The sequence below is a fragment of the Schistocerca piceifrons genome, chromosome 4, assembly GCF_021461385.2.
Source record: "Schistocerca piceifrons isolate TAMUIC-IGC-003096 chromosome 4, iqSchPice1.1, whole genome shotgun sequence".
NCBI lineage: Eukaryota > Metazoa > Arthropoda > Insecta > Orthoptera > Acrididae > Schistocerca > Schistocerca piceifrons.
Window position 1 is genome coordinate 794,774,070 of NC_060141.1, and position 72,089 is coordinate 794,846,158.

A 72,089-nucleotide genomic window follows, 5' to 3' on the forward strand; every position below is an offset into this window, starting at 1 on the left:
TAGACGTCTTTCACAGTAAATACAAATTTCCTATACCTCATACAAAGAGCTGATGAGTTACTTAGGCTGAAGCCCTATGAAGTAACTTAAACCTGGTGATCCTGCATACAGGATCAGATTTTGAGAACATATTTTGTAACAAGTGGATGACGATGAAACGGATCCTTAATTCATTCCGTTTTCAAACGAGGTTCGGTTCCATTTGCGCAGGTATGCTACTTCCCAAACCCGTCGACATTAGAGTGGCGATAGACCTGTTCTGCTTCATGATCAGAAAACAGGAGTGTAGTGTGGAGCTAGGTGTGACAGAATAATAGGCCCAATTTTTTAAATGACAGTTAACAGTGAAAGGTAAGTGCCATACATTTTACAACCGTTTTTTAATTATTTAATTTTTTGAAACAGAACAAAGTTTCCCGTTTTTTCAACAATATTAGGCAAGAGCTCATACTGCCAATGGTTCTTTGCACGCAGTTTACGATGTGTTCCATTAGAATCATTAGTACAACTTCTGGCCCGTTCGATGTCCCGGTTTAACTTCGTGAGATTTCTATTCGCGGGGAGCACTATGATGTCGTCAGTCATACGACCACACCGCCGCCTGAGAGATCGATCCGCCGGATGCGATTCTCTCGATGAACGGAACAGAAGGACGGCTGTGTTAGCCAAAGAGTACACAGCCAGTAGCAGTACTTATGCGGGGCGCCGCTAGACCACTTCATGTGTAGCAGGAGAGTAGTGCAGTTGTGCCGGCCTACAGTTCGTAGCCGCGCTCAGTGGTCAGCCAGCGCCGATGTTAGTAACCGTCTGCAGCTCAGTCGTTGCTGCCATCAGATCTTTGTAGCTCCGTTCCAAGTTAGTCTTCAAATTCACCGGATTCGACATTCAAGAGTACCAGAGATTAATTCGTCACTGCAAGATTTGTGACTTGTAAATTATGTCATTCTACAGACGCTCGGTCTAGTCGCGTCTTCTGTAATTGTCAACCAACTGATCATGCACTACAGCAAAGTTAAGTAATAAATACTTTCTTATTTTGTACTCCTGTTTCTTATTTTGTACTCCTGTTTCTTATTTTGTACTCCTGCTAATTAATTGTGTTTTCCTGTTGTAGCTACCAAGTGGTCTTGGCACAGTAGAACCAACGTTTCCACCTCCTTGGCTACCTCATATTTGGCCTCAATTGTGGTGGAAGATCGAGGGCCATCAAGCACTAAAGGATAAAATGTACTAAACAAATCCGCACACGTTACAGGAACTAAAAAATAATATCTGCGAGTCAATTAGTGCAATTTCTGAAAGAGAATTGTATTGTGTGATGAATAGTTTCTTGGGCGACACGGCATCTAATTCGCCGGCCAACGGAGCACTCCCTGCCCGCCATCTACTGCGCCGCGCATGCGATCATCAGATAAATGGACGACAATGATGTGCATGATCTGACAGCAGTAGCTGTTGCCGGTTAGTTTTTTTATGGCCATTTTAGTTACGCCGTGTTGCATGGTTTCGAGTGGTACACGATTTCTTGTAGACTCGTTGGACTTTCCGCATTGACAACCGGATAACTCTGGCAACTTCATTCACGATTTGGTCTTGGGCACTTCCAAAAACGATAGCTCCTTTCCACCACTGTGTCACTTCTCCACGTCAACGGCGCTGATTCCATACAATCAAGTGACACACACACGCTGCTACGCTGCAGTGAATTACGTCAGTGATGCTGGGTCCTGTAGCAGCTCTACGCCATCTTTAACGCTCCTGCACATTGCTCTTTTAAGGGACGACGAACACTATCTACAGACAACTTCCGATTTATGAGCATATGTGAGTGATACTGGCGAATAATAAACTTGATGAGACATTACCTCAAGGGAACGCTGCTACTGGGTTAATAACACAACACAATGGAAGAATTTAAGCCGTCCGCTGTGGCCGATCGGTTCTAGGTGCTTCAGTCTGGAACCACGCGGCTGCTACGGTGCAGGTGCGAATCCTGCCTCGGGCGTGGATGTGTGTCATGTCCTTAGGTTAGTTAGGTTTAAGTAGTTCTAAGTCTAGGGAACTGATGACCCCAGATGTTAAGTCCCATAGTGCTCAGAGCCATTTGAACCATTTGAATAATTTAATAATAGAACAGCTGATTATTCCCTTCTCTGCGCCCGTCGAAAGTAGAATTAGGTCTTAAACCAACCTCGCAAGCAATAAACGAATAGAGAAAACTCAGTTTTTAAGCTCTTTTAGAACTGCATTTCGCCCTTATCCATTAGGTAGGGGATTAGAGGTACAAAACCCTCATAGACTACCGTAAACTATCGTAAGCGTAGACTACTGTTGTTCTCCTAGTAGCTTTGGAAAGTAAACATCGTAAACACACCACCTGTACGTTAGGTGTGTTGCATACCTGTCGGATTTTACCTCTTTCGTTCGCTTTGTTTGCGTATGAGATCAGTGTCTTACTATTCCCCTAGAAACTGCAAGCGGTGAACTGTCAGGAAACTGAATGTGGATATATACAAAAATGTCCGTGTAATCTACAGAATATTTCTGTCCTACATAATTATTCTCCTGTATGTTATTTAAAAATAGAAAGTATTAATACCAAAACTGAAATTGTCATTGCTTAATTCAGGTTTTATTCGGAAGCTGTTGATTTGTAACGTGAAACAGAGAGATATTGTATTAAAAATAAAAAACTACAGTTTTATCGTAGAAAAGGCAATTTTCTCAAACAAGGTAAAATCTTTATAAATGCAAAACAAGAATGTATCAAACACCGCTTCAGTACTTCGTTGAGCTTATACAAGAGTTGGAACTTAAAAAGTGGCAACTATTTATTCACAACCGATACAAAAGAGTTACATGTTTACACCTGTTACTGTCCTTCAAACTAGTCACCAGCGTTGTTTAAAACCCATCGCCAGCGATGTGGAAGGCGTAGTATACTGTTAGCACAGCCTTTTGTGTTGATGGTGCGAATGGAGCGGTCTACTGCCTGTCGAGTCTCTGGAACAGTTCTGAAGCGAATGCCTTCATCTTCCCAGTCCCATCGACTGAACAGTGCAGCCACAGCTTGCGCTGTATGCGCCCGCGCATTGTCGTCCAAAATGATGGGTGGGTTGCGCAGAAAGTGTCGCCGCTTCTTCCGCAAAGCTGGTCGCAGGTGATGCTCCAAAAACGAACAGTAATCTGTTCATTGACGGTCTGCCGTGGAGGAGCGTAATGCGTTAGGATACCACCATCACACTTGCACGCGACAATCACGATAACTTTCACCATACTGGGGCTCTGGAGCATCACCTGCGACCAACTTTGCGGAAGAAGTGACGACACTTCTTGTGCAACCCATCCATCATTTTGCACGACAATGCGCGGGCGCATACAGCGCAAGCTGTGGCTGCTCTGTTCAGTCGATGGGACTGGGACGTATTGTACCAACCACCATACTCCCCTGACTTCGCTTTCGCTTCATAACTGTTCCAGAGATTCGACAGGCAGTAGACCGCCCCATTCGCACCATCAACAGAACAGGCTCTGCTAGCGCTATACTACGCCTTCCACATCGCTGGCAACCGGTTCTACACAACGCTGCTGACTACGTTGAAGGACAGTAACAGGTGCAAACACGTAACTCTCTTTTATCGGTTGTGAATAAATAGTTGCCACTATTTAAGTTCCAACCCTCGTATAAAACATGTTTCTACTATCAGTTATAACAGGGAACTCGTATCTAGGATCCTGATCTTGAAGAAGAACTTTCTATTGAGTACAAAATATCAACAATAATTATACAGATTTTTTGTCTTTGTGTTTGTAAGCTGTACTTCCATCAAAAGCAATTGTTTTGGTTACGTCAAAGCGCAGAAGTTACGTGAGCAGCTTTCTTACTTATAAAATGCAATAGATTAACAGTGAATCATGTGCGGTTCTAATTGCATGCAAAACAAAGAGAAGTCGTAACCTCCCAATTTGTCTCACACATTCATTTATGTTTCTTTCTACCAGTACTACCTGTAAATTTAACATTTACTAGGTCGTCTACGTACGGTAGCAAAATTACCGAACCATAGATTTGGTAGAGCGCAGCTCTGTAGGGGATCTTAAACGTGTTCGGAGAAGCTTCGCCTCGTGGCAAACCTCCAGTCTGAACTGTGGCAGGGCGACACGGAAACAGGACCGAAAAAAATGCTTCAAATGGCTCTGAGCACTATGGGACTTCACATCTGAGGTCATCAGTCCCCTGGAACTTAGAACTACTTAAGCCTAACTAACATAAGGACATCACACACATCCATGCCCGAGGCAGGATTCGAACCTGCGACCGTAGCGGTCGCGCGGTTCCAGACTGAAGCGCCTAGAACGCTCGACCACTCCGGACGGCGAAACAGGACCGACTAGAAGCGTGAGGGCAACGGTTCTCCCTCCCAGACCCGTACATCACACAAGGCGCCCATCTGAAACAATTATTAAACCATTTCATAGACATAGCGGTGTAAGAAAGACGAGCTTATTTTATCCAAGTCATAATTTATGACGAGCAGAATACCATCTTTCCTAATGGAAAAGGTATTAGCAGACTCTTCATTACAGGACACGGGTGCCTATCGCTTGTGAGCTATTGTCCTTTAGCTGCTATTGGGATCGGTGGCCGTCCTCTCTTCGACATCGGAAAGAGTCACACTTTTCTCTCTCATCGACTGCCTTTACTTCCTTCTTGGACATATTATTGTCGAACTGACTACCAGTCAGTTCGGTCAGGGATTTTCACCTGCCTCGCGATGACTGGGTGTTTGTGTAGTCCTCATCATCTCATCATCTTTCATGAAAGTGGCGAGATTGGACTGAGCAAATGTTGGGAATTTGTACGGCTGCTGATAACCACGGAGTTGAGCGGCCCACAAACCAAACATCATCATCTACCAGTCAGTTCAGTGAGCCAACTTCAGTTACTGACTCTACGTCAGCTGATAAACAGAATTCGTGAGTGCAAACTGAGCAATATTTATTGCACTAAGACTATTTTGTTCCCAGCCAGTATCGGCATCTGAAACTGAAAGATCGTGTAGCGCTTCGGAGAGATTGAAGAACGATCTACAATGACGCAAAATTGAGTACTTGGACAAGCAGTACTTGTTACGGAATCGACTTTGAAAAGTCAGTTAAATTTGAGTGGCACTTATGTCTGAACAAATCAAGGAAAGCTGTTATATTCGCTTAATGATCCATTCGTATATAATAGCGCGCTCAAAGGCCATCAGGAAAAGATTAGCATATATAGAGTGTGGTGTCACCGCCAGACACCACACTTGCTAGGTGGTAGCCTTTAAATCGGCCGCGGTCCGTTAGTATACGTCGGACCCGCGTGTCGCCACTGTCAGTGATTGCAGACCGAGCGCCGCCACACGGCAGGTCTAGAGAGACTTCCTAGCACTCGCCCCAGTTGTAGAGCCGACTTTGCTAGCAATGGTTCACTGACAAATTACGCTCTCATTTGCCGAGACGATAGGTAGCATAGCCTTCAGCTACGTCATTTGCTACGACCTAGCAAGGCGCCATCATCATTTGCTATTTATCTTGTGATGCATGTACCGTCAGACCGATGTTCACCAATTATGGGTTAAAGTTAAGTATTCCAACACCTACATACTTTATTTGCTAGACTCAAATCCTTTAACTGTTCCAGACCTCACGCCAGCCTGCGTGAGCTTAAACGCGTGCCTTTCGGCTTCCTCTCATAGTAGCTTGGCTGCCTTGCCAAGTCACAACATAGAGTACTATTCGACGTCATTTTGAGAGGTGGCCATTGTCTTCGGCAAAGGCAACTCTCACTTATATTTCTAATAATGTAACAATATTTAATGCAATTGATAGTCGTGCTCTTCTGAGAACTCGAGTCTGATCGTAATAATATCATTTTTTGATCGTAATAATATCATTTGATTTACTTAGCGCAGACTTACTGTCGGTGTCTGCAAACCAACACCAAGTTATAAAAGAATGACCAGAGGAATCGAACTGTTTTTATTGATTGAATAAGTTAAGAATGCCCACTGTTTCGTATATTTCCTTACCGTATTGACTGCACAGCAAGAAGGGAGACAGAAATGAATGTTTGAAAATAATTGCAGGAAGAATGTTTGCGGAGTGAATAAGGATCGAACGACATTTAGCGATTGTGGGTGTACGATAGGGAACAACTAGTCGATAGGCAGCGATTATGGAAGCTGTGAAACTTCAGCCTTTGGCTGTAGCGAGGTGTAGGAAGGTTGGATAGTCTGCAAAACTTACGTTTCAGCCTTTGTGAGGCAAAGCGCGTTATCTTTCCCATTGTGAAGAAGGGAGGTTTGACCGGCAACCTTAAACCGGGGAAATTCTGAGCTGATGATTGGTTGGGAGCCGCCTCCACCACGAGCGGTCAGGCGAGCAGAACGGTAGAGTGGGTCCGAGTCGTGGACTTCTGCTGAAGAGTTGGGGGAGAGAGTGCGCTTTTCTGAGATGAGTCGAGTATGCTCGATTTAAGTGTGGGAAATATGCTATATTTATGATTAATGGTTTCACATTAGGTGAACAAGCCTCTTTTTGCAGTTAGACGTAAAGTAATATTAATATTTTGAAGGAACGAAGTTTATTTAGGTAAGTAATGTGCAATAGTAGGTGATGTAGAAATTTTGCTTTGCTTTGTGATATTAATTCACAATTTTGGAGTTTTATAACAATTTCGCAGTGAATAAATTAAACTTAATTTGTTGATCAAGCAAGTTCATTAGGAAAAATGAAATATTTAAGTGCATGTGGCAGTTTACTTAGTTTTACACCTGGCACTCGCCACGAGGGCCGATCAAAAATCTTATAACTCGTGGAGGCACGAGAGTTAGGGACCTATAGCATATAAGTAGGAAGTGTGAGTGTGCTATTACATGAAATACGCTTGTGGAATTAAGTACTGTTAAAATTTTTCAATTTTCTTACATATCTGCAATCCTTAAAGATTTAGTAATGAGGATCCTTTGTTAAGGAAGCGTGTGTCGAATTTTAGCAAACCAAGTGAAGATAATGCTTACTTATTCATGTTTATTGGAATGTAAAGTCACGTGGGAAAATTTTCTGAATAATTAATATTGCAAAGCGGGGAGAGAGATTAGTAAACTGATAACGTAGCCATGAACTTTGGCTACAACGAAGTACGTAGTTCAGCTTGTGTGTGTGTATTTTGTATGTGTATTTTTGGAAGGGTTTTCATATTTCAGTGGGTGAGTTTGTGTCTGGAGTAGGCAGCAGTACAATAGTGGCTATTATAAAGTGAATGATCAAATAGGCGCGGAATTTGTATGTGATAATTTTGGCTTTCAGTGAGATAATTTTGAGCAGAGATAGCTACTGAATGGTGAATATCGGAAGTGCTAACGCCTCGATCCTTACGTTTCTCCTATGCATATGTTGGTGCAGTAACTGTGTGTGCATGTTGATTACTTGATACAGTTGTGGATTATCCTTTTCTTCCTATCCAAAAGTGGACATTTGTGGCAATAAGAGATACCATTCTGTAGGAGACCATAGTTTTAGTAAAAAAAGTCAAATGCTTTAACGATAAATTTAAATACAAAGTCAGATGCCTTAGATTTTACATTGTTAATAAGAAAGTCAGATGCGTTTAATTTACACTGTGGAATCTGATGCAAATTTCATGCTGTGTACAGTTCGAATGGTTCAAATGGCTCTGAGCACTATGGGACTTAACATCTGTGGTTATCAGTCCCCTAGAACTTAGAACTACTTAAACCTAACTAACCTAAGGACATCACACACATCCATGCCCGAGGCAGGATTCGAACCTACGACCGTAGCGGTCACGCGGTTCCAGACTGAAGCGCCCAGAACCGCACGGCCACACCGGCCGGCGCTGTGTAAAGATCAGAGGCGTTAAGATTTGTTTAAAGAAGTGAGTAATTATCTGAAATGTTTAATGAATAAACCATTTATTATATAAAATTCAAATTTGAGTCGGAACATGCTTTCTATAAGAGTAGACAGACCTTTCATTATTTTATTATCTGTTGAAAAAAGAAATTTTATTTAATGATTTTACTATATGCTTGAATGTCAATCATTGGGCCAAGCAGAATTGGCATAGCTTTCAAGTTAGGGCATTTATGCAAAGGTCCTGCAAATCAATCCGTTGCGCATAGTGTTAAACTGAAACAGTAGTGGGGGTACCTTGCAAAGTGAGAGGGGCTGACGAGACATGCTTCACAGCCCGTACTCTCTCCACACGCCTACTCAGAAACTTCTAACGTACATGACATGCCCGTACGAAAAAAAAAATAATAATATTTAAAACATTTTTTTTTTCAGGAACAATTTTAGTTCGTTATATAAAGCTGAAACGAGCTAAAACGCTGTCATTCACGGCGACTTTGTAGGTCGACTTGTACGGGACGAAACGGTTATACCCTGGCAGATGCAAACAGAGGCTTTCGATGACATGGCAGCGACGGACGCAAGTCATCGTAATTCTCCTGCTACCGCTGACTTCGTATGTTGGCGAGACTCACGCAGACGGTCGGTAAACTGTTACAGTGCTTCACTCGACTTGAACATGTAACGGACGTGCACAGTAGAATTAATAACAACCAGGTATCCTATTGTTTTTTAATGTAGCTGAAGTTATCTGTCCGAAGATATGTTTGCTATGCTAGACAGCCTCACGCCAAATAGCGGGCGCCACGGTACTTACTTCCGCTCCATTGCAAGTACCCATTGTTACTAACGGTTATGTTGTCCGAGAGTGTACTATTTTCAAAGTTCGATACATACAAAATATCAAAACTTACTCCTGTTAATAACTCCTCCTAAATGTTTAAAGAACTTCACTCGCCATAATGGTCTTACTTGGATTTATTTTGCGACCTTTTTGCTCATAATATACTGAGAGACGTTCTAGGGATGTGATCAGCTTGACTTTTGCGTTTCTCAAATGCCCATCCTTGAGCTTCCACATCCGTATCGTGAGCGTTTATGAAACGCCGGACTTCTGAATTCCTTCGCTGCTCTATGATATACACACAGCCTCACAGAAACCATAAAACACCTAAAAAGAGAGAAGGAACATAATCAAACTTCACGGGTTCAGAGAATATGTGAAGTTATTTCAGTGATTACAAGAAAGTCAAATTTACTTGACAGCATGAGCACGTTTTTCAGTATGACGTTCGCCCTCGCTGACTTTAATGAATGTACTGACCCTGTTTCGAAGGGTGACATAAAGCCGTTGTTTCATCTCCTGAGGCAAGCGCTGCAACTGGTCGTTGATATACTGAATACTAGCAGTGGGAGAGAATTAGCGTCAGAGCTGGTTCCGCACACGTTGTACTGGTCACACCTAGGGACCTAGCTGGCCATGAGACTACGTCAAAATCAAGCGGACAGTTCAGAGAGACACGTGCCATGTGTGAGCGAGAATTATCCTGTTGGAAAGTGGCACCACGACACTCTCACATCAGAGGTAACACATGGCGGCGCAGAATTTCTTTGGCCGCTTTCCCCCAAAGTTGCTTGCACAGTGTTCTCTAGCCGCGGGCAGTAAGAGAGAATAGCCGATGGTCTGAGGTTATCTTTCGTTTGCAATTCTGAAACTACTCGGGAATGAGGCTTGTATCAAGTTAATGTTTCTTACAAAACGCAGATTACCCTTCAAAAAAGTCGAGGTTTACCAGTTAACACCCGAGTGCTTAGAACTCTTTTAACAGAAAAGGCGCCACGCTTTGATTTGAAAGTATTCATGAGCATACAGCGCACTGAGAAGTGGACTGCCACCGGTTACTGTGAGAGGCACCCACGTGCCTTGTTCATACTGTGGCGTCAAGCAGTCAGGCCTGCAAGATGAGTGGTCTGCCGAGCGAGTGGATTCATTCTTATTTATCGAGTAACATGAACTCTAGTACTCACACTTAAGTTACAAGTTATCCTCCTATATGATTAATACGCAACGGAAACACGCATCTGACTATCAGTAATTTACAGAACTCTGTTCACTACGCACTGGCAATACCACATTTTCTTTCCTTTTTATTTAACGGCTTTTATCAACACGTGGCCATCGCACTGAATATGAGTGGCGCTCACATTATAAATTCTGGATATCATGACAATATACAATTCGAAGGAAAAGGCCACCAATCTCTTTCTTTTCACTATCTTATTTATTCCGATAAATTCTATAACCTAAACACACAAATTCTATAACCTACAACAATAACACATGAGAAATTCCGCCCACTGGGCATGGCTTTACATTGGTGAATCTCTATCTTATGGTCTCGTAACTATTTAACGCTACAGTGCACTTTCTGGATAGAATGGTGGATCTTTTATTATTTCTCACACTTCGACTCTCACAATCATAATCACGAAACATTCCTCCAGACCGAGCAGTACAAAAGGAACACGCATAACCCACTAATCTTTTGAAACTACCTTGCTACTCTCCCATGCAAGCCACACATACTTGAATTACATGACATACACCACACTGCAACATGAAGTACTACACAGGGAATAGTCACAACATTATCACTTTCAGCTTTCCCACTTCAATTAATATTTATCCCAGTTTCACACGACACTGCCCCACTTCGTAATTCTACTTTCCTACTATGAACTCTGGAGATATATGCACGTCTTCCTGTGCAATGCAAGCCAAGTGGCGTTGCTGGATAGACGGCCGACTCACCTTGCTTCTCTCTCAGAGTTTGAATCTAGCATCACACGGAATCATATCACGCAAAGTAATATTAAGAACGTATTCATCACACACGCGAGTCCTCAACTGATACCATGGACGAGTACTTCTCTTTATCTTTTGTCTCATACACAGTTTGAGACTCACACAGTACTCACCACGTGGAAGTACTCGTCGCTAATTTCAAGTCCTGCACACGCCATTTCTTAAATATTTCAACTTATGGTACACAACCTATTTCTTAAATATTTCAACTTATTGTACACACGCTAGTAATTCAGCTTAACTTAAGCACACGGAAGTATTTCAACTTATTGCTACACGTGGTTTCACTGTGACCGTTGGTCACTTCCGAAGATTACTACAATCCCATTAATATTACCTGCCTGACATTTAATTCTCCCCACAAAAGTTCCTGAAATAGAGAAATTATTATTTCAAACTACTCTTAAATATTCCACATGCATACCTTGTCTCCACTCTTTTGTCATTACGGAGCACAACTAAAACAGGTCTTAACAGCACAAGATCCAGTGGCAGAGTGTTGAAACATGGCCGTTCTTCCGGTCATCTCGCACCTCTGTAGAGGTGGGGGAAGACCATGCTACCGTATTGGTCAGCCACATTTCAGGCGCTCAAAGCTCAGGTAAATTTCATCTCTTTGGTCCCACCAAAGGTGGCCAAAGGATCGTCTCAAAGATGATCATATTTTCACATTCACTATCTGCGGTTAGCAGACCATACATTCATTCATTTCACAGATCTCACCAAACTGAATGTAGGGATTTATTTTGTGGGAGTGCACATGTGATCAATTAAATAAATAAATTGTCATTCTTTCCCACACTGGTATCTGGCTTCGCTGTATTAATTGAAATTGAGTTATTATTATAAAAAATATGTTGTTCAGACAAGAATAATGAAGTATGTTGTACCTATTTTCAATGTCGGGCGGTACTGTACCCTTTCAACTGTATCGGTCGTTATCGTAGAGGCAAACTGTAAATAGCTTTCGTCACACTTGCGCTTAGGTATTGCTTCAGGTTTCTTAATTACACTCTTGAAAGTAGGAGTTTCACCGTTTGAAAATTGCTTCCTGGTTAACTTAAAAAACAAACGCATAATAATCGCTCAGTAAAATTAAACTTCATATAACATTTACAATAGTCAAGAATCAGCATGTTGTAATAAGCACATTCCGGTTCCAGGCGGAAGCTTAGGGCTTCCATTATCTCTGTCTCAAAAACCGGAACATTTCTCTTAAACTGGCTAAAAACGGATATGATTTAGGAAGCAGAACAGGGACACTTCTCAAAATTAAAGAGCTGAATTAATTACTGGGAATAATTTTTGGGGTTTGAGTTTACTACTGTCCGTAGATATATAAAAAATAACGGATCTCTGAAAGATCATCGCCTATTTGTTTGACTATATCGCGTGCTAACACTAATTTCACAATTGCTATTGATTTTGTTCTGCCTAATGTCACTTTTTTGCCTGCTTCGGAATCATTAAAAACTTTGGAGCTTAGCCTAGAATTACAGACCGCTGATTTGAAAGACATATGTTGTTTAACGGTATTACTAATTCCGCAGCTGTTACTAATTTGTTCTCTCTAAAATAATGACTGCCCATTTTCTGAAGTGTGTGCAGGGTACACGTTTGATTTATGCTTTACGCCTAGCTAAATGATACTTAATATCTGCTCTTCCCCCTTTCAGTGGATACATAACATACACTTTCTGCTTCAGTCACTTCTCCCTCGTTTTACGAGGGCAGTTCAATAAGTAATGCAACACATTTTTTTTCTCGGCCAATTTTGGTTGAAAAAACCGGAAATTTCTTGTGGAATATTTTCAAACATTCCCGCTTCGTCTCGTATAGTTTCATTGACTTCCGACAGGTGGCAGCGCTGTACGGAGCTGTTAAAATGGCGTCTGTAACGGATGTGCGTTGCAAACAACGGGCAGTGATCGAGTTTCTTTTGGCGGAAAACCAGGGCATCTCAGATATTCATAGGCGCTTGCAGAATGTCTACGGTGATCTGGCAGTGGACAAAAGCATGGTGAGTCGTTGGGCAAAGCGTGTGTCATCATCGCCACAAGGTCAAGCAAGACTGACTGATCTCCCGCGTGCGGGCCGGCCGTGCACAGCTGTGACTCCTGCAATGGCAGAGCGTGCGAACACACTCGTTCGAGATGATCGACGGATCACCATCAAACAACTCAGTGCTCAACTTGACATCTCTGTTGGTAGTGCTGTCACAATTTTCACCAGTTGGGATATTCAAAGGTTTGTTCCCGCTGGGTCCCTCGTTGTCTAACCGAACACCATAAAGAGCAAAGGAGAACCATCCGTGCGGAATTGCTTGCTCGTCATGTGGCTGAGGGTGGCAATTTATTGTCAAAGATTGTTACAGGCTATGAAACATGGGTTCATCACTTCGAACCTGAAACAAAACGGCAATCAATGGAGTGGCGCCACATCCACTCCCCTACCAAGAAAAAGTTTAAAGCCATACCCTCAGCCGGTAAAGTCATGGTTACAGTCTTCTGGGACGCTGAAGGGGTTATTCTGTTCGATGTCCTTCCCCATGGTCAAACGATCAACTCTGAAGTGTATTGTGCTACTCTTCAGAAATTGAAGAAACGACTTCAGCGTGTTCGTAGGCACAAAAATCTGAACGAACTTCTCCTTCTTCATGACAACCCAAGACCTCACACAAGTCTTCGCACCTGAGAGGAGCTCACAAAACTTCAGTGGACTGTTCTTCCTCATGCACCCTACAGCCCCGATCTCGCACCGTCGGATTTCCATACGTTTGGCCCAATGAAGGACGCAATCCGTGGGAGGCACTACGCGGATGATGAAGAAGTTATTGATGCAGTACGACGTTGGCTCCGACATCGACCAGTGGAATGGTACCGTGCAGGCATACAGGCCCTCATTTCAAGGTGGCGTAAGGCCGTAGCATTGAATGGAGATTACGTTGAAAAATAGTGTTGTGTAGCTAAAAGATTGGGGAATAACCTGGTGTATTTAAATGCTGAATAAAACAACCCCTGTTTCAGAAAAAAATGTGTTGCATTACTTATTGAACTGCCCTCGTATGAAGGACCATTCTCCTGATTATTTTTCTTGGAACTGACTCTTCCTCTTCGGCATTTTGAATATACTTGAAAAAAGCAAACAATTTAATAATAAATTAATGGTGATACTACTCAGACAGAGAAAAAGAGGACCACGTTGGTGCAAAACTTAACCCTCCGTTGCTCGCGAGGATGACACCCGTCATCCACATGAATTTCCCGCTCAATTTAGTCTGAAAGGGCAGGATTGAAAAAAAATGGCTCTGAGCACTATGGGACTTAACTTCTAAGGTCATCAGTCCCCTAGAACTTAGAACTACTTAAACCTAACCAACCTAAGGACATCACACACATCCATGCCCGAGGCAGGATTCGAACCTGCGACCGTAGCGGCCGCGCGGTTCCAGACTGTAGCGCCTTTAACCGCTTGGCCATCCCGGCCGGCGGCAGGATTGCGATCGCGCCATTTTCAGTACCTTTCTGTTAATCTCCAGCAGTTAGTTCCAAGCCTTGTTGGCTTTCAGTTACAAAAGATACATCGTTTATGAAACATTATTATAGTCTGGAGGACACCAGTGATCCGTGTGAGCTCTGCTGCCACAATCTGAAACGAAGTGAATCTGTATTACTTCATTGCTTTCCTAGATTCAATCGATCTTTCATGTGCGTAGATTTGGACTTATTGAAACTGACTGCAGTTACCTCCCGTGTTACCTAGTATTCTCTTTATTTTTAGATTGTGGAAGAAATGTCAAAGGCAAAAAACCTCGGACAGAGTTTATTAGAGATACTAATGTATGGTTGGAGTGGTTCAATGAGCTGAGTGATGAAGATGCTCACAGCGCTGACTCGGAGACTGAGGACTGTGTTCATGCAAGCGGTCACGAGTCAGAACAGAACAGGAAGTGCCAGAGAATGTTGAATATGAGTCACAGGAAGAAGTAAGTCAAGAAGATGCATTTCTTCTGGAAAAGATGGAATTAATAAACGGGGGAAAAATACATATCCTACCAGTGTTAGAACCAGATCTTGCAATGTTATCATGCACTTGCCTGGACCAAAAAATCAAGTCCGTATAAAAAAGACAGAAATAGAAATTCTGAATTTGTTCTTGGTTGAAAGCATAATAAGCATTATTGCAACATGCACTAATATAACCATCAGTGAAGTTCATGGTAACTTCTCTAGGGAAAGGGATGCTAAAGAAACAGATGCGATAGATACCAGAGCTTTCATTAATTTGTTATATGTGTGGATCTTTGAGACGTTCTAGGAAGAGTATATCAAAATTGTGGGACAACGCAAAGGAAACGGACTTGAATCATGTTATTTATGCATAAGTGAAAACCGATTCAGATTTCTGTTGAGATGACTTAGGTTTGATAATATCCGTGATAGAGGTGTTCGCAGCGAGACTGACAAGTTGGCTCCTATCAGAGAGGTACATGAACTATTCACAAATAATTGCCAAAAATATTTTTCACCTAGTGAGTATCTTACTGTTGAGGAACAGCTTTTGGCATTTAGAGGTAACTGCCCATTCCATTCAGGCAATATATCCCTAGCAAACCAGCAAAGTATGGGTTAGAAGTGTTTGCTTTGGTTGATGTAAAAACAGCTTACAATTTGAATTTAGAAACGTACGTCGGTAAGCAACCAAAGGGACCATGTAATGCCAGTAATTCAGCTGAAGATATTGTTCTTTGAATGGTCGAAGTGTTTCGAACGTTAGAATATATTATACTGAGTACGAATATTAAATGTGTTATATTTAGATTTAATAAAAATCATAAAATCAGTCGTAAAGACCGTTCAAAGCATACAAATAGACCGCTTGCTTTGTGGATGACACCTGTCATCCGCGCGAGTGACCATGTCACGAATTTTCGCGCGAGTAGCAGAGGGTTAAACTGAACAGAGACAAAAGATAATAATGGAGACTCAGCAGTCGAACCGTGCAATATAATACTCCTTAAGAAACTCAGTCAGCTGCAATAATAAGAACATTCATTATTTAGCAGAAGAGCTGGAGTTGAAATATAAATCCACGCAAGAATTTGGAGGAAAAATATATTTAGAGAATATTTCCCTGAAATCCGAAATCCGAGACGAACTGCCTTCCCAAAAAAGTATTTATCGGCACGTCGATTTCCTTAATCTGAAAGCGGGACTGTCCGGAAAACCAGGACTTCTGGCATCCCTGCTGCATGCCTTCTTTGTATCACGACGTCATTTAAGGTAATGCCAAACAAAACGGCAATAACAGCAATAAACCGTTCACTACGTGATGACTACTGCAGTAGCAGTTAGGAAGCGACACGAAAACTTTCGAATAACCACCGAACAAAATACGGCCAACGTCAAAGGAGTATGACTCACTTCCGCCCGTGGCAGCGACGACCGATGAAGAGAGCGGGGGGCAGGATACTACTCGACCTTCCTGCGGCCTGCGTACAGTCAGAAACAAACATTCTGCACGAAATACATTTTATTTAACATTTTACAGAATTAACAGACGCTACTTTTATCAATGAGCTTTCCCACTGTCATTCTACTTTATAAGTAAAGTAACGTGAGAGAATATATTTCTTGTATCAGTACGGGTTCTGTTTATTTGTACGTGTACCACCTGAAATGTACCACCTCTGGGAACCCCTGGCTTCGAGGTATCTGTGGGCGCCGTAATTCGTCTAATCACGTGTGCGCAATCCCTATGGGAGCGATCTCTTATAATTGGTACCTACGCAAAACTAGTTTGCATTTCACAGCACAGTTTGCATGTGTCTGTCAGTTCCTCTCTTTCAGCATCTCCGTTACGATCTCCTAGGGCTCAAAGAAACCTGTGACCCTTGGCGCTGCCCATCTTCGTACACCTTCAGTATCCCCTGCTATTCCTCTCTACACCGGGCTCCACAGATCTGAGCAATATTACTAGTCAACAGCCATTTTGCTTCTGGGATGTGATACATTAACTACAATGTATCTTGGTGTGTAGAATCCGAATATACCTTTTTAAAAATGTTCTAGCAGATACCATTTTTGAGTTTTAAAATGTTTTTTATTTTTTGTATTCAGTATTTCGCTTTTTGCTGTTCTTCTGTCTTGATGTTTAATTGTTTATCTTTGATTTACAGAGGAGAGCCAGAAGATCTACAAACCGTCAGTAAATGGTTGGTGTGGTAATCCAGAGGTGTGAAAGAGACCCTCAGTGAGTGTTTCTGTGAAAGATAGTGCTAACGTTTTGTGTTTAAAACTTACACTAAGAGAACTGGAAACTAGTAAATCTCGTTGTTGTCTAAACCAGCCCAACAACTTTTGTCATGTGTGTGGGAAATTCACTCCAAAAGCCCAAAGAAAATCAATCACTGATTTGGTTAAGAAGGCATATAAATTGTATTTTGATTGTCCTGTTGGTGGTCAAGATAAAAATTTTGCACCTCATATTGCATGCATAATCTGTCCTACAACCTTAACCGGGTGGTTGAAAGGAAAACTCCGAGCCATGCCATTCGCTGTTCCGACGGTGTGGTGTGAGCCTAATGACCATTATTCAGACTGTTACTTCTGCCTTGTATTGTATTGTATTGTATGTTAACCGGGGGCCAAGAAACGACGGCGAGGCTACGTCCCCGCCGCAGCTGCAGTGGTCCGCAACCCCACGACGACTACCGCAGTCCACTTCACCCCTCCACCATCCCACACCAAGCCATTATTTCATGGTTATTGTGCGGTTCGCCCCCCCCCCCCCCCAGGGAACGCCCACACCAGACGAGTGTAACCCCTATGTTTGCGTGGTAGAGTAATTGTGGTGTACGCATACGTGGAGAACTTGTTTGCGCAGCAATCGACGACATAGTGTAGTTGAGGCAGAATAAGGGGAACCAACCCGCATTCGCTGAAGCAGATGGAAAACCACCTGAAAACCTTCCATAGACTGGCCGGCTCATCGGACCTCGACACAAGTCCGCCGGGCGAATTCGCGCCAGGGAACAGGCCCTCCTTCCCACTCCGGAAAGCAGCGAGTTAGACCGCACGGCTATCCAGGTGTGCTACTTCTGCTTTACAAATATTTTGGGACATTCAAGCAAAACCAGACATAAAATAAAGTATCTAAATGCACCTTCAGTGTATTTGCCTGTGCCCCATGATGAGGGGTTGCCTGTTCCTGTCTGTAAATTGAAAGCCACGGGAAGAGTACTGCTCTCAATATCATGACACTTCGCCTCAGCTCCTTAATAAAAAGGAATTGAATGATTTGGTTCGTGATCTAAAACTTTCGAAACAGCGAGCTGAACTCTTGCGGTCGAGATGCAACAACGAAACCTTCTAGCTCCAGGGACAAAAAATTCCTGTTTCAGATCAAGAGATGCTTCCTTCGCTCAGTATTTCGGTATGTAGAATTCAATGTGTGTATGTAGAGATGTCAATGGTCTGATGATGCAGCTATGTGTACAACATAATCCACAGGAGTGGCGACTATTTATTGACTCCAGTAAAGCCAGTTTGAAATCAGTACTACTGCATAAAAGCACTCCGTCGTCAGGCCACGAGTGACCTACCGGGACCATCCGACCGCCGTGTCATCCTAAGTGGAGGATGCGGATAGGAGGGACGTGGGGTCAGCACACTGCTCTCCCAGTCGCTATGATGGTATTCTTGACCGAAGCCGCTACTATTCGGTCGAGTAGCTCCTCAACTGGCGTCACGAGGCTGAGCGCACCCCGAAAAATGGCAACAGCGCATGGGGGCCTGGATGGTCACCCCTTCCAAGTGCCAAACATGCCCGACAGCGCTTAACTTTGGTGATCTCACGGGAACCGGTGTAGCCACTGCGTCAAGGCCGTTGCCTCAGTACTACCGCATAATGGCAATGTATTTCCAACGGTACCTTTGGCTTATCCAGTAGACATGACAGACATGAAACCATGGCTTTGCTGCTAGAGGAAGTCAAATATATGGATTATTAATGGCAGCTTTGCTGTGATTTAAAGTTGTTGCACTCCTTACAGGTTCACGAAATACTGCTGCTTTTTGTGCCTTTGGAACAGCCGTGACACCAAGAACCACTATACAGTCAAGGAGTGGCCTATAAGGAAGTCATATGTTCCTGGAAACATAAATGTGAACAATACTCCACTGGTTGAGCATTATAAAATCATTTTGCCTCCCCTTCATATCAAGCTGGACCTTATCAAGAACTTTGTAAAAGCTCTGGATAAAGATGAGGAGGCATTCAATCACTGAAAAGGAAAGTTTCCCAAATTAAGTGTGGCAAAGATTAAAGAGGGTATATTTGTTGCACCACAAAATGTACAAATGTGTGCGAATTCTTAAGGGACCAAACTGCTGAGGTCATCGGTCCGTAGACTTACACACTACTTAAACTAACTTATACTAAAAACAACACACACACCCATGCCCGAGGGATGACCCGAACCTCCGACGGGAGTTGGACCACAAATAAGTAAGATCCAACCTTCGAAACAAAACTCACAGATATCCAATTAGCTGCTTGGTCTTCTTTTCAAGCAACTGTGAAGGACTTTTTGAGTGAGAGGAGAGACAAAAGCTATGTTACCATTGTCAATGATCGTTTGGACAACTATCAGAGCATGGGGTGTAGAATGTCGCTTAAAACTCACTTTTTACATTCTCACCTTCATTTCTTCCCGAAAAATTTGCGAGCCGTAAGCGATGAGCATGGTAAACGCTATCACCAAGACATTCTCACCATGGAACACCGTTACCAAGGCCATTGGAACCCTTCGATGATGGGTGACTACTGCTGGGGTCTTGTTAGGGAGAATGATGGAACGGCAAACAAAAGAATATCTCCGCGCATCGCATTTTTCAAAAACCAAAGACGAGTAAAGGTTAAAATATCTTCTGAATTAATTTGGACCTTTCATTGGCATCATGCCCATATATACATACAAAATAGCATTGATTTCAAACGTTCGGAATGTGTATTTTTGTTTGACTTAATTGTGTCAATTTTCGCTATTACTATTTTTTACTCTGCTGTGTATCTAGTACATGTAACGTCGTAGAGAAAAACTGATTTTACCAGCGTATTCAGCACCCCAAAATTAGGTAAATCCACCCATTTACAGAAAATAGTTTAAATTTGTTAAATAGTGTATTCTAGGACGGGTCGTACTACTGTTTTGTGAACCGAATTCCGGCACCTGCTTTAGCTACGCTTGAGACTTTGCGATCGTTCCATCCCATTTCATAACCCTACAAACTGTTACACTCAGGTATTTGTTGGCCGATTCCAACTGTGGACACGCTGATATTATTGCCAGAGGTCTCTATATCTTTAGCACACTGGACTCGCATTCGGGAGAACGACGGTTCAATCCCGTCTCCAGCCATCCTGATTTAGGTTTTCCGTGATTTCCCTAAATCGTTTCAGGCAAATGCCGGGATGGTTCCTTTGAAAGGGCACGGCCGATTTCCTTCCCCATCCTTCCCTAACCCGAGCTTGCGCTCCGTCTCTAATGACCTCGTTGTCGACGGGACGTTAAAACAACACTAACCTAACCTCTATATCTTTTCGTTTTGTGGCGTTCACAATTTTGCGTATCTGAAAATATAAACAAGTTTCTAATCTTTGGGCTACTTTGACATTTTATCAAGATCTAAATGAATACTTATGATGTTGTATTCCTTTTTTATGACAGTACTTCATTGTAGATTATATTTCCTGTGATAAGTGTGAGGTTACTGTTATGAGGGACGTCCAAAAGATAATACAACGCATTTTTTTGTTTCTCGACCAGTTTCGGTTTCAAAGACGCTTAATTTGTTGTGGGACATCGTGGAATATTCCCGCTTCAGCCCCTATAGTTTCATGAAGTTCCGATTGGTGTAGACGCTATACCTAGCCTTAAAATGGCGTCTTAACGGAGGTGCGTTCCAAGCAAAGAGCTGTTATTAAGTTTCTTTTCTCGGAAAGCCAGAGCATCTCAGATATCCATAGGCGTTTGCAGAACGTCTACGAAGACCTGGCAGTGAACAAAAGCACGGTGAATCGATGGGCGAGGCGTCTTCATCATCGCAACAAGTCCGCGCAAACGTTTCCGATCTCCCGCGTTCCGGCCGACAGCACACAGCTGTGACTCCTGGAATGCAGGAGGGTGGAACACTCTCAGTCGAGGTGATCGACGGTTCAAGCACCTTCCTGCTTAACTGCACATCTCTGTTGGTAGTGCTGTGCACCAAGAAGAGCTCACAAAACTTCATTGGATTGTTCTTCCTCATCCAGCCTACTGTTTCCATCTGTTTGGCCCAATGAAGGATGCACTCTGTGGTAAGCAGTGCATGGATGATGTGTTGTTATTGGTGCAGCGGCTTCGACGTCGACCAGTAGAGTGGTACCAAGCGGGCATACACGCCCTCCCAGTAAGGTGGCGTAAGGCCATCTCATTGACGAAGATCATGTTGGAAAATAGGGTTTGTAGCCGAAAGAGTGGGGAATAATACGGTGTATTGAAACCCTGAATGGAACCAACCTGCATTCATGGAAAATGAGCTGCCCTCATAATATTGTCTGTGAGGTCATTTATGTACAATATGAACAGCAAGGCCCTCAGAACACTTCCCTGAGGCACACACAAATTTACTACTACCCCTGTCGATTATTGTCTATCCAAGATAACATGTTCCGTCGTCCATACTAATAAAACCTCAACTGAGTGACAAACTTGGTTGACATCACCACACGATCGTGCTTTTCATAAAAACAGTTTGTTTGCTTTTTCGGAAGTAAAGAAACACTGCCTTTAATTGAATGCCTTATCAGTTGTCTTCCAACAAGTCATGTGTGGAAAGCGCGAGCTGTTTTTCAAAACAAAGATATTTTCGGAACTCATTCAGGTGACCATGGAGGAGGTTCGAGATACCTCATCACATTTGAACTCAGAACATGTTCCAAGATTCTACAGCAAATCGATTTGAAGGATATTGAACGGCAGATTTTTTTCTGGGGTTAAAAGAAGGGCTAAATCGGGTGCATATTCGGTACGGAATATTACAGGAATTCCACCAGACTCTGGATCTTTAGGACACAAAAGAATTACAGACATTGGCTGCAAGCAGGCGTAGACTAAATTCATTGGGGAAAGTTGAACATTTGTGCCGGACCAGAGTTCGAACCCGGGTCTGCTGCTTACTAAGCAGATGCTCTGACCACTGAGCCATGCGGACACAGTGGTCATCGCAACTGCACAGACCACTCTAGCACGCCTCCCATCAAACGCAAATCTTCAACTTATCCCCACACTACTAACGTAGTTCCCTTCGCCCATTATCCTCATTACTTGCGGCATTTCGCCGATTCCCGTAAGACTTCGAGACTGGCGTGCATCCGCACTGAAGAGATTGGGTAGCGTTTTAGCGAGAAAAAGTTTCGTAAGGGTTTGAAATTACGTGTAAAATTTGTTGGAAGACGCTGTGTGTCCTCATTCTCAATTAATGGACGAGTGTAGTCTGGGTAATATGCACGCCATGAGTTACATTGCCTGAAAAGATATACACAGTTTCTAGCTGCAATACTTAGCTTAACTGTGTTAAACTTTTAGCTTCAACTAATATCACTTAATGGGTAGATTATGACAGCATTTCAAATTTTTAAATTTGGTCAACAGTTGTATAAAATATTGAAAAGCAAATTTCTTTGCCCCTTGAAGGCATTAGATAGGCAATCTGCAACTATGACGTTCACCGTGTCCCTGGATAGCAGTTTAGTAATACAGATGCTGCTGTCTTAAGATTCTTTGCCAAGTAGGTGCGATAGTAGACGCCTGAGGGATTCGGAGACACGTTACTGTCATCTTAGTTGGTCGGTACAACCCATACGAAAGTGTAACAGAGGTGCTCATGGAACTTAAATGAGAATCTCTCGAAGACAAGTGACAACATTGTCGGATTAATTTAGAGAACCGGTGTTCGAGGTAGGCTTTGTAACAGTTATCCTGCCCGCGCGGTATCTCTCGCTAGTTACCATGAGAATGCGGTAAGAGAGACAATGACGTCGACAATAAAGCGCGAACTGAATAGATCAGCGGATGCGTAATGCCGATAACTACATTACTTCCACCATGCGTTGTGCAATGGACTGTAGATGTAGATTATGACTCAAATGCGATCTGGCAGTCCTAAAATCACATAAAGTAAAAATCGTAGCAGGAGCCCATTCCGCTACGTCTCGGTTGTCCTATTTAGCATGGTACTACCTCGCCTCCTGAGCTATTAACCGGTTGTTTAACAAGCTAACGCCTGGAGAATCTGTAAATTGCATAATGTACCTACGACCGTCTCTAGTAACTTCGATGTCGACGGGACGTTAAACCAGATCTTCCTTCCTTTTTTACCACCTACCATTTTCTTTTACACTCGCAACGCATTAACGTACGGGAACATTAAAATTGTAAAACTCTAGAGGTGTCCATTTGCGCTTGTTTTTGAAGAGATTAGTGTTAAAGATTAGCAGTCATCTGGAAAAGGAAAGGGCGGTAGGTTTGCCCCCTTGTATTTCTTCCAAATGCCAGGTGAAAGAACGGATCTGAAGGCGACTCAAGACGGTGTGTTGGCAGAGTGACTGTAGACGGGGCATGGCTGCTGTATTTTTTTTCTCGGGGTCCCGTGCAGGCAGTTTCCTCGCGGCGACCGATACGCAGTGTTGGAGCGTGCCGAGGCTGCGCGATCAGCTGGCCAGGTTGTGACCCTCTGGAAGGCATACCAAGTGGCCTGCACCCGACAGCGGAGAGAGAACGGGGAAGGGATTTGTGTTTCAGCGTAGCAGAGTACTAGAGTTCAAGTAACCTACGGAAATGCGAGCTGCTAACATCCTCGATAGCCGCCGATATTTTGATAGGCGAACTCCCCCTCACAAATGAAGCAGGCGATGACTGTGCATTTCCATGGTTACGTTAATCAGAAAGGCCCGTATGCAGAAAGACAAGAGCAAACTGTCAACAACTAGCGCCATCACAGAACAGAAGATAATCTCCTCAGGCGTTATCGATAGTCAAACAGCGGGTAAACAAGTGGCGCTAACTCTGTCCTTATGACCGAGGCCAGAGCAGGATTCCAGGCAGAATTTAAGCAAAAACCTCCGTCTATGTTTATAAGGCCACCTGCTAGTTCGATTGCAACAGCTTCCTTAGTAACACTATCTTAGTAACACTATCTTAGTAACAGTATCTCTGTTATTATACACAGAAAAGCCAAACAAAAGGGTATAGGCATGCGTATTCAAATACAGAGGTATGTAAACAGGCAGAATACGGAACTTCGGTCGCCAACGCCTATATAAGTCAAGTGTCTCGCGCAGTTGTTAGATCATTTACTACTGCTACAATGGCAGGTTGTCAGGATTTAAGTGAGTTTGAACGTGGTGTTATAGTCGGCGCAAGAGTGATGAGACACAGCGATGAAGTGGGGATTTTCCCATATGACCATTTCATGAGTGTACCCTGAATATCACGAATCCAGTAAAACATCAAATCTCCGGCATCGCTGCGGCCGGAAAAAGATCCTGCAATAACGGAACCAACGGCGACTGAAGAGAATAGTTCAACGTGACAGAAGTGCAGCCCTCCCGCAAATTGCTGCAGATTTCAGTGCTGGGCCGTCAACAAGTGTCATCGTGCGAACCATTCAGCGAAACATCATCGATATCGGCTTTCGGAGCGGAAGGCCCTGCCGCGTACCCTTGATGATTTCACGACACGAAGCTTTACGCTTCGCCAGGGTCCGTCAACACCGACGTTGGACTGTTGGTGATTGGAAATATGTTGACTGGTCGGACGAGTCTCGTTTCAAATTTTGTCGAGCGGATGGACGTGTACGAGTATGGAGACAACCTCATGAATCCATAGACCGTGTATGTCAGCAGGGGACTGTTCAAGCTCGTGAAGGCTCTGTAATGGTTTGGGGCGTGTGCAGTTGGAGTGATATGGGACCCCTGATACGTCTAGATACGACGCTGACAGGTGACACGTACGTAAGCATCCTGTCTGATAACCTGCGTCCCTTCATGTCCATTGTGCTTTCCGGCCGACTTTGGCAATTCCAGCAGGACAATGCGACACCTCACACGACCAGAATTGCTACAGAGTTGTTCCAGAATCACTCTTCTGAGTTTAAACACTCCCGCTAACCACCAGATTCCCGACACATGAACATTATTGAGCATATCTCAGATGCCTTCCAATATGCAGTTGAGAACAGAACTCCACCCCCTTGTACTCTTACGGATTTATGGACAGTGCTGCAGGATTCATGATGTCACTTCCCTCCAGCACTACTTCGGACATTAGTCGAGTCTATGGCACGTCGTGTTGCGGCACTTCTGCGTACTCGGAGGGGCCCTACATAATATTAAACAGGTGTACAAGTTTTTTTTTTTTTTTGCCTGTTCAGTGAATTCCATCAGATGATCTGTACCAGAACACTGTTCTGCAACTGCAGATTATCTCTAATGTTGTAACCACGTGCATTATTCTCAGTGCAACAGTCATCCGCAAGCCTGATGGGTTCACCGACCTACGACATGACACAGCTGAAGGTGATACGGTCGACATGCGCCTTATGCAAACCAGTATCATCCTTTAGAGACACTAAAGTAGCCCTAATCATAGCTGGCGGTCGAAAAACACACTTCACATCATTTTCCTGAGAATACGATAAATTACATTGGCAATAACAGGAAAGCCGTAGACTTTGGCGTCACATCGTTATTCACATGAATCATTAACTTCACTGTCGGTCGATAGCGCCACGTACGTCTGATTTCTCTCTCTTCACTTTTGCCGGCTTTTTGAAAAATATTTGAAAAGGTTGTGTTCAAGCGTATCTTTAAGCATCTGACTGCAAATAATACATTGTACAAGTCACAGTTTGGGTTTCTTCAGGGTTGTGATACAGAGAAGCTGTTTGCACGTACAGTGAGAATGTACTTGTTTCATTAGGTAACAAATTAGAGGCTACTGGCATTTTCTGTGACCTGTCGAAAGCCTTTGACTGCGTGAATTATACAATTCTCTTAAGTAAATTAGAATCTTATGGTGTCATTGTTAGTGCTGAAAAATAGTTTCAGTCTTATATAACTAACAGAAAACAAAGGGTGTCTTTGCGAAATACGTGTGCAGTAAGCAGTCAGTCTTCATCTGATTGGGAATTAATTACAAGAGGTGTTCCTCAAGGTTCCATCTTGGGTCTGTTGCTTTTTCTTGTGTATATTAATGAGCTCTCGTCTGTTAAATTGCCAGATGCTAAGTTTGTTTTGTTTGCAGATAACACACGCATTGCAAAAGTAGTAAGCCAAGTACAGCTCTAGAAATGGCTGCTAATCAAATTTTGACTGACAATAATTGTTTAAAGGTGTAGTGTCTAGGAATCCTACATTCTCACTTGTATACAAAGTCAAGTGATTGTCTATAGACGAACTAGATGAGCGATTGTCCATAGACAATATAGGACTGTCTACAGACATGTAGTTAGACAACGTATCTAGACTGTCTACATACGTTATCTCAGTCACAACTTGAATGTCTTGCTCTGCAATATTTGCTAAATATGGGTGATTTCGTTGGTATCATGACTTGCGCACTGATAACGGACAGTGAAAGAAATAGAAAGAGGTTGGTGGAAATGTGAACTGTTTGCGGAGGCCCTCATGTCGTTTGTAATTTACTTTCGACTTCGAAAGTAGAAGCACCTTTTCTTTCTCAACATCACTTAATCATACTTAATATTTTTTGGCCAGCTCTTCGATAACGAACTGCTTCTTGTTGTGATTCCCACAATTATAATGCCACGTGAAAATATTCAATCAGCTGCAACACTCTACCACATCTTAATAAGTAGTGTTTAACGATAGGGAAAACAAAAATTATAAAAAAATGAGGAATCGTCTTTCACAGTGCAGAGAAAATAACGGGAGGCCACACCTACGAACGCGTCCGTATTACGAAATGTTGCGCAACATTGTCTATGAAATGTCTCATGTCTCGTATTTCAAAAGGGAGTCATAACTTCTGCAACTTTGTTGCAAAAGTGCGTCTGTGGACAAGAAATGTCTCAATTGTCTATATACAAAATCTCTCGAATGCCTACAGACACTGTCTAGGTACAAATTATCGCTCGACTTTGTATACTGGAGTACGCAAGGCATTAGGTTAAGGATATGCCACCACTGGTAAGAGCACACCTACTGAAGCCGTGAGGTATCCACACAAAGCTCCGTGCACTCGGCGTCTTTACCTACATGTGATGATGACCTATCAATAGAACTCAAGTGCCTCTGTCCATTACGACACGATCACTCTTACTAACAAGTTTAATGCACCCAAAAGCTACTTATTTTTTGAAACAATTTTTAGCAATTTTGAGTGGCGATGTACATGCAAATCTAATTTTACCTCCGTGTCACGACTGAATTCTTGAAACTCGTGCATGAGTTTCAGCGTGTTGGACACTTCATTAGGTTTAAAATAAAAATTGTTCGTTGATGAATATCTGTTGGTGCTATTAGCCGACTTTAACTGTCAATGCGACCAGACCACAGATGAAGGATCACTAACAGAGTATGTAACTATAAGTTGTAGCATGCCTCAGCAGTCTCAAATCCTGTGTAGTCTCCTGGCGATTTATGGGTGGTTATAGACTCTCTTAACGCCATCTTCAATTTTAGTCATATGTCCTTTCTGCTGCTTCGAACCACAAATTAATAATTCCAGAATACCTTAACACATACGACACTATCCTGACCCACCTCCTCGTACAGACTTGCCATTTCGCTCCATCACTTTACTTTCTGGGACCTCTTCATTTCCTCTTTTAGCCGTCCATTTACCTTTTAACACACTTATGTAGCTCGTTTTGTCAGGACTGGCTCTCCCAAGGCTGTTAGTAGTTCTAATGGAACGCTGTCTACTCCCGGGGCCTTGTTACGACTCAGGTCTTTCAGTGCTCTGTCAAACTCTTCACGCAGTATCGTATCTCCCATTTCATCTTCATCTACATCCTCTTCCATTTCCATAATATTGTCCTCAAGAACATCGCCCTCTATATACTCCTTCCACCTTTCTGCTTTGCCTTCTTTGCTTAGAACTGGGTTTCCATCTGAGCTCTTGATATTCATACAAGTGGTTCTCTTTTCTCCAAATGTCTCTTTAATTTTCCTGTAGGCAGTATCTATCTTACCTCTAGTGAGATAAGCCTCTACATCCTTACATTTGTCCTCTATCCATCCCTGCTTAGCCATGTGCGACAGAAGAATGCTGAAGATTAGATGGGTAGATCACATAACTAATGAGGAGGTATTGGATTGGATTGGGGAGAAGTTTGTGGCACAACTTGACTAGAAGAAGGGATCGGTTGGTAGGACATGTTCTGAGGCATCAAGGGATCACCAATTTAGCTTTGGAGGGCAGCGTGGAGGGTAAAAATCGTAGAAAGAGACCAAGAGATGAATTCACTAAGCAGATTCAGAAGGATGTAGGTTGCAATAGGTACTGCGAGATGAAGAATCTTGCACAGGATAGAGTAGCATCGAGAGCTGCATCGAACCAGTCTCAGGACTGAAGACCACAGCAACAACATGTAGCCCCAAATTACAAATTCTTTCAATTTCCTCTTCACTAGTTTCCCTGCATTTCATTTCTTCCGCAATGCTTTGTCACTGTTTGGTAACACTGAAAATGTTTGGTTTGAAGAAGGTTTGCTTCTCCTACGCCTCCCTGGTTGCCTGTTCCTTACTCTGGCTGTCTCCTCTAGTACTGCTTCCTAGCTAGCACAGTTCATTCCAGATTTATGTTTAGAGAGTCACTAGTCTTCTGCTTTCTATTAGTCACCAATATGTTACTTCCGTTTACCTTCTATTAACTACATTTAACCAGAATGTGATATATCAGTTGAATGACACAGCACATGTGAGTGTTCTTTATTTTCTGTCAGAAGGCCTTTACAGTCTGGAAATCTATTCTGCTTGTAGTTTAATTCCTCTCCTGAAAATTCCATGGTTTCTTTGATAATTTAATATCCAATACGTAGCAGGGAAGTACGAAACAGCCAGAGCCACATTAATGAATTTATTAATCAGACTCAGAGTTTCATTCTCTTATTACACACAATTTTATCAAATTTTAAATTAGTGCATCTTTAGAAAGAAAGACGAGACCCACAATAAATGATTCATTGGTGTCGAAATATCTCTTAGTAGATAACAACAAAACAGAAAAGTTTATTTTGCAGGAGGCGGTTTTTTAACTTAATTCTTAACCACAGAAAAATGACAACAGGACACTTATTTACATTTTTCATTTAAGACACAAAAGACTCATCAAGGACACAGTTACAGTAAAATTCCATCATTATCATTAACGGCATTGTGCCTGCTGGCAGATCCGTAAATGGCCAAGAAAGCTCCTGCTGATTTCATTTTCGATACTTCTGAAGATAGGAGCATTTCGACAAAGAGGATGTTTACGATGTCTTACCACTCAACATTAACCTTATTTTATAAAGTCATGCAAAACCTTGGCATTCTGGTCTGCTAAATTAGTCACGAATAAAGGAGTCTTCTGCTGAACAGTAGCACATGAATTGGACCCAGTTTTCCTGTCAGTAATTCCATCCCTTGACAGTTCTCCGGTTTTATTCTTTATGTGAATTTCCATTCGAGGTATCGCGGAGTCTGGGCGTAGAGTTTTAATCTGTAATCAGACGTCCGCGTGCTTCCGTATATATCTTAGTATTTGTTTTTAAGGACTCCACCAATTGTATTTCCTTTATTCCTAGTATTGTAAGTTATTCACAAATGATTTTCTTCAAATAATTAAAGTTTACTATCCATATACAGTTCAAAAAAAGCGTTGAGAAGTAAGTTATATCTCCTGTTTGATCAACATGAGTCTCTTGGTTTTGGATTATTAATTGTTATATTTTTGACTTCACAGTTTTTCCACTAATGATAATTTCATTCTTTAGTAGCTTAAGTAGCTGTGTTTCACTGTTTATCGCGTACCTAGGTCATATCATCGTTGCAAATGTCAGACTCTGCAAATTATGTTCTTACAGGGGAACCTCCCCATCACCCCCCCCCCCCCCCCTCAGATTTAGTTATAAGTTGGCATAGTCGATAGGCCTTGAAAAACTGAACACAGATCAATCGAGAAAACAGGAAGAAGTTGTGTGTAACTATGAAAAAATAAGCAAAATATACAAACTGAGTACACGTGCAAGATAGGCAACATCAAGGACAACATGAGCTCAGCAGCGCCGTGTTCAGTGTTCAGTTTTTCAAGGCCTATCCACTGTGCTAACTCATAACTAAATCTGAGGGGGGTGCGATGGGGAGGTCCCCTTGTTAGAATTGTGTGTGTAAGACAGCGTATCGCTAATAACTTAACAGAATTTCTGCCGTATTGAACTAGACCCATACACGACACAGCTACCCGGGATGAGCATCGCCCGTCAGCGAATGTGTCCGGATGACGAGGAGCAAACGCGCATCGTATATGACGTCACGCGTTCGGAGCAATCAATATTCGCACAGTGTGAAGCGCTGCGATGCAGACAGGATCGTTCATATCGGAGCGTTCGTCGTAGAAAACCGGCAGTATTTCGACAGGTGCGCACCCTGTCATTTTCAAGGCGAACTTGCAGCAACTAAGCGATGTGCAAGTGAATATAAAACGCCATTACTGTGCAGACCGAGGTTTTAATTTCACTTGCACAGAGCTTACTTGCTGCAGATTTGCCTTGAAACTGACAGGGCTTGCACGTGTCGAAATACTGCCGGTTTGCTGTGACTTCAATCGGGCGATTCCCATAAGTTATTTCTGCTTTTACAGTGTTCTCACCCTACTAATTGGAAGACTTGCAGCAGAATTACCGATATACAAAAAAACTCTGATTTATAGTTAGAGTTAAGACAAAATAAACATGAGCGCCAATCAAATTCTGAATGTCAAATAATATTTAAAAATACAAACTCTCGCAATTTTGTTGTATTATTCGATTATAATTTTTTAAATGTTACTCATTGTAATTTTTAGCAGACACAGAGCGGAACGAAGCTCAGAGCACAGCGCTCATTGAAAGTTCGGTGGCATCAGTCATATTAACCAGTAGACACGTAACAGGTGGTCTGATTATTCTTTTGTAATGAAATATGAGTATAATTTACAAACTTTTATTTTTTGTGAGGAAATAATACTTCTGTGGAATTTGGTAAGTTACGTATCCTCTCAAAATGGTGCTAACATTTGAAAAAACAGTAGTGAATCACGTACATAATCGTCAGATGTGGTGCATGTGCATCAAGAGATTCCATGAGCTGTGACTGGCGATGGGCGGTTGAACGGCGATCTTTTAACATACATTGTGCATCGTGGAGAGGTTTACTATTGAAATTTCGAAAGTGCTATCCGTGAAGAGGACAACACATTACTTACTCCCCTTTCTTTCTCGCGAAATGACCACAACGTGAAAATTCGAGAAATTATAACTAATACAGAGGCTTACCGTCAATCATTCTCTCCACGCGCCATTCGCTAACGGAACAGGGAAAGGGAGACCAGTTAGTGATAGCAGAAGTACCCTCCGCCACACACCAGCAGGTGGCTACCTGAGTATTAATGTTGATGTAGCATTTCGTTCGCACGCCCTCTACGTCGACCCAGAAAACGAATCATTCCCATCTTCCAAACGCATCGCATTTGCTGCATCTAAGGTTGTAAGACCAAACTTTGTACACAGTCAGAATTTGCCAGACTTGTCCAGTATTTCGAAACTAAGTTTCGGAATGATCATATTTTTAAGTGAATGCGCTGATGGAAATGGTGATGTGTATGACAGTGTGAAACATCGCGGAATTACGTCACTGCTACCCTGCTGGAAACCGAGCGCTTTGCATCAGAATTACAGATCTGTTCAAACTTGACCAGTTCCTGGTTTTATCACTTAGAATTGAATGAATATGGCACTATTTCTACTAAGGCTATTATTTATTTAATGTTTCTTTCCTTTCACAACTGATTTATGATTATGAATCCATTGTCTAGTGATTATCTATGTGAAAACACACACTACGTTACCGATAAGAAATGAGAACATAATGGTGTGATGGTATTTTAGCGGAAAAATAGTTATATTTAAATTTTCCGAATGTCTAAATTGGCAAGGTCTTCACAGTTTGTGTCTCCATTCATATTATTCATATTAGATTACGAAAAATCAACTGTACGTCGTGTTTTGACAGTTTTGACATTTGGTTTGTGCACAGAAAAAAAGAATGATAAAATAAATAAGTCAAAGTACAAAAAATGTCCTATTCATCCATATATCAATGATAAAACTAAGAACTGATAAAGTTAGAATAGATGTGTAAGTCCGAGGCAAAGTGCTTGGGCTTCAGCCAGGTAGCAGTGGTGTAATACCGTGATGTTTCGATTGTCATATTCCCCATCTTTTCTATCAGCAGCATATGTCTGTGAAGTCTGCATTTACTTAGCACTGTAATCATTCCAGAATTTAGTAGTGAAGTCCAATAAATATCTGGCTGTGGTATCCTCAATGAAAAAGATTATAGGCGTACGACATTCTTATTTGGCCAAAAGTTCCAAAATCAGAAGCCCAAGAAAGACTATTATTTTAGAAGAAAATTTCAAAATCAGTTAAACTAATGTAGAAGGCAGTAAATTTTACTGAAAAGCGCCTCCCAAAATTTGAATATTTACAGTATATTACTAGCAATAACATAAATTGCTTAATTCATTTTTTCTGATTATTTAACTTTTGCCTAAATGCATTTTTATGTGTAGTTTTTGCTCGCTTATACATCGTACCCCAGTGTTGCATTATAGCACTATTCCATGTACTAAAAATATTATCAGTGTGATTCAAAGATCATTAATAGAGAAAATTCAATGATTTTGATTCGAATACTTCATGATAAAAATTATGCACGTAAACATCATTGTGAGGCAACACTTTGTCATTCTTAAGGTTTGCGAGTGTGACTCTGAATTTTATTAATATCCGCATTACTCCAACATCAGTGAATTTAACACTTTTGGATAAAATCAAACGTTTTCTAGATGTCATGTGAGCCGTACACTGCACGTATTTCATTCAGTTTGCTTTATTTTTAATACATGAATAGGCAATTCTCTGGGGTTATAAAAATCTTCTGTTTTTCCTCTGCACATTATCAATTACGTGTCGTGGACCCATTTCATTAACCCCCTTTTTATTCGTGTGTTAGTTAAAAGTTTTCATTTTTAACTTAAAATTCACCACTGACTGTACAATATTCACTATCGCAATTTCGACCTTATGGTCATTTTCAAGTGGGTGCAGGTGGTTATTGTATTAAACGTACAGTCAGTGGCGAATATGAAGTCATTTAAAAAATTCTGCAGGACTGTGAGCTGCTAACAAATACAACTGTGGAAAATTATTAGTTTAATGACTCGTTATATATTTTACCCTACGACCCAATTTCGTAGTTCCTGAACTGATCGCCCAATTTTTGGATTTGCGAGTTGACTGGAAAGGAAAAAAGAGTAGGGGGTGGGTGGCGATATCTTCTGATGATAGCAGCTTGATGTTACTTGATATCTTCATTCGTTAGAGTCCATATGACGTATATGTTAAATGAAATGTGGGCAAAAATAAAAGCACAAAAGTTCATTGTAAAAAGAAAAGAAAGAACTGTTGAAGACCCAATAAAGAAGGCTATCATATGTAATGAACATTACATGTCGCAGAATATAATAATAAAAGCGAACATAGGCAACATATGGATGAGAAACGCCTCCTAAACGAAAATACTATGTATCTGTATTCGGTGAGTATAAAAGAAATAATACACGCAACCAGTAAAACCAGTAAACTAAAAATAATCACTGTGTGGTCGTATGGTATCCCAGTCATTAACCACAGCGAAAGTAAACAGGTTCTCAACTTACTTATATTGTGAAAGTTTCAGTTAGTAAAGTAATAGTCCCAATAGATCTTAAGCATTGACATGGTTACCTCATTTTTGAGGTTTAACGATTACAAGGTATTTTTAACAAAAGTACTTTGCAATCGAGACCGATGGTTTTTACATTTCTGACAGGTCTAAAACAATCAATCATAAAGTCACTTCACCAAACGGATTATAGTAATATATAAATAACTACAAGCCAGTCTCACTCCTATCTGATTTCTCTAACTGAGGATCAATCATGGAAGGTTATCTAACTTCTTTTTATTAAAATATTAATATTACCAGGACTAACGTTGAAAATGATATCACTAAAAAATCTACTGAGACAACTGTATTAAACTTCTTTTAAGAAGTCCTCAGTACTAAAGACCAAGATGAATTAAACAGTGAGCTCTCTCTAGATCTCTCTAAAGCTTTTGATCGGATGCATCACAAAGAGCTGTTCAGGAAATTATACAAATATGGTACCCACAGAGCTGTCTACAACTTATCATATATTTCTGGCATGCAATGGATTGTAGAAATATGACACAAAAATTAAAAACACTTTCCAGAATATGGGTTAGTTGGTCATGGACTACTTGAAGGTTCGGTGTTAGCCATCTGTTAATCTTGGATTTTGTTAGTCATTTACGATACCACGCGTCAGCTGCAGAGCCAGTATTGTCTGCAAATGATACTAGCATTTTTGCTAAATGACACTGTGAAGTTCGCTAATGTGCGATGGCTTACGTGATGATAACAGAAGCATAACGACTGTTTTCTAGACAATCACTATTGTAAATGAGGCGAAAACGGTACGGATGAACCTGAGAGATGTAAGAATAAAAACTAAAGCAATATAAATCCAGAATTAGAAAACTATAATAAAGCCAGAATTAGAAAACTATATAGCTTTGAACAAACATCTCACAAGAAGTATCTATGAGTGTCTTTAGACGATAACAAAAGGTTGAGTAAATACTTTTATGCCTTGAGAATTCCTAGGGACTTCCATAATAGTACCATGTACTTACTAAGGAAATGGATACTTCCAGTCATGGTATCGTTTGCTGTTTGGGGAAATGCAAGTTTCGTAAAATTATCACTTAAAATTCAGAAACAAGCAAAAAAGATGACGAAACGGTTACAAATAAATCATGCAAGGACATTTTTAAAGTGTTAAAATTTATAACACTTCCAAGATTATATTCACATAAAAGTTTAGATGAATATATACAGGAAAGTGTTACCTGGAACTATATAGGTAGGTTTCTTTTTTGCATTAAACAGCAAAGTTCACAGGTATGAAACGGAAGTAAGAATGATTTTAATAGACAAGTACGCATAGGATTCTACAAGGGTCATTCCATAAGTCATGGCAACTATGATAAATCAACGTAATTGCAGTAAATACATTCAAAAGCCCACGGCAAGCATTGCCGAAATCAACAGACAGATTGCGACCGCGTGCGAAGATGTGCCGGTACCAATGCCTGAAACGTTCAGTGTTGGATTGACCATGCTACAGCATGGATTCCCCTTCCACCTCATTCTACAACTGAGGAAACCATTGCGTGATAGGCGGTTTGCAAACAGGACGAATGACCTCACGCCATTTCGGCGACAGGTGGCACACATTGATGGCAATACCACTGGCATTCATCGCTTCCCCATCGTTGGAAAGCTGTGTGTATGCATTGGGAGACTATTTTGAAGCACAGTAGTTGATTTTAATTCATTTTTGTTACATTTGTACTCGTACACAATACATAGTTCCAGTGCACGTGTTTCATTTCAGCATTAATGCTGACCTCCTGGCCTGTCTTGGGAACCTATTTTATGTTGACATTCAGATACATTCAGTACGTATCGTGGAATTCTCATGTTGCCGCGTTATCGTAAGATACACCATAGTTGCCATAACTTACAGGACGACCTCATATATCATAAAAGTTAATAAACCGACATAAAAAAGTCTTAAGTAAACTACTACATAAAAAAGTTATACAGAAATGTTGGATTAATTTACGAAACGTAAGATAAGAGCTGAAACTTTCTATAGCGTTCTGAAATCCATAATTTATTCACACTGACACAGGTCTTCGACTTTTTCTTAAAAAAAAGTATGACGTGTTTTCATAAAATGAACATTTCCTCTGTTTTGATTGTTTCCGTGTAGTCAGCAACATACACACATCAAAAAATGTTTTGCATCACCTCTGTTCCAAGAGTTCCAGAACCTGTACAGAAAACTGGAATAGAGATCAACATAAACATCACTTCCGCCCTTTTAATTGTTCATGAAAACCACACGTTGCATGTTGTCCCACCATACAGCGAGACCTTTAGAGGTGGTGGTCCAGATTACTGTACACACCGGTACCTCTAATACCCAGTAGCACGTCCTCTTGCATTGATGCATGACTGTATTCGTCGTGGCATACTATCTACAGGCTCATCAAGGCACTGTTGGTCCATATTGTCCCACTCACCAACGATTCAACATAGATCCCTCAGATTGGTTGTTGCGTCACGTCGTCCATAAACAGCCCTTTTCAATCTATCCCAGGCATGTTCGATAGGGTTCATGTCTGGAGAACATGCTGGCCACTCTATTCGAGCGATGTCGTTATCCTGAAGGAAGTCATTCACAACATGTGCACGATGGGGGCGCGAATTGTCGTCCATGAAGACGAGAGCCTCGCCAATATGCTGCCGATATGGTTGCACTAGCCGTCACAGCACCTTCCATGACCACCAGCGGCATACGTCGGACCCACGTAATGTCACCCCAAAACAGCAGGGAACCTCTACCTTGTTGCACTCGCTGGACAGTGCGTCTAAGGCGTTCAGCCTGACTGGGTTGCCTCCAAACACGTCTCCGACAATTGTCTGGTTGAAGGCATATGCGACACTTATCGGTGAAGAGAACGTGACGCCAGTCCTGAGCGGTCCATTCGGCATGTTGTTGGGCCCATCTCTACCGCGCTCCTCGGTGACGTGTTTGCAAAGATGGACTTCGCCATGGACGTCGGGAGAGAAGTTGCGGGTCATGCAGCCTATTGCGCGCAGTTTGAGTCGTAACACGACGTCCTGTGGCTGCACGAAAAGCATTATTCAACAATAGTAGTCCTTAGGCGGCCTTAGCGAGGCATGTCATCGACAGTTCCTGTCTCTCTCTATTCCTCCAGATCCGAACAACATCGCTTTGGCTCACTCCGAGGTGGCTGGACACTTTTGAGAGCCCTTCCAGGCACAAAGTAATAATGGGGACGCGATCGAACTGCGGTATTGACCGTCTAGGCATGGCTGAACTACAGACAACACGAGCCGTGTACCTCCTTCCTGGTGGAATGACCGGAACTGATCGGCTGTCGTCCCCCTCCGTCTAATAGGCGCTGCTCATGCATGGTTGTTTACACATTTGGGCGGGTTTAGTGACATCTCTGAACAGTGAAAGCGTCTGTGTCTGTGATACAATGTTCACAGTCAATGTCTGTCTTCAGGCGTTCTGGGAACCAGGGTGAAACAATTTTTTTTGTTTTTACGTATGTATAAACTTATCATCGTCAGTCTGGCGAAGAGTGATAATGACTGTGTGAGTGAAGTGCGTAAAGTGATCTTAGTGGCCTGCTAGAAATCTAGAAGTAATAAGCTACGTGTAAGAATTGTAACATAAGATTATCAGTCCTTTTGTATCTAATTAATAGACACAAATTTGTTTACATTAGATATTACAGAAGGTGGGCAAATATGTGCAAACACCAAAAACACAATAAATTACCATGTCTAATACGATGTAGGAAAACCGTTGGTGCTCTAAAGAGCTTCCAGTTGTCTCGGAATGGATAAATACAGGTCCAGTATAGTTTTCAAGGGAATCTTATGTTAGTCTTTCTTCAAAACAGTGACAAGTTCACATAACGATGATGGAGATGGACGGCGATCACGCACTCTTCTCTCCAAAGCAGACCATAGAAGCTCAATAATTTTGTAATATGGTGACGACTATGGTGGCCAGGGAGGTGCGACAGTTCATCCTCGTACTCACGAAACCAGTCGTAGACGATGCCAGCTGTGTGAACAGGGCCCTGTCGTGTTGGAAAACAACGTCACCTAGTGGCTTCGCCCTCTTGTAATGCTTTGTGCTAACCGTCTGGATGAGGAGAAGGTTGTATTATAGGTGGGTGGCCGGTTTCCTCTCACTACAACACAAAATGCGCATGTAGTTAAAATACCCTTTATTACAGGAACCAATTGAGTACTGAACTTCAGTGATGTCCAGTCTGAAGTTCTGTGGTTCACAGCAATTAAATAACATGTGCTAATTCTAGAATCTTGTGCAAGTCCACCTCACGACTATGTACAGTGGCTAACGTTGCCTCACAGCTAGGTGAGGCGACGAGTATCACTTTGGGAGACTAGAGGAGAGTGCGACGTATTGAGGTACAGTGCGAACTGAGTCCCAAAGTGACGTAATGAGGTACTGAGATTGAGAGATCTCGGTCGCCGTGGCGGCGGCCTACGTTCACGCTGCCCGGGGTGGGGATGGGGCGGGGGGGCTTTATCGGGGCGTAGCCTGGGGGCGGGTGTTGGTCTTCTTTTGTCATAGGCGCGCCTAGTTCAGCGCCTGCTAGACAATATTTCCTAGAGCCGAGCGGTGTTCTGGCGAAGGCGAGGGCACACGGCTAATCAGCTATTCTTCTTGACAGAAATATGAACTTGCAGAATAACCATAGGGCGCGTGGGATACCACTATATGTCCGTCTAAATCATCCGCAAACTCTCACCTTGTTTGACTTTTGGGACGTAAGCTCGTGCAGAGGTCGGATACGGTGTGGAACAAGACCGATCTTCCATTGATCCACAATCTATGTTTTGTGGCCTCGGCGCCACGTTTCCCTGTTATCGGGCATTTGCATCACTCATGAGCGGTATTCGAATTCCGGCTCGACCTGCAATTTCCTGCTTGTGGAGCTTACTTTCTGTTATTTTGACGCTGATAGGATCAAATGACTATGAGCGCTATGAGACTTCTGAGGTCGTCAGTCCCCTAGAACTACTTAAACCTAACTAACCTGAGGACATCAAACACATCCATGCCCGAGGCAGGATTCGAACCTGCGACCGTAGTGGTCGCGCGGTTCCAGACTGTAGCATCTAGAACCGCTCGGCCACCCCGACCGGCACGCTGACAGGGTAGACGAGTGTGATATTTAGTTCTGCAAATACTTTTCCAGCTGTCATCCGCTTATTTTTTGTCACAATACTCATCAAGACAGTCCGTCATGGTCAGTAAACACGTACTTTTGTCCGCTGGTAACTTAACGGAACATGTTTTTCTACTTCCCCTGTGCGCTGTATAAGTCTTCGATACTGTACCTCTTGAAACACGAAACACTTCGTCTACAATGGTTACGGAAACGCCCACCATACGAGCACCAACATTATGCCCACGTTCGAATTCACCTACCTGCGATGTGATGCACTCACAACTGCGCAGAATACTGTTCGGGCAACGAGTGACACTCGCAACGCCGAGGTGGAGTTGTGCGACATAAACGGAAGTCGGTAGGCGTGTTTCCGCATCTGAAAGATCATGTCTGTTTCGGTTTCGCTCCAACCGTATAAGTGTGGCGCTAGTAGCGCCGCCTTCGGAATGCAGATCAGGTTTGCTTTAAATACACGCTGTAACGGCCGTGTGCGTTATTTGCCTTAGAGATTGGACGTGGCGAGTTGCTGTTAGTCAAGAATGCCTTTAAGGCGACAAAGACGCCATTATCAACACATCACTGATGTTGAAGTGTTTTGCAATACGACAGGGCCCTGTTCATACAACTCTCATCGTCCACGACTGGTTCTGCGACACTTCAGAAAGACTTCGCAGGACACTGTGCATGACTGTTGGCAGCAGTGACAGAGAGAATGTACGGTAGCAAGAAGACCAGCCTCCGGACGGCCAGGTGGCGCTACCGAGAGGGCAGACTATCGTGTTCGGCGTATGGCTCTGGCTCATAGTACTGCATCTGCAGCAGCAATTTGAGCAGCCGTTGGTACCACAGTGACACTACGAGCTGTTAAAAATCTTTTGCTTCATGGACAGCTCCAAGCCAGACGCCCTGCAGCGTGCTTTCCACTGACCCCAAACCACCGACGTTTGCAGCTTCAGTGGTATCAAGCGAAAATTCACTGGAGTGCAGCATGGAGGTCTGTTGTGTTTTCCATTGAAAGCTGGTTCTGCCTCAGTGCCAGTGATAGTCGTGTGTTAGTTAGGAGGAGGCCAGTTATGGGCCTGCAGCCAACCTGTCTGTGTGCTGGACACACTGGAGCTACACTCGGAGCTATGGCATGGTGTGCGATTTTGTATGACAGCAGGAGCACTCTCTTGGTTACCGCACATAGTCTGACTGCACGTCGGTCTGCTCATTCGACCTTTTGTGCTGGCATTCCTGAACAGCGTCTACATCTACATCCATACTCCACAAGCCACCTGACGGTGTGTGGCGGAGGGTACTTTGAGTACCTCTATCGGATCTCCCTTCTATTCCAGTCTCGTATTGTTCGTGGAAAGAAGGATTGTCGGTATGCCTCTGTGTGGGCTCTAATCTCTCTGATTTTATCCTCATGGTCTCTTCGCGAGATATACGTAGGAGGGAGCAATATACTGCTTGACTCTTCGGTGAAGGTATGTTCTCGAAACTTTAACAAAAGCCCGTACCGAGCTACTGAGCGTCTCTCCTGCACAGTCTTCCACTGTAGTTTATCTATCATCTCCTTACCGCTTTCACGATTACTAAACGATCCTGTAACGAAGTGCGCTGCTCTCCGTTGTATCTTCTCTATCTCTTCTATCAACCCTATCTGGTACGGATCCCACACTGGTGAGCAATATCCAACAGTGGGCGAACAAGTGTATTATAACCTACTTCCTTTGTTTTCAGGATTGCATTTCCTTAGGATTCTTCCAATTCATCTCAGTCTGGCATCTGCTTTACCGACGATCAACTTTATATGATCATTCCATTTTAAATCACTCGTAATGCCTACGCCCAGATAATTTATGGAATTAACTGCTTCCAGTTGCTGACCTGCTATATTTTAGCTAAACGATAATGGATCTATCTTTCTATGTATTCGCAACACATTACACTTGTCTACATTGAGATTCAATTGCTATTCCCTGCACCATGCGTCAATTCGCTGCAGATCCTCCTGCATTTCAGTACAATTTTTCATTGTTACAACCTCTCGATACACCACAGCATCATCTGCAAAAAGCCTCAGTGAACTTCCGATGTCATCCACCAGGTCATTTATGTATATTGTGAATAGCAACGGTCGTATGACACTCCCCTGCGGCACACCTGAAATCACTCTTACTTCGGAAGACTTCTCTCCATTGAGAATGACATGCTGCGTTCTGTTATCTAGAAACTCTTCAATCCAATCACACAATTGGTCTGACAGTCCATATGCTCTTACTTTGTTCATTAAACGACTGTGGGAAACTGTATCGAACGCCTTGCGGAAGTCAAGAAACACGGCATCTACCTGTGAACCCGTGTCTATGGCCCTCTGAGTCTCGTGGACGAATAGCGCGAGCTGGGTTTCACACGATCACACTCCAGGCGTTTTGTTCCAACAGGATAATGCTCGGCCACATACAGCTGTGGTAAAACCCATCATGCTCTACAGAGTGTCGACAGGTAGGCTTGACCCACTTAATCGCCGTATCTGTCTCCAGTCGAGCACATATGGACGACAACTCCACCGTCATCCACAAAGAACATTAACCGTCCCTGTACTGCCTGACCAAGTACAAAGGGTGTGTAACTCCATACCACAAAGTGACACGCTGTGCCTGTACAACAGAATGCATGCCCATCTGCATGCTTGCATTCAACATTCTGGCGATTACACCGGTTATTAATCTATCAGTATGTCCATTTGCGCTGGCTTACGTCGCGCTTACATTAATCTGCCATCCTGCAATGTTAATCACTTAAATATGTTACCTAGACTACTGTATTCCCGGTATTTCCTTACTCTATATAAATTAATTTTTGGTGTTGAGATTTGTTTTTATCAGTGTATATCACCGGCACAGTCCCAATTACTATTTGTCCACATTTTTACTTTTCACAAATCTCATAAAAGCCACGAACTCTAGTATGCGTTGATTTCCAACTCACAGTTCCACTGTCAGCTGTCTCCGCCTCCCACCTTCGCTTACAACACAGTGTGTCGCTATTCGATATGTATTCGTCTCAGGGACAGCTTATTTTTCCATTTATCGTTTTTTGGTCTGTGGACTGTGGGTAGAAAGAGAAGCTTGGCACCCGATAAGGGGACACGGAGCTGGCTGAGGGTCCTATTGTAGCGACAGAGAGTCGTCGTAAATCTCATTGCGTTAGCCACACCCACATAGTGGTGGCCGAGACTTGCCGTCTGTTCGTTAATCAGGCCTCTCTGTCCGTGCGTCTTGAGGGTGACTGCACCGGCGTAAGTGGAAGTGTTGGCAGTGACGCCTCTGTTTTTCGCTCGAAAACTTTGATTCACCCAATGAGTTTACGTCAGTTCGCCTAGCGGAGGTGCAGACGAACTGACCAATCGAAAGTAACTGGGTTTCAGTCCACTACCAATTTCGTGAAGGTTAAATGTGCATTTTTCCCGATTGTTCGAATATTTTGTGGCGTTTATCGGTTGCATGTTGGAAATAGTATAGGGTTAGGCCCTCCACCTGTGATTTTTGAGATGCTGGAAGTTGGCCAGGAAGAGTGAATTTTCCAGAGAGTCGGTGACGGAGTTTCGAGAGGCGTAGACTATTAACGGTCAGAGACAGGAGCTGGCGGCCATCTGTGGCTGTTTTGCAGCACACTGCGGACTTGGAGCAGAGACAAATTTTCGGAATCTGCGGTATCGGGGTCCTCAAACATTTGAATATACAACCCATGCCGCTGACTTAACTCCAGTTTTAATTTAGGTTGTTTACTGCTGTATCAGCGAGCTGCACAGATAAGGATATCGTGGTACTATGTCGTTCCTCCAGTTTTCCCCGCATATAGTTCGTCCCACAGTGTTAATCTCATCAACTTCGTTAACGTCATTGAAGTCGGATTAGCTTTATTTCACTGCTTGCATTTGTTACGTTCATTTTGGAACGTATAAGATTACTTGTGGTATACCCCAATATCATTTAAAGCTACAAATTAAAAATTTTGTTCAAAGCAAATAAAACTTTGACAAGTATTGTATCAAAACATGTGGTGTGTGCTAGAAATCTTTGCTCTGACAAATCTAAAGTGTTCAGCGAGAAAACGATAAGAATGCAGTGGAAATGTATTCACATCTGTTGGACGAATGTAATGAAAACCGAAATTTCACGGCAATTAATCTCTGAAAAAAACATTGTGATGAAAGCATGAACTGTCTGAAGATGAATCATAATGATTCGAAACCGGTAACGGTACCCTTTGAATAAAGGAACTAAAAATAAATTTGTGCCTGGTTGCCGTCTCAACACCATCAACATCTGTATTCAAATAACAGCCACGGTCTCCAGCCATGTCTTCATATGACAAAATTACATTTGACAAGTCTTGTTCAACATAAAATAAATAAAAGTTTTGTTAAAAGCAAATTTTACCTACATTACAAGATTCTTATTCTTCAGTTTTCCTGGATGGGTAGGATGGGGATAATCTCTATCAGTGTCCAAGTAAACAATAGCCTGCAGAAAGGAAACATGCTCGTGCTGCGATTGTGCATTTTGGTTTTTACGTAAGTTATCGATGTATGTAGTCGTATCATAGGTGTTTGCATTGAAGATTAAGTTACAAATGAAGATTTCTTTTGCGTATTTCGAATGGCGATTCATTGCAATGCGTGTGAAGCCATTTTCTTGTGTGTTCATTCATTTGTCTGTGTTGAATTTTGTGAAATAGTATTTTTTTTTTATTCTTGTATACATGGACACGATCAGCCGGGCGCAGTCGATATCGGCGAGAAATATTTCAGCCTGCGAATTACGGGCTGTATGGGAATGTGCATGTGGTATGGATGACGAAATAAAATACTATCTCTCTCTCATCAACTCGCCGAAAATTAAAGTTCTAAACTGTTCACAAGTTTTATATCAGCTCGGAGCCTCCATGTGCTAGTGCACGAAAAGGGTTACCCGCAAATACGTGTTTATTTCCAAGAAGAACACAGGAAAATCGAAAGTCACAGTTCACGATAAATTAATTTCAGAGCCTGACCGAGTCTCTTAAGATCCCGGAGGCGGTTGAATAAACTACGATTGATTGTGTGAGTTATCTTTAGAAAACCATTAAGGGTCCACAGTATCTCAAATTCCACAATGGCTACACACGGAAATCTTCTAAGTGCGGCTTGTATCACACGCAACACGAAGAATAACAAATCCATAAGATGCCGAAAAATTTCTATGTTCAAAAGTAGGGACTCAAAATAATTCACACGCGCGAACTACGGGCTATTTTACCGCTCACTGGTAATACTTTCTTGAGACCAGACTAACACAGCCTGATCACCTCAAACGGCGTCCGAACGTAGACCGCCCTCCAAAATTCCGCTGCTCGCCCAAGAAACCTCGGTCAAGTACCACTGAAGCACTTAAACCATTGAACATGAAAATTGCTGAAATTCATAATTTTAACATTTTATACATATACGATACATCAAATCACACAGAAATTTTCCAAGAAATATTATGCTGTTATTAGTTTTCTTCTATCTGCCATACTTTTTTTGTAAACAATAATTTCCATTGTTTTCTTTCATTTTCGTATTTATAAGTGTAAATATTAATAAACAATTCAATTTATAGATCCAATAATTTCCTGTATATCCGAAGTTTAGAGTACTGCCGCTACTTTTAAGGTTTCTCTATTTATTTAGTAAGCAAAAGTGTTTTAGTTGCGCGAAATCCACTTTTTGGCCTCTCGTTTAAATAGTTATATAATTTCACTAAATTTACTACCACAGTGCGATACAGTTCTAAGAGATGTATCCGTAGACACATCGTTTGTTGCTACAGCATAATACGTTGCGGAGATATTCTCTTTTGCAGTTCAGGAATTATTTATAACATTTAACTTACAGTAACTTGTAAACTAATGCGGATATCGAACGCATGTCTTCACACGCGTAATCGACCAACTTTTGCGCTTCAAATGAGCCTTCTGGCTCTTCAGTGACGCATATAGTTCAGTATTTATTAATTTTTGGACAAGCTTTAATTTTGCACCGGACGCGATAAGCGGCCATGAGAAACGAACAGCCATTGTGCTGCCCACAGGAAGGGTTTTCTCGGTCACGCTGTCACCTTAGCGGAAGGTGGAGCATAGTGTGAAACTGACCATCCACGTGCTCCTGTCAAGCTGATTTCAGCTTTCAACACAAATATGATCCGACCTTTGCCGCAGCCCGTGCGTCCGCGGTCGCATGATTGTGAATGAATAAAGTGTCACTTCCCTTTACAATAGGCTGTCGTGTTACAGGAGCTAGAGGAGTCTATGGAATCAAAACAGTCCGCATCGGAATTTTCTGCAGGAGGGCCGTCCGCGACACCTGCGTTGTCTGAAATCCAGGATGCCGAAGCGACAGTCGAATTTAGCGGAAGTAACGAAATTCGTGCGACAGAAACGCAGTAGCGCATGGCAGCACGAACACTGGAAACATGGGAGATATTCCCCTGTGGGTAACGAGAATGCTAGATGTAGTAGAACCAGACAGAAAAAAGGCAGATGAAGACATGAAAAGGGTAGAAGAAGAGTGAAAAGCGTAGAAGAAGACATGAAAAGGGTAGAAGAGAGACAGGATAGAAGACAGGAAAAATGCTCCAGCGGGCAGAAAGAGAGCGCAGATGCAAAGGCCTAAACAAACAGAAGATTAGCGGATACATACATAAAACTAGAGAAGAGTTGGCGACTCTGTGCGAAGAATTTAATGGTTGAATCAAGTCCGTTGACGAAAGGGTGGCCGAGGTTTCAAAGACTGACGACAGCAATATGACCAGACGGGTGCAGGCTGAGGCAAGTCTGAAGAAAGTAAAAGAAAATATGACTCGCTTGCGCTGATAATTTAGTCTACAAGAAGCCAACGTCTCGCCGTCCAAGAGAATACGAGCTCTGCAGGAACGAACTGAGTGCGAGGACACACAACCAGTGCGATTCTCCGAAACGAGAGAAATTCGTGTGACTAAAGCAATGTGTGGAGATTATAAAAAAATAAATGGTGCTGCCGCGAGTCGTGGCGCCATTAATGCCTGTATCAGAGAGTAGCGTACACCTGCCGGCACAACTGTGCGAACTCGGAATCCAGTGGCGCGTCGTCAGAGACTGAGAGACCACACGATTACGAGAGGATCGCGTCAGTCATTAAGATGTCAACGGACAGAACTTGGTGAGAACTTTCTTTTTCGATTACGGAATTCCTCACGTATCCTGCAGGTGGAAAACTGCACATCAAAACCTGGCTAGGACAACCTAGAGACAGCCTGCTGAACTTTTCACCAATCTAGAGGAGAAGTTACAGCGGAAGTTTTTACTTACCGCGAAATTCGAAATAATGAAAATTTACTCTAAGACAAAACAAAGACGAAGTACCACGAAGGAATTATTCTAAATCTGTAGATGTTTACAGACAAACAAATTATGGTAATTACCGAAAAATTCGATGATTTATTCAAGAGAAGGAGCTTCACAAACTGAGCAAGTCAAGAACGCGTTGGTCCACCTCTGGCCCTTATGCAAGCAGCTATTCGGTTTCGCGTTGATTGACAGAGATGTTGGATGTTCCCCTGAGGGAGTCAAATAATGTCCATTGGGACAGATACCGCATATCAGTTTGTGCTCTTGCACTTTGTCGGCCCATACAGAAACGGTTAATGTTCATTGTGCATGACACTGGAGTCGTCGGCCGATGATGTCCCATATGTGATCCACCAGGTACAGATAAGGTGACTGAACGGGCCAAGCCTGCAAGTCGATACTCTGTAGAGCATGTTGGAAGACACCCCTTGGAGTGCTGTTCATAAACGGCAGTGCAACAGGTCGAATCACCACAGTGACGTATAAATTTGCGGCCAGGATGCGGGGGATAACCACGTCATGCTCCTGATGTCACACGAAGTCACACCCCAAACGGTAACACTAGGTGTAGGTCCAGTGCGTCCAGCATGCAGACAGCTTGGTTGCAGGACCTCAACTGACCACATCATAACCAACACGCGGTCATCACTGGCATCGAGGTAGATCCAGTTTTCATCAGACCTACTCCCTGCCCTGTAATGAGCTCTCGCGTGACACCACTGAAGTCTCAAGTGGCGTCAGTGGAATGCAAGCTACAGGGCGTCTGGCTCGGAGCTGTCCTGTGGTGCCAACAGCTGCTCAGACTGCTGCTGCAGATGTAGAACGATGCGCCGGAGCCATACCCCAACTACGATGGTTTTCCCTCTCGGTAGCGCCACGTGGCCGATCGAAGCCCTGTCTTTTTGAGACTGCACATTCGCGCGATCACCGCTGCCAGCAGTCACGTACAGTCGCTACATTCCTTCCAAGTCTTTCTGCAGTATCGCAGAAGAACCATCCATTTCTCCGTACCCCTATTACACGACCTCGTTTGAACCCAATGAGATATTGATAATGGCGTTTTTGTCGCCTGAGAGGCATTCTTGACTAACTTCATCTTACCACGTACAATCTCAAAGGTAACTAACGCTCACGACACCACTATCGCCACACTTATGCTACTGACGCGAAATTGGAATAGACATCATCTTTCAGATATAGAAACACGCCTACCAACTTTCGTTTACGTTGCACAACTCCTTCTTGATACTGCGATTGTTTATCCGACAGTGTAGCTCCGTGGAATGTGTGACGTTGGATAGCACAATCTAGGAAAACGAATCTGTTAGCACTTACGCAGGTCATATCTTCAGATATACATGGTGTTTCACTAAATGTGTTTGTCTCTGTAAGTTACGAAGTAATAGGTGACAGAAATATTTATTGCGGTAGGTCACCGTCAGAAACGTTACGCTGTCTGCGGAGCTATGAACATAGTTTATTGTTTTGTTATCCAAAAAGTTACAGCAAAAAGATACAACTTGTTAAATGGAAGAACAGTTGCTTCTATCATGCACTGGAATCAGTAACACCAGCTGTGTATACATCAATTTAAATTACATTCCTACCACTTTTAGTTTGGGAGCTACAACCCTTCAAACTTTCAGGGGTAGATACCACACGCTGTACATAATACATGGCTGTGTGGTGGGTGATTGATGTTCTGGCGGTGGTAAGTTGATTTAAATGAAATGTTCAAATGTGTGTCCATGTTCCTGAATGCACAATGCAAAGCGCCTTCTGAAGGATCTGCGGACGAGATGTAACATCGCCGGTGTCATGGAGCAACATGTGTCCTCGATGCGCCGTTTTAGATCAACTGGGGATGTGGGCTCAGTGATATAAACACGATCCTTTAGATATCCCCGCAAAAAGAAATCTAATGGTGTCAAATCGGGCGACCTTGCTGGCCATGAATGAGGACCATGGCGCCCCAACCACATTTCTGCAAACCTGTTGTTTAGTTCTTCCACAACAGCACGCGCAGAATGGGCTGGGTGACCATCGTGTTGCATCCACATACCGACTTTCGTGTGTAGGCACACGTGTTCAAGGAGATCACCCTAACTGTCGACTATAAACGCGTGCTATAACTCACCTGTCAGTGTTCCTGGGAAGTAGCATGGACCGTCGATTTCATCCCCAAGGATTCCACACCACACATTAACAGACCACCTACGTTGACGGCCGACAGGTCGTACCCACCGAGGATTGTCTGCGGCCCAGTAGTGCACGTTATGGCAAATCACTGCACCATAATTTGTGAGCGTGGACTCAGCAGAGAACATAACACCTTGTAAAGACTCCAGCGTGAAATTACGCATGGCCCATTCACAGAATGTAACTCTCGCACGGAAATCGTTCCCATGCAGCTCCCGGGTCAGTGACAAGCGGTACGGGTGAAACCTGTGGCCGTGTACTATACGCCACACAGATGTGAGTCTGACACCAGCGAATGCAGCAACGGCTCGTAAGCTGACATGAGGATCGTGGTGTACTGCAGCTAAAACAAACACTTCCGTCTCCTCACTTCTTGCAAAAAATGGTTCAAATGCCTCGGAGTGCTATGGGACTTAACTTCTGAGGTCATCAGTCCCCTAGAACTTAGAACTACTTAAACCTTACTAACCTAAGGACATCACATACATTCATGCCCGAGGCAGGATTCGAACCTGCGACCGTAGCGGTCGCGCTGTTCCAGACTGAAGCGCCTAGAACCGCTCGGCCACCACGGCCGGCTCCAGTGCATGACAAAAACAACTATTGTTCCATTTAAAATAATTGTATCTTTTTGCTGTAACTCTTTGGATAATAACACAATAAACTATGTTCATAGCTCCGCCGACAGTGTAAAGTTTCTTATGGTGACCTACCGCAATAAATATTTCCGTCGCCTGTTACTTCGTAACTTACAGATGCAAACACATTTAGTGAAACACCCTGTATATTGTGGCAGTATTTTATATTCATTTGTGGTCGGTAAGAGGTCATTATAAATGAGGTCTTGTTACGGAATCGACAAAAGGACACGTGGTTTAAAACCATCATGACGATGGGTATATCGTGGCAAGATCAGTGTTTAAATCAAGGTAAAGCCATATATGCTACTGGCATTTATAAGATGCATTCGACAGCCGAGTCGACAGATAAATTGAAACTAGAGGTGCAAGAACGTATTTCAAAGTCTGGAACAGGATTCGGAATCAGGTTTAAAATGGAGCAGCAGTTCTTCCATTAGCGGTAATTGCTAATGTGGAGCGGTGGCCCGTAGCGTCGCAGTGAACGGTCGCAGCGAAAGCAGAGCGCTAATTGAAACGAAGCCCGTGTAAAGCAGGGGATAATCACCGAACCTCACTCTTCACTCTCCGGCAGTTAGAGGCGGCCTGGTTAACAACATTAGCCCTAATCGTGGGTGGTTTAACTTTTAATGACATATGGCCACCTACACTGCTGGCCACTCAAACTGCGACAGCAAGAAGACTTTTTGAACAGTTCTGCGCGAAGTGTATGCCCTACATGCTTGCATACGCCTGTCATTAACATTTCACGGCAGCCATATATAGCTGTTATCGCTGAAACAACTGGTTTTCTGTTAAACGTGTTTTTTCATCTCCAACTTCACCTCGCTGTAAAAACCGCTCAAATGTCCGAATTTCCGTTTTTTTTTGTTACCGTTATTTCCAACAATAAACGTAGACATCTAACAAAGACTGAAAATTTCTAAAATTCCCTCAGACTTTCGCATTAATGTGCTAATAGTAAACTGCAGGAGCGTCTATAGAAAGGTCCCAGACCTGCTCTCATTAATAAACGGTCACAACGCCCGTATAGTACTAGGGACAGAAAGTTGGCTGAAACCAGACGTAAACAGTAATGAAATCCTAAACTCAGATTGGAATGTATACCGCAGAGACAGGCTGGACAGTGAAGGGGGAGGCGTGTTTATAGCGATAAGAAGTGCAATAGTACCGAAGGAAATTGACGGAGATCCGAAATGTGAAATGATTTGGGTGAAGGTCACGGTTAAAGCAGGCTCAGACATGGTAACTGGATGTCTCTATAGGCCCCCTGGCTCAGCAGCTGTTGTGGCTGAGCACCTGAAGGATAATTTGAAAAATATTTCGAGTAGATTTCCCCACCATGTTATAATTCTGGGTGGAGATTTTAATTTGCCGGATATAGACTGGGAGACTCAAACGTTCATAACGGGTGGCAGGGACAAAGAATCCAGTGAAAATTTTTTAAGTGCTTTATCTGAAAACTACCTTGAGCAGTTAAACAGAGAACCGACTCGTAGCGATTACATATTAGACCTTCTGGTGACAAACAGACCCGAACTATTTGAAACAGTTAACGCAGAACAGGGAACCAGCGATCATAAAGCGGTTACGGCATCGATGATTTTAGCTGTAAATAGAAATATTAAAAAAGGTAGGAAGATTTTTCTGTTTAGCAAAAGTGCCAAAAAGCAGATTACAGAGTACCTGACGGCTCAACACAAAAGTTTTATCTCAAGTACAGATAGTGTTGAGGATCAGTGGACAAAGTTCAAAACCATCGTACAATATGCGTTAGATGAGTATGTGCCAAGCAAGATCGTAAGAGATGGAAAATAGCCACCGTGGTACAACAACCGAGTTAGAAAACTGCTGAAGAAGCAAAGGGAACTTCACAGCAAACATAAACATAGCCAAAGCCTTGCAGACAAACAAAAATTACGCGAAGCGAAATGTAGTGTGAGGAGGGCTTTGCGAGAGGCGTTCAATGAATTCGAAAGTAAAGTTCTATGTACTGACTTGGCAGAAAATCCTAAGAAATTTTGATCTTATGTCAAAGCGGTAGGTGGACCAAAACAAAATGTCCAGACACTCTGTGACCAAAATGGTACTGAAACAGAGGATAACAGACTAAAGGCCGAAATACTAAATGTCTTTTTCCAAAGCTGTTTCACAGAGGAAGACTGCACTGTAGTTCCTTCTCTAGATTGTCGCACAGATGACAAAATGGTAGATATCGAAATAGACGAAAGAGGGATAGAGAAACAATTAAAATCGTTCAAAAGAGGAAAGGCCGCTGGACCTGATGGGATACCAGTTCGATTTTACACAGAGTACGCGAAGGAACTTGCCCCCCTTCTTGCAGCGGTGTACCGTAGGTCTCTAGAAGAGCGTAGCGTTCCAAAGGTTTGGAAAAGGGCACAGGTCATCCCCGTTTTCAAGAAGGGACGTCGAACAGATGTGCAGAACTATAGACCTACATCTCTAACGTCGATCAGTTGTAGAATTTTAGAACACGTATTATGTTCGAGTATAATGACTTTTCTGGAGATTAGAAATCTACTCTGTAGGAATCAGCATGGGTTTCGAAAAAGACGGTCGTGTGAAACCCAGATCGCGCTATTCGTCCACGAGACTCAGAGGGCCATAGACACGGGTTCCCAGGTAGATGCCGTGTTTCTTGACATCCGCAAGGCGTTCGATACAGTTCCCCACAGTCGTTTAATGAACAAAGTAAGAGCATATGGACTATCAGACCAATTGTGTGATTGGATTGAGGAGTTTCTAGATAACAGAACGCAGCTTGTCATTCTCAATGGAGAGAACTCTTCCGAAGTAAGAGTGATTTCAGGTGTGCCGCAGGGGAGTGTCATACGACCGTTGCTATTCACAATATACATAAATGACCTGGTGGATGACATCGGAAGTTCACTGAGGCTTTTTGCAGATGATGCTGTGGTGTATCGAGAGGTTGTAACAATGAAAAATTGTACTGAAATGCAGGAGGATCTGCAGCGAATTGACGCATGGTGCAGGGAATAGCAATTGAATCTCAATGTAGACAAGTGTAATGTGTTGCGAATACATAGAAAGATAGATCCATTATCATTTAGCTACAAAATAGCAGGTCAGCAACTGGAAGCAGTTAATTCTATAAATTATCTGGGAGTAGGCATTACGAGTGATTTAAAATGAAATGATCATATAAAGTTGATCGTCGGTAAAGCAGATGCCAGACTGAGATTCGTTGGAAGATTCCTAAGGAAATGCAATCCGAAAACGAAGGAAGTAGGTTACAGTACGCTTGTTCGCCCATTGCTTGAATACTGCTCAGCAGTGTGGGATCCGTACCAGATAGGGTTGATAGAAGAGATAGAGAAGATCCAACGGAGAGCAGCGCACTTCGTTTCAGGATCATTTAGTAATCGCTAAAGCGTTACGGAGATGATAGATAAACTCCAGTGGAAGACTGCAGGAGAGACGGTCAGTAGCTCGGTACGGGCTTTTGTTAAAGTTTCGAGAACATACCTTCACCGAAGAGTCAAGCAGTATATTGCTCCCTCCTACGTATATCTCGCGAAGAGACCATGAGGATAAAATCAGAGAAATTAGTGCCCACACAGAAGCATACCGACAATCTTTCTTTCCACGAACAATACGAGACTGGAATAGAAGGGAGAACCGATAGAGGTACTCAGGGTACCCTTAGCCACACACCGTCAGGTGGCTTGCGGAGTATGGATGTAGATGAAGATATGAAAGAATTGTTAAGTTTCTAATTTGTTACTTTTGCCATAACCTTTCTCTTTTATTATTTCGTAGAGATTGTAGACAAATGATAAGATTTTGTGTAAAATTTGCAATGTTCTTTGAATACAACAGATTTTTTGCTGACAAAACCAAGAGTTCTCTTTGAAATGCTTCAGATGAACTGTTTAGATAGAGGGCAAAATACAACATTTACCGAGAAGTACATGACAACATTTCAAATTTTGGTGATCAATTAATCCAGTGGCGAGTATTTATTGTTCAACCCGTTCATGAATACTCGTTCTATAATCCGTTAATCTGTTAATCATGTTCTTTCATCAGAGACATTACCACTCAACGATGATATCAGTCTATCAGAAATAACAGAATATCCTGCAAAACTTGTTTTTACAAAATGTTTAATCCTAAATCAAAAAAATTAGGACCACTGCTATGGCAGATTGATACATCGGTTTTATTCCTGGTAATCATTAAAAAGACCGTTACAACACAGATGAAACAAATAACGAAGAATACCGGTTTTTCAGAAGTAACACGTCGATATCGGTTTCAACCGGCCAGTTTTTCCCGCCCCCAGCACATACAGCAGATAGGAGTAATGCCATCCACATTCTCTATGTAAGAAAAGATTCTGCAACGGTTTGTCATTCAGAAGTGGTATTCGAATGTTAGTTGTCTGTGAGAAGATCGTCTTATGCCTCAACGTAAGATGGCGAAACGCCTGACGACGTATGTCAGAATTCTATACAGGCAGGACCGTGGCTTGTAGAGACTGCGGCCTATAGCTCCGTAGGTCTGCTGTTCGCATTGTTGGCATCTGATGACTGTGATACGAATACTGAATGGAAACTTTACTCAACGTCGTGCGGGATCGCAGCCAACAGCGCGCGACCAGCGACCATTGCTGCAGCTTCCTTTGACGATGTCCGAATCCGAATTTGAAGCTCCGAGGAGAAAGGAAGCTGCCACGTTCGCCTGGTCTGACCCACATATTGCAATGAGTACTCAGGACACTATTTGAGTCAAACCAGACGAAGCTTCCGAACTAGATTTAAGGAACATATAAACGCATGTAGGCACAACTCTCCCAATAAACGGAGGACCTGCTGCAAACAACATATACATTCTAAAAACAAAAAAGAAAAAGGCGCCAAATTAAGCAAGCCAATAATGCGTTGTCACATCACTGGCCCTTATACAAGCAGTTATTCGGCATGGCATTGATGAGTAGAGTTTGTGGATGTCCTCCTGAGGTATATCGTGCCAAATTCTGTCCGTCTGGTGCGTTGGATCGTCAAAATCCCGAGTTGATTGGAGGGCCCTGCACATAATGTTCCAAACATTCTCAGTTAGGGAGAGATTTGACAACCTTACAGGCTAAGCTAGAGTTTGCCAAGCACGAATACAAAAAGTAGAAACTTCCGTCGTGCGCGGAAAAGCGTTATCACGCTGGTATACAATCCCAGGGTTTACCATGAAGGTCAACAAAACGGGGCGAAGAAAATCGTCGACGTACCGCAGTGCTGTAGAGGTGCCACGGATGACGACCAAAGAAATGGCATCCAGACCCTCACAGCTGGTTGTCGGGACATTTGGCGAGTGTCAGTCAGGTTGGTATACCACCGCTCTCCGGGGGGTCTCTAGACGCGTCTTCGGCCTGGAATCTCATTGACTGGAGCGGAATTGTGTTCAGCGATGAGTCCTATTCCGGATGACCAGCGAAGATGTGCCAAGAGAAGTACCAGACAGCAGTGCCATATGGCCCGACAACCAGTAGTGATGGTCTCCGGTGTCATTTCATTTCGTAGCAGGTACCCTTTAGGCGTCATTGGCGGGACCCTTACAGCACTGCGGTACGTCGACGATACTGCATTAATGGCAAGCAATCTTGGCCTTACATGTCAAAAAGACATTGCCCTTTCGCCCACATAGTTTCTAATGCTTGTGTTAGTGCTTGCCAAACCATGCCTTGGCAAGTCGTCAGAACTCTGCCCAACTCAGAGCATTTAAAATACAATGAAGAGCCAAAGAAACTGGTACACCTGTCTAATATCGTGTAGGGCCCCGCGAGCACGCAGAAGCGACGGAACACGATGTGGCATGGACTCGACTAATGTCGGGAGTAGTGCTGGAGGGAACTGACAACATGAATCCTGTAGGGCTTTCCAAAAAAAAAAAAAAAATGGTTCAAATGGCTCTGAGCACTATGCGACTTTTCTGAGGTCATCAGTCGCCTAGAACTAATTAAACCTAACTAACCTAAGGACATCACACACATCCATGCCCGAGGCAGGATTCGAACCTGCGACCGCAGGGGCCACGCGGTTCCAGACTGAAGCGCCTTTAACCGCACGGCCACACCGGCCGGCATGCAGGGCTTTCCATAAATTCATAAGAGTACGGGGGAGTGGAGATATCTTCTGAATAGCACGTTGCAAGGCATCTCAGATATGCTCAATAATGTTCATGTCTGGTAATTTGGTGGGCAGCGGAAGTGTTTAAACTCAGAAGAATGTTCCTGGAGCCACTCTGTAGCAATTCTGGACATGCGGGATGTCGCATTGTCCTGCTGCAATTATCCTAGTCCATCGTCCTGCATAATGGACATGAAAGAATGCAGATGATCAGACAGGATGCTTACATACGTCTCACCAGTCAGACGTATCAGGGTCCTACATCACTCAACTGCACACGCCCCTCACCATTACAGAGCCTGCACCAGCTTCAACAGTTCCCTGCTGACATGTAGTGTACACGGATTTATGAGGTTGTCTCCATACTCGTACACGTCCATCCGCTCGCTACAATTTGAAACGAGACTCGTCCGACCAGGCAATATGTTTCTAGTCATCAACAGTCCAATGTCGGTGTTGACGGGCCCGGACGAGGCGTAAAGCTATGTGTTGTGCAGTCATCAAGGGCAAACGAGTTTGCCCTATGCTTCGAAAGCCCATGTCAATAAAGTTTCGCTGAATGATCCGCTGCTCACACTTGTTGGGGACCGAGCATTTAAATCTGCAGCAGTTTGCCGAAGGACTGCACTTTTGTCACCTTGAACGATTCTCTTCAATCGTCACTGGTACCGTTCTTGCAGGATCTTTTTTAGGCCGCAGCGATGTCGGAGATTTGATGCTTTACCGGATTCCTAATATTCACGGTACTTGTTGTCTTACTTAGGCGTTGCCGACCGCAGAGCCGTATTATGCCTGTTTACATACAACTGTATTTTAATACGTTTGCCTATATTAATTTCGTTGGCGCTTCAGTGTAACTTGCTTTTGCTTGATCGCTGGTTTGCGCTTAAACATCACACTCCTTTAGAACGAACTATCTCTCCTGAGAAGTATGTGACATTACAGTTAGTACTACTTGAAACCAATGGATAAATGGTTCAAATGAGCACTATGCCACTTAACTTCTCAGGTCATCAGTCGCCTAGATCTTAGAACTAATTAAACCTAACTAAGGACATCACACACATCTATGCCCGAGGCAGGATTCGAATCTGCGACCGTAGCGGTCGCTCGGTTCCAGACTGAAGCACCTAGAACCGCACGGCCACTCCGGCCGGCGAAACCAATGGATAAATTCAACCTCTGGATGTTTGCTTTCTTCGTGCCTGTAAAAGATATTCTCGCACTATCTGCAGCTACGCACTAAGGGATAGCCAGATTCACGATAAACTGCACATAGAATGTTTCGTATTTGGTTGTATGCCATTATATTCTATCAATTCTCATCACCTCGTTACCCGAATGTGATCCTATATGCATCCTTTAAAAGTGGATACCTAGCTGAACGTCATGCACCGTTTGTAACTCCCAAGGAGTTCGCCTTCAATCTTGATAGTACAAACCTTTGTGATCACTGTGGCGCGCCAGTTTTCATCCGGTGCTCATGGTTTCTTTTGAACATTTCTTCAATATCAGTGTTGTCCATCTCGTGAAGCGTAATACGTACATGATATAGACGGTTGATCTCTGCACCTCCTGGACACTCATTTTCTGTCGGCCTCCTGGTGCATACGGTGAGTCATTAGCAGCTAACATTTTTTCTATCATAATTGTTAACCCGTTCTTTTAAATGATCCTTACTAAAGACTGAACTTGAGAACTCGCAAAGGTTACCTTACGAGTACAGCCGCTGAACATGAGCGGCGCAGTCATTTGACTAGGGGGTCGTGTTTTTGTGCGGCATTCCTCGGTCATACTAACCGGCAAAAACAACAGAGTTGCGTCAATTTCAATCGGACGTTGTTTAACACAAGCCTTAATAGCCTATCGGTTTAAACCTTTTAATGCGCGTAAAAAATGAGGTTTGGTTTCCATCGATTTGAGTCCGACGAATTTATGCAGTTGGGTAGGAGATATATGTTTGAATATGAGCGATGATTATGCGCAGAATTAAGACAAAGGTGTAGTTTACTTTACAAATACTTCAACTACTCCAGTATTTTATTTATATCTTTGCGAATGTTAGTATGCGGAGGGATCCCGTATTTGTCCGACATGTTATTAACGTACATCACTAACTCAAAACTGGAAATGTAGACAGTTAATCCACGAGTCATTACGGCTGCGGCAGGGAGAGGAAAATGAAATACAGTAAGAAAATTTGTAGAATACGAAATGAAAGAATGTAGTGCAGGAGAAAATGAAATAGAAAATGAAATAACACGTGTTAATTAACTGAATTTGAGCTGCCGATCTAGCTAAAACTTCCGCGATATGAAAGAATTCCAGCGAGTCGTGCCTGCTGACTGGGAAAAAGAGACGGGAACGACCTGTAAAGAAGTGTGCTGGGTTATCGTTTTCCCAAGGCTATTAAGAGAGCAACGAGGCGTCGTAATCCGCTGGCTGCTATCTTGTGAGCCAGAAGAATTCTTATCAGGCAAGCAGCGACGTCTCCAATACCGCGCCGGATAACGTATTCACTCGAATAGTTGTAAGATGAATTTCGGGCCCCTCGTAGCAGTGGAAAATGAATTTAGACGGATGTGGTTGATCTATCCTTGCTGTGACATCAGAGGCGTTATACTGAATACAAGTAAATTTGTATTCCCTGAGAGACCGTACGTTACGAGAGGAAAAAACGAATGCCTGTACGAATGTACTCTACGCACCTCAATATCTTTATGGTGGTCCTCATGCATCCTTATGTCCCTCGCCTCGACTCTGATATGCCCATATAGGAGGGGTACTTCCTGAAACTGGGCTGGCACTCTCGAGAAGTTTCCCTATTAGTTCTTACTGTTTTTAGGTTGGATTTAAAAGTACTATTAAGTTGTTGTTAGGTGGCATTATTTCCGCTGATTATATTTGCATAGAACTGTGGTTATTGAGATCACAGTTCACCAATTTCAGCTATACAAACATTTTTAACAAGTCTACAGGCTGACCTTAAATAAAGAAAACCGACAAACTGCACGGATTGCTGACTGGAAATGGCCCATGACCAGGTGTCCAGCAATGGGCTGTGTGCATGTATTGACACCAAATCGTCCCGGAACACACAGTACAGGCCGGCCGGAGTGGCCGAGCGGTTCTAGGCGCTACAGTCTGGAATCGCGCGACCGCTACGGTCGCAGGTTCGAATCCTGCTTCGGGCATGGATGTGTGTGATGTCCTTAGGTTAGTTAGGTTTAAGTAGTTCTGAGTTCTAGGGGACTGATGACCGCAGATGTTAAGTCCCATAGTGCTCAGAGCCATTTGAACACGGTACGGATCTCCATCGCATCCACATCCACGCCACAACAGATGCTGAAAGTGGCCTCCACAGGAATTCAGGTGACAGGGATAATAGCAGTTGCCATGCAGCATGCTCATAATCGTACTTTGGCTTCATCATGTTGGCGGGCCACTTCCCTAGAGCTCAATACTCAGTAGAACCCAGTCCTCCAAATCTGGTGTGCCCACAGACCGCCACCTCCCTGCACGTTCGTCGGTCTGAAAGGACCCGTGATCAGACAAACGCCCAAAAAGGGCTTGAAATGTTGTGTGATGTGGTTGGTATCCGTGAGGATACTTTTTTGGTATAGCCATGCTGCCTCTCGACCGTTTCCATCCGCTTGGCCGCACACAAACACCATCTCGGCTTGTTTCCGCCATAAATACTGCACCATGCTGCTGCTTACAGTACACTGCGTCAATCACACAGCCTGCAACACACGGCACGTAGTCAGAGGAACTTTCATTCGTCAGCGCCATCTACCGTGGCAACGATGCTTTTCCGACCACATAATCACAGGACCGCTTTTCCCTCCCTTTCCAGTCAGCAATCCGTCCCTGCAGTTTGTCGGTTTCATTAATGCTCACCCTGCATAAATATAAGTCATCTGGCATTCAAACAACCACCAAGCCGTTTAATCGTGCGGTTATGTTTGTATAATCACACGAAATTAATGGGAAGCGTGCTAAAACAATGTAATTTGCGTGGAAAATAATAAATAATACTTTCCACACAATATCATGTGCACGACACATCATGAAATGCTAGTTACCGCATAGTCGATAAACTTGTAAGCAGAGCTTTACCGTTACTTCAGCCACCCTTGGATCAATTGAGGGGAAAATTACTTCCTGTGTGCCTCGGTACGTACCCTAACCACTGTTGTGTTGTTTTTATGCGTTTTTCGTCATTGAAGGCTATTGCATCGTTATACCGATTTTCTCTCAAATATTTTTTTTTATTTAACCAAGAACGTACTCTTTCCTCCACAGATTACAGTGCAATATTCCTGTGCATCTTACTGAGTTGGTCGTGCACGCTCGCCATTGTAGCTCCCGTTTGCAATAAAAGTTTAAAAATGAGGTTTGCAACCGGAGCTAAAATTTAAAGTACTGAGAATGTTACGCACTATTTGCCAGGTGTGTGATTTACGACAACATGTTTCCGAACTACGTTATCTCATTACAAAGTGATACAAAACAAGGAAACAAATCAATGCATCCTAATACTACACATGCTGACAACTTTGTAAATATTTACATCGTCCTGTAGTGTTACATACCTTAGACCTTCTACGCCACTAAGCAATATCGAAAGTAAAAAGCCAGCAACAAACACGTATTGTCAAACATAAAACTCTTCCTTGAACACCTCATATTGGCATGTCATACACTCACAAGGCTCACTTGTAAACTGAAAACAGATGTCTTGACCTACTAAAGACAGGACTATCCTATAACTATATATCATAGCTCCCAATGATGCTGCTGTCGATCGTAATATCTCTGAACGTTATATGTCAAGTCCTAGTAAATTCTAAAAACCAATAGTACATCTGTGTTGCAATGTGTGAATCCATATGAAATGATCAAACGAATTTTAACGATGTCCTCCTTGAGAAGCAGCCACCATCTTATCAGAGGTGTTAGGTTTTGTTTTTTGTTAGTCATTCTAAATGATTGCACATACTGCAATGTAGATGCAATACTGGTTTTTAGAATTTGCTAGGACCTGACATATAACGTCCAAACATTTTACGATCGACAATAGCATTGATGGGAGCTGTGATACAAGCGTTACAGGATAGTGCTATCTTTCATAGATTGTAACACCGAAAATGCAGGATGCATGGCACCTGCTATCGATGTATAACTTTTTTATTTTATGTAAATATTTGTAATTTAAATGCTTTCTTTTAATAAGTAAGGACATTGCTTCAGTGTATGTGTACATTTAGGAAGAAGTCTGTTGACGTTTCATTGTGTTTATCTGTGTTTTACTGTGAAACCTGTAAGCTCTGGGAAAAACCAAAGGAATTGTTATTTGCATCGACTAGCAACGATAATATCAGTGCTTGTGCGTTGTAAAATCTTTGGGTAGGGGGCCGTTGCGAAGAGCGCGCGGAAAGAGCGGGAGACGGGTTCCAGCGCTTGTAGTGTGGGGAAGTGTAGTGCTAAAGCTCTCGCAGTAGAGAGTACCATTTTCGGCGGCATCATGTTACGCGCGCCGGCCAGATGTCTAGAGCAGGAGTACGGACAGTGGACGGGCGGAAGAGGCTGTATTAATTACCATTTCCCGTTCCTGTAATTAGTCGTGGCCCCACAAGATGGTACCGTCTTCAACAACAGCAGCAGTTCCAGCAACACAGATTCGTCGTCGGCTCCGAGTTTCGTCGCACGCACAGCACTGAAGTAAGACTGTTCATTGGGAGATAGTATTAACTGCTAACCCCAGCAGCACAACTGAATGTGATTTGATTAATGAACTCTATTTAAAAAATAATCAGTTAAATTCACGGCGACTGTGTCCTCATTGCCGCCAGACATTGTTACCAAGCAGGGTCCTTGTTCCCTTTTTTTCTTATATGCTAACCGAAGTTTGACAATCTATCACTGGAAAAAATCCAAATCTAAAGAAAATGCACAAATTAAGAGTACGGAAGTTTTATTTATTTTACATATAGCTTGGAGCACATGGTTGTTTGCTTTGGTACGTATTCTAATATTTAATTCTGTTCAAGTGAGTAAAAAAGGCTCAGTTGTTCAGACAATAATATGAAATCCAATTTGAAAACTAAGTAACTGCAAAGTAAAAAGTGCTTGCCTTTCTCTAAATTTCTTTGATGATGTTATGTTGAGGTCTCTGAAAGTCATTGTTCACGTAACGAAGTTCAATACTAACATACAGTTTAAGTGGATATATTCAAATCATTACTCGATTGCCTTTTTCAAAATTTAATGACAAACTTAACCTAAAAGTAACTTCTCAGTTTTCTTCATCATTACATACTCACTTAAAATTAGTGTCAAAAAACGTGACAACCTTCAGTTGCCACGTCAGTGTTTAATAATAAATGTTTTTTCTTTCCCATCATCTTATATAGTATTTTGGATGTAAATCGCCCTAGTTGGCTGGCGACCGTAATTATTTCGTTTTCGTTCATTAGTGTAACTTTTGGATTCATGATTAGTGGTATCCATTTTCTGTCCAGTGTTGTTTGTGACTGAATGTACAAAATAACTTTCATTGTTCCAAATTGTAGCCCTGTTCGGTTTAATTACTTTTTTATTTTTAGTAGACTTTTATATCAGAAAGATCGGTTGCACACTTTCGCCGGCCGGTGTGTCCGAGCGGTTCTAGGCGCTTCGGTCTGGAATCGTGCGACCGCTACGGTCGCAGGTTCGAATCCTGCCTCGGGCATGGATGTGTGTGATGTCCTTAGGTTAGTTAGGTTTAAGTAGTTCTAAGTTCTAGGGGACTGATGACCTCCTATGTTAAGTCCCATAGTGCTCAGAGCCATTTGAATCATTTTTTGTACACTTTCCCCCTACTTATCGGTATTACTTCTTCGGGAAAGATAGCCTTATCCAATTAGAAACATTCCATTCGGTACACACGCGATCCACGGTCATATTTTATATCGCAAGCAGAATAGGCCGATAAGTAAGGGGGAGGTTACAAGATTGAAGGCAGCTTCCTTTTAGTTAACATCTGATATTGAACTTTCTGAGTATATGATGCGCCGACGTGAAATGTTGAAGGAAGGGTTTTATGTTTGACAATGCTAATTTTCTGCTAGCGTTTTACTTTTGACGGTTCCTAAACCACAGAAGTTTCAACAAATGTTATCCTACAGGACGATACAAATATTTACAAAGTAGGTAGTATGTGTAGTATTGCGGTGTATTGATTCGCTTCCATATTCTATAGCACTTGCAAACGGCATAACGAAGTCTCGAAACATACTGAGGTAAATATATTACACGTTTGACAACTACTGCGTGACATTCTCAGTACTGATTCATGAGACTGTTGTACGTTGGCTTGAGGTGGTCCGTTCCAATAGTAGCGGTGGTGACGTATTCCACAGAATGTGTACTCTCTCCACTGACATAAAATGGATAACTGAATGCCTTTCTGTCTTCAGTAGCACACAGAGCCAGGTCGTTGTATTCTGAGATAGTAATACTTAGTATTCTTTCTTCAGATGTTATAAATTAATTAATATTGTTCAAATGGCTTCTTTTCTTGATGTAAATGACAGTGTTAATCGGTGGGACTACACGTCGTACTTAAATTTCTTCGTAATTACTTTATATCTTTGTTAATGGAAAGTGTATTTCAATTTCTTCTTATATACAGCAGAATCGTCTAGGCTGCCTAGTCAAGAAGAGACTGCCGCTAAAATTTCATTTAAATCGTCGACGTCGTGAAGAATTGCTTTCTCCGTTTCACCAAAAACAAATGACACGTTCTGTCGTGAACTTCGATCAGCCACAGACGCTACTAAAAGGTTCGGTCGTGTAACATCGAAACATATCACTTTAAACTGTTTTTATATGGAAATTCCAATTAATATCTTTGATGAGAATTTAAGATTTGTTACTATTTAAATCGTATGTCCACTTAAACGTCGTACACGCGTCTGAAATAAAACTGTCATCAAGCAAGCATCACGGATTCCATTACTCGAAGTAAAGTTAGCGTAACCGTATTGTTCTGAGAGTAGCTCTTGACTTATCAAATCAAATTTCGATTCAAACAATTACATGAAATTATTTCGCTACATTGTTCAAAATTATTTTAGAAAAAGTTTCTTCCTATCCTAATTTTACAAAATTCTGATTCAGACGCTTTTTCAGAAATAGGTGAACTTTTTGCACATATTCCGACGTATCTAAATGTTTTCCAAAATAACTTTATGATTAACATATTTCACATCACTATCAATTAGTCAACAGATGGTTAAATTTTAAGTCATTTCCTTCCGTTGAATAGTCAACATTCACAGGCTTTTCAAAGTTATCCAGAGGTCAGAGAAACTGAAATAATTTCTGTATTGCTCGTTGGTATCACTACGCTACCCAACAAACGTAGTGACCACACATTTAAAATAAGACTCTTTTTATTTACAAAACGTTGAAATAGCTTACAGTGGCCATTACAAGTTCGAGGCATTTTGTAACATATTTGCATAGATTCATTCTACAGTCTTCTCTTCCGCTGCTCCGGTTTGCCAACTGGTAGTGAACTTGAACACTTTCAGTTGGCGCAATATAGTTATGCTTATGTTTGTACATAGTACTTTCACATTTGACATGATGATCTGTAGAGACTTTCATGTTAGTGGGGCGTACATTTGCAGTGTGAAGTGATTGGCAACGCTGATACACTGGATAATTCAAAAGCATACGATCCGATGATGAAAGCATTGCTCTGCCGAAACCGGTCATCCAATAAAATGCTTTTTGTAATGATCTTGGCTCGAGAAGGTATCTTCAGTTATGACACAATGCAGATCACCCCCACACTGCATTTCAAGAACATATAAATATTCTTTGAAGAAAATTACAGGACCTGCTCCTAGCAATATTGAACCTCTAAATGTTTTAGAAAAATAATGAAAAATAACTGCGACCGCTGGCACACAAAGACACATGTCGGTCAGTCCAGAACGGATACAAAACAAATACTGATGAACAGATTTTATTAGTTTTTTCTTGTCTTCAGCTCGGCAACAGCAAGTTATGGACTCCGTGCTGTCCCGTGTCTCCATCGCTTTTGCAACTGTCGTTCGGTTTATTGTCAGAACTGAAAGCCACCCGGCGGTTCGGAAACTCGTTAATGACTATATGAAACAGATTTCGTTCCACAAATATTAATAAAAAGATTTTTCCCCACATGCTGCTCCTCTTCCTTCACGCATTAACAATTCGAAATCAATATCTTTCCTCACTTATATCTAAAATTAATATTTTGCCCTAAAATAAAGACAACGTGTGTAGTGGACTGTTACAATAGTAACACCCTTCATAACTGCTTCAATTTTTTCCCTTATCCATCTTGACAAGGATTGAAAATACCCAGATTTAGTGAAATATCATAGCTTAACAGAAATTTTTATCGTATAAGATCAGTCATAACTCTCTTTATGGTGCACATAATAGGTATTTCCCCCTCACTATAAAAGAAAATCGTTTTTCCTATCTTCAATAGCTATAGATGGCCACCCTTTGATATCTGATTATTATGGCAAGGTGAGTTATTCCCCGACCACATAATTAAACGATATCAGATTGTTTTACTTGTTTATTGCATGTGGGAAAGCTATCTACCACCTCGGGATTCTACCTCGTATTGGCTTGAAATGTGTTACTAATTACGTAGTCGCAACAACCCTACTGCATCGAATCGAAGCCATCTCTTGTCAAGAGCTCCTCCTCTTAATCGCAAGTTCGTCATTGTTCTTTACGCTGCATTTGTTTAGCTGGGAGCTTTTGCTTTCTGAGCCGGTCCTGATTATGTAAATCTTCCATGGTTTCGTAATTTTCCTTTCGCAGCATTGCTTTCTCGTAACTGTAACTACAGCCGACAAACAGTGTTAGAAAACCAGTTACATCTCCCGCCGGTGTGGCCGACCAGATCTCTGCACTCCGAGTGAAACAATGAATTCCTATTGTTTATAAATGCCCACAGTACACACTTTGTTTAATAAATGACATTGTGGTGCCCGGCCAAAGGGGTTTCTGGAAGTCAGAATACATAGCAAACAATGCATAGTATGAAGGCTTTCACGACCGGATGACATATCTTCTGGTAAACCTTGCGGGATGTAAGGTCGTGGTCCATGAAACTCTTCAGCTCCTAACGTTTCGTCCAGTGCTTCGCTGGACATCTTCAGAGGGGTGTTTCTCCTCCGGTGAGTCTTGCCGACTGACGGGTCGGACGTCTGAGAGCGACTTATGTATCGTAGAAAGTGGGCGTGACCAGAGTTACACGTGATATGCAGAGATAACCTTTGTCAGAGATAAAACTTAACTATCGATCGTAATCTTGTCACGGATAAAACTGTCTAGCAATTCTGTAGTGCTACTGTCCAAATATCACTAAGTTTCATGGTCTCTTCTTTTCGATTAAAATTATCCCTATGTTTATATATTTCAATTGCTTCTCTACAAAGCCGTGGGTAATAGTTCGTCGTCGTAGATAAAATTTTTGTTTCGGAAAACTTCACTTGATGATTTCCTGGCTGAAAAGCGTGTTCTGCTACAGCCGATTTATCTGTTTTTCCTAATCGGCAAAGACTTCTGTGTTCTTTTAACCGTGTATTTACGCTTCTTTTTGTTGTTCCAACATAAACTTTACCACATGTACACGGAATTTTATATACGCCACTGGCTGATAGAGGAGCGCGTTTATCTTTTACAGACCGAAGAACATGACAAATTTTCTTCGTTGGTCTAAAAACAGGTCTAATATCATGTTTACTTAAAATCTTTCCAATCTGAAAGTAACGGATCAGATTGGAAAGATTTTAAGTAAACATGATATTAGACCTGTTTTTAGACCAACGAAGAAAATTTGTCATGTTCTTCGGTCTGTAAAAGATAAACGCGCTCCTCTATCAGCCAGTGGCGTATATAAAATTCCGTGTACATGTGGTAAAGTTTATGTTGGAACAACAAAAAGAAGCGTAAATACACGGTTAAAAGAACACAGAAGTCTTTGCCGATTAGGAAAAACAGATAAATCGGCTGTAGCAGAACACGCTTTTCAGCCAGGAAATCATCAAGTGAAGTTTTCCGAAACAAAAATTTTATCTACGACGACGAACTATTACCCACGGCTTTGTAGAGAAGCAATTGAAATATATAAACATAGGGATAATTTTAATCGAAAAGAAGAGACCATGAAACTTAGTGATATTTGGACAGTAGCACTACAGAATTGCTAGACAGTTTTATCCGTGACAAGATTACGATCGATAGTTAAGTTTTATCTCTGACAAAGGTTATCTCTGCATATCACGTGTAACTCTGGTCACGCCCACTTTCTACGATACATAAGTCGCTCTCAGACGTCCGACCCGTCAGTCGGCAAGACTCACCGGAGGAGAAACACCCCTCTGAAGATGTCCAGCGGAGCTCTGGACGAAACGTTAGGAGCTGAAGAGTTTCATGGACCACGACCTTACATCCCGCAAGGTTTGCCAGAAGATAAACAATGCATACATTGTATAGTTCCCAGCAAAAAACTGCCTCATGAATTTTGTGCTAAGTCTCAGTTGTGAAACTTCCCATCAACGAATACTGATCACGCACTTAAAGGGCTTCATGTTGCAGATCCACTGGAACTCCACAGTCTGAATGTTGGTAACCATTAACTAGTACAAAGGATACAGCGATACTGGCAGTACATAAGAGAAACTGGAATATTTAGCAATGAATACGTATTCGTTATTGGTGAAATTCAGCGTGCAGGGATAATATTTTCAGAATACAGGAGCTTCTTATGAGAATTATATCTGTTATTAGTTCTAGAATATCATAGGAAGCTTCCTGGTACCTTGACAGAGCTTCTCGATATAAATATTCCTTCATGTCCTTTGTCGTTACCAGTAACATTAGTACAGAAGGTAAACACGTATACAACTATCTCCCAGGTCATATCAAAGGTCCTGCTGGTACTGCGGCTCCTAAAGAGAGCTAGCTGGCTTCCCAGTCGTTGAAGGAGCATCGGTCTGGATGGCTGGCCGATCTGGCCCAGTAACAATAACCAACATGACCTTCCTCTAGAATGAGATTTTCACTCTGCAGTGGAGTGTGCGCTGATATGAAACTTCCTGACAGTTTAAAACTGTGTGCCGGACCGAGACTCCAACTCGGGACCTAGGTTCGCAGAAGAGCTTCTGTGAAGTTTGGAAGATAGGAGACGAGGTACCGGCAGAATTGAAGCTGTGAGGACGGGTCGTGAGTTTTGCTTGGGTAGCTTAGTTGGTAGAGCACTTGCCCGCGAAAGGCAAAGGTCCCGAGTTCGAGTCTCGCTCCAGCAGACAGTTTTAATCTGTCAGGAAGTTTCATGTGAAACGTCCCCTTTCAACAATTTATATATGAGACTGTGCTTAAACTCACACACAATATTTTGTTAGCGCAACGCAATCTGACTTTCAAGAATCCCTACAAAAGAATGGCCCTGACTAACATTAAACTATACCTTTCACAAATCACTTACCTCACAAAAATCTTCGCTACTCAAGTTACTGCAATACAGCGAGCGCCACTACTGCCAGCTAAATAGAAGATTCAAACTATGGAAGGCACTAACTACTGATAGGGATAGTTAGCAAATGAAAGATATTAATAGAGAACAAACAATGTATTTACCTTAATATCATCACAAGTCATAATATATATATCAGTTCATGACAAATTACAAATCTCCGCCATCTCTCTCCCCACATCCACCACTGCTGGCGGCTCACCTCCAACTGCGCAACGCTACGCGCTGTTCACATCCAGCTGCCGCTGCCCAACACTACAATGGCAGACAACAATGCAAACTAGCCACAGACTGCACACAGCACAGCCAGTAATTTTCATATTGAGCGCTACGTAACGTTGCCAATAAGAAAACATAAACAGCCTACTTGTAACGTTGCCAATAAGAAAACATAAACAGCCTACTTACATAGAGAAAACATAAACAGCCTACTTACATAGAGAAAACATAAACAGCCTGAGAAAACATAAACAGCCTACTTACACATGACCTTCCTCTATTCGTTTTGCGAACGGCAAAAACCAAGAGGAAACTACAGCAAGTATTGTATAGTTCCTCAACACTGAACAGCATAATAAAGGAAACACTAAAAAACATGTTTTAAATTATATAGTAACTAAATTATCTCTGTAATACAATAATGTTTAATAATGTTAAATCATTTCATTGCACTGTACTTTAATAAAATGTGCATCTTCCCCTTCCTTCCGCTTCCCAGTGACTTCTCTCCGCGAGATCTACGGAATGCGACTAATTTATTGAAATTATTGTGACAAGTGGAACGCACCCCGCTCTTGAACGGCTTATCAACACAATCACGGTACCTAGGGACTCAAGAACCCGACGACGTTCACTATTGACCGTTAAAACTGCAGCACAATGAAAACTGAAAGCATTATTCTCGAGCGGCGCGTTCTCAGGCGCCCTGCCACGGTTCGCGCGGGTCCCCCATCGGAGGCTCGAGTCCTCCCTCGGGTATGTATGTGTGTGTGTGTCTGTGTGTGTGTGTTTTGTCAGCGTAAGTTAGTTTAAGTTAGATTAATTAGTGTGTGAGCCTAGGGACCTATGACCTCAGCAGTTTAGTCCCATAGGAACTTACCACAAAATACCAATTCTCCAACATTCTCGAAAGCATCTCAGTGCTAAGTCGCTCCCATGCGGATTCAAGAGGTATCACTCGACAATCGATAGGCAGACCCTGCCAGTAACAGCAGTTCACAAGCTTTCTTACGTAAGCAACTCTTTATCAATGTATCATTTGACTTGTAAAAGGCTTACGATACTACCGCACCTGCAGGCATAGTATTTTGTTGCAGCTCTACAAGTGCTGTTTCCGTCGACGACTCCCCACTTCCACAGAGTCGTTCCTCTTTCAGATCTCAGATGTGCTTTACTCGTAGATACAGAGTCGGGAATGTCCAATCAGACCGTTATAAGTAGAAGGGCATCCGTCAAGGCCAAGGGATGTTTTAAGTGTAACGGCTTTCGCCATCAGGATAAACAGTATTTCCGTAGTAAGGACGTTCCTTGTCCGTGGACGACCTCTTCATCCTCTGTGCGTCCCGTAACCTTGCTAAAGCTACCCGGCGGCTACATTTGACGATCAGGTGTTTGAAGGCATGGACGGACATTACGGGTTCAAATTCTCTTTGGAGAAAACAGTGTTGATTTTAATGCTCCCTCTCCGTTTTGTTTTAAACTGGAGAATACCGTTCTCACTTTTAAGGAAAAGATGAAGTTCTTGGGTCTCACTTTTGATGTCGATGTTACATCCTTTAACTGGGTGTGTTTTGTATGACGACCTGAGGGGTGACATGGGTCTCCCAGAGAACCTGCCCTTTCTTTCAACTGATAATAAGGCGAGAGTGATTCGTGTTTTAACGTTTTGTGCGGCGTGAGGACTTCGTCCCGAAATGTTAGGTGTGCGATCTTAGTCTATCACAGAATGACTTGTTCACCCATTATTTCTAGCATCCAGCATTCGTTTTAAATGTGTTTATACTAGTAGCAATATTTTGTATTTAACTAGTTCAGAGACCGCTGCACATACTTTTTAGTTTTTCTGTATTCTAATTTTTTTTTTGTTCACAAATTGCAGCATCTTCTAAACTTTCACACTAAGTAAGACCATAGAAGCATGGTCTTTTCCGGCCAAAAAGGGATTCTGGTAGCTGGAATCGAAGGTCTTTCTTAATCCTGCCTTTTGAGTTCTTGTGGTGATATTTCCATAAAAGCTTTCATCTCCTAACACATATTTCTTTAGAAGTCAAATATCAGTTTTCATAGGTTCAGCTTTTAAATATGTTTAATGTAACGAAATATTTTCATAAAAATTCTCATCCCCTATTTCATCCCCTTAGCGGTTGAATTTCCACATACCACTGAAACACGTATTTTTTATATCTAACCGAGAAGCCAAGTACAAATTTTACGAGGGCAGTTGAATAAGTAACGCAACACATTTTTTTTCTCGGCCAATTTTGGTTGAAAAAACCGGAAATTTCTGGTGGAATATTTTCAAACATTCCCGCTTCGTCTCGTATAGTTTCATTGACTTCCGACAGGTGGCAGCGCTGTTCGGAGCTGTTAAAATGGCGTCTGTAACGGATGTGCGTTGCAAACAACGGGCAGTGATCGAGTTTCTTTTGGTGGAAAACCAGGGCATCTCAGATATTCATAGGCGCTTGCAGAATGTCTACGGTGATCTGGCGGTGGACAAAAGCACGGTGAGTCGTTGGACAAAGCGTGTGTCATCATCGCCGCAAGGTCAAGCAAGACTGTCTGATCTCCCGCGTGCGGGCCGGCCGTGCACAGCTGTGACTCCTGCAATGGCGGAGCGTGCGAACACACTCGTTCGAGATGATCGACGGATCACCATCAAACAACTCAGTGCTCAACTTGACATCTCTGTTGGTAGTGCCGTCACAATTGTTCTTCAGTTGGGATATTCAAAGGTTTGTTCCCGCTGGGTCCCTCGTTGTCTAAGCGAACACCATAAAGAGCAATGGAGAACCATCTGTGCGGAATTGCTTGCTCGTCATGTGGCTGAGGGTAACAATTTCTTGTCAAAGATTGTTACAGGCGATGAAACATGGGTTCATCACTTCGAACCTGAAACAAAACGGCAATCAATGGAGTGGCGCCACACCCACTCCCCTACCAAGAAAAAGTTTAAAGCCATACCCTCAGCCGGTAAAGTCATGGTTACAGTCTTCTGGGGCGCTGAAGGGGTTATTCTGTTCGATGTCCTTCCCCATGGTCAAACGATCAACTCTGAAGTGTATTGTGCTACTCTTCAGAAATTGAAGAAACGGCTTCAGCGTGTTCGTAGGCACAAAAATCTGAACGAACTTCTCCTTCTTCATGACAACGCAAGACCTCACACATGTCTTCGCACCCGAGAGAAGCTCACAAAACTTCAGTGGACTGTTCTTCCTCATGCACCCTACAGCCCCGATCTCGCACCGTCGGATTTCCATATGTTTGGCCCAATGAAGGACGCAATCCGTGGGAGGCACTACGCGGATGATGAAGAAGTTATTGATGCAGTACGATGTTGGCTCCGACATCGACCAGTGGAATGGTACCGTGCAGGCATACAGGCCCTCATTTCAAGGTGTCGTAAGGCCGTACCATTGAATGGAGATTACGTTGAAAAATAGTGTTGTGTAGCTAAAAGATTGGGGAATAACCTGGTGTATTTCAATGCTGAATAAAACAACCCCTGTTTCAGAAAAAAAATGTGTCGCATTACTTATTGAACTGCCCTCGTATAATAAATATTTTTCTTAACATTTTCATTCCCTGTTTCACCCCCTAGATGGTTGACTTGCCAAAATCATTGAAACACTTTTTTTTATTTCTAGCAGAGAAATCAAGTACCTGTTTTAGTAGTTGTAGCTTTAGAAATGCTTTAGTAGTACTTTAATAATTAATTAGATTCAAAAACTTTTAACCCACTAGTTTCTCCCTTAGATGTTGGATACCCAAATATTTTATTTCTAACCGAAAAACCAAATACCAATTGTCGCAGTTCTAGCTTCAAAATTGTTTTAGTAGCTATTCATC